This window comes from Sorex fumeus, unplaced genomic scaffold (assembly GCF_029834395.1).
Source record: "Sorex fumeus unplaced genomic scaffold, SorFum_2.1 ptg000061l, whole genome shotgun sequence".
Taxonomy (NCBI): domain Eukaryota; kingdom Metazoa; phylum Chordata; class Mammalia; order Eulipotyphla; family Soricidae; genus Sorex; species Sorex fumeus.
In genome coordinates this window covers 30,696,786-30,768,874 of record NW_026606118.1, presented here as the reverse complement: position 1 = coordinate 30,768,874, position 72,089 = coordinate 30,696,786, and the positions used below count along the sequence as shown (strand labels likewise).

At 40.0% G+C, this 72,089-nt stretch overlaps 1 protein-coding gene and 2 pseudogenes across 1 annotated transcript; 1 reads left to right on the top strand and 2 right to left on the bottom strand.

Moving 5' to 3' along the window:
• Nucleotides 1-17,890: 17,890 nt before the first annotated feature.
• Nucleotides 17,891-19,990, top strand: LOC130034744 (40S ribosomal protein S6-like; annotated as a pseudogene).
• An 11,777-nt stretch (nt 19,991-31,767) lies between these two features.
• ALDH8A1 (aldehyde dehydrogenase 8 family member A1) lies at nt 31,768-68,455 on the bottom strand. The gene is made up of 7 exons (XM_056125891.1): nt 68,260-68,455; nt 61,956-62,103; nt 59,990-60,145; nt 56,608-56,757; nt 48,619-48,875; nt 45,281-45,442; nt 31,768-35,988 (listed from the first exon to the last, which is right to left on the bottom strand). Exons 1-7 carry the CDS (start codon nt 68,395-68,397, stop codon nt 35,536-35,538), a joined length of 1,464 nt encoding a protein of 487 aa, XP_055981866.1. The 5' UTR covers nt 68,398-68,455; the 3' UTR covers nt 31,768-35,535.
• LOC130034886 (uncharacterized) lies at nt 40,139-40,300 on the bottom strand (annotated as a pseudogene).
• Nucleotides 68,456-72,089: the final 3,634 nt, after the last annotated feature.

Here is a 72,089-nt window from a genome sequence, read left to right as displayed (position 1 = left end):
AGAAGAGGTCATACTGACTTGGGCTGTAGTCTAGCTCTGCTTCCACTCAGAATGATAATTCTCATTCTAGGCATGAATCTAATAAAGCCATCTGTCTGGATTTCCTGGAATTTTTCTGACTCTGAATATGGACTTGTTCCCAAATGCTTCCATGTTCCATCTGCCCTCAAGAATGGGCAGTTTCCATGATGCTGGCAGAGGCAGCCCAGCATGCCTGGGGCATACTGGCTGTTGCCACACAGCGCAGGCAGTGGCTGGAGATTTCTCTTCACCGAGACCTGAGAAAAGCTAGATTCCCCTTTCATTTATTATCAAAATAGGAGGAAAGAGCTAATAAAATAATCCAGTTTGCTAGATTATTAGTATTACTAGTTTTTAACATCTTTTTTCTTAGTGTTCTCTAAACCAAACCAAAGCACCTGAGGGTCTGCTAGATGTTACTGACGTTTAGAGCTGCCACAAGTGACTATTAGGGTCCCCTTCTCTCATCCCCGTCTTCTTTTGCTGATTTCTCTTCCTGCCTGACTGCCTTCCTTCTTATCCTTTTTCTCTGTTTCCCCACATCTCTTCTTTCTTTATGCTGTTCATTTATTCAAAAAAAAAAAAAACCTTAAGGACGCACCATAAGTTAAATACTACAAAAGAATGAGACAAAGTTAATTATGCAAAGTTCCTGCTTCTTTATTCTCTCTCCCTCTCTCCCTCTCTTTCTCTCCCTCCTCCCATTCACCACTCTCTCTCTTTTTCTCTCTCTTTCTCTCTCTCTCTTTCTCACACACACACACACACACACACCCTGGCAGCTTCTCACAGGGAGACCAATGTTGGTTTTGCTCACATTATAGTTAGTAGAATACTGAAGTCCAAAACAAAGAAGATGACTGATAGTCACTTTGGGTTTACATTTCACTAGCTCTACCTTTGACTTTATGAATGACCTTGACTCAAGAGCTGGGCTCTAAAATCTTCACATGAAGAAAGGGTGAGGCTAGACACACAGTCAAGTTCCCTCATTATCAACTGATCATAAGATACAAAACATCCTTTTGATGTGTGAAGTATTGGGGCTTTTAAGAGGAAACTGGTCTTTCAAGATCAGAAATGTTAAGATGAAAATTACTCAAAAATAAGGAAAATATGACTCTTTGAAATACTTTCCTATCAAATAATATACAAAAATGAAAGCATTTTTATTTCCACTAACATAAAATATCCAAAATGTTTTGGCAAGTTTTCATTAGAAGAAGCAGGAATAAGGGGAAAAATCTTGCTGTTGCTGTTAAAGAAATCATGAAAAATTTCTGCAGAAGAGCAATGCCACCTGCTGGAATGCACTGGTAAACACAAATAATGAATCATTTCACTGAATATGGAATGAAGGGCATGAGACTTAATTAGAAGCTGAAACCTTAAACTTTCATAAGACCATCAGACTGTGGAAACATTTCTCCCCAGGTTATCTTTACCCAACTTTTGGATTTATCTTTGTGTCAAGCAGTTCATCCATGCTCTCTGGTGTTCCTTAGAAATCAGTCTCAATGCCAAGTACTAATAAAAATTATTCAGCAAAAAATCTGCTATTTTGAATAGTACTTAGACTCAAAAACCTAACATATCTTTTAGTTCAAATTAAAGTAATTAACCAACCAACTTTTCAGATAGCTAAATGATCTTCCAGCTCTACTACCCATTTAACTACATGTGGAAAAGCATGTGTCAGTTGAGTTCTATTGCATCTGGAGATATATAATAAGGAAGAGTGAAAGGTATAAATTACATTTCTGATATCTTATTGTATAGACATGGCAAGAATTTATACAGACACAAATGAAATTATAAGTAGCAAATAATTCTGCTAATCACTGTCACTGTCACTGTCTTCCCGTTGTTCATCAATTTGCTTGAGCGGGCCCAGTAACGCCTCCATTGGAGACTTTGTTGTTACTGTGTTTGGCATATCGAGTACATCACAGGTAGCTTGCCAGGCTCTGCTGTGTGGGCGAGATACTCTCGGTAGCTTGCCGGGCTCTCTGAGAGGAGCAGAGGAATCGAACTCGGGTCAGCCATGTTGGCCGCTTGCAAGGCAAACGCCCTACCCGCTGTGCTATATGTTCTAACTTACTCTTTTGGGATAGTGCTTCAAGCTGGATGTGATAGTGGGGATTGTAGAGGACAGATTTCTTGGGCTGCATCTGAAAAAATTACTAGAAATTAAGTAATATTCAGTATTATGGAGAAAATGAAGCAAGTAGCCAGAAAATTAAGGCTGAAAGCTTGTTTATTTTTTTATTATTAGAAGAATAAAATGTAATATGCGTGAGGATTACCAAGATAAACTGAGTAAGACATTTGAGAATAATGTAAGATTAGGCAGAAAGAGGAAGTCATGAGTGATTCAATGACAGCATAAACTCAAGGATAAAGAATTTAAAAGTTGTTCCTGGAAGCAAAGGAAAGCATTGACAATTTAGGGGAAGAAGGATAAAGTAATTAGAACTGCTTTATGTTTTAAGATGACTTACCTATAAGTCAGATACAGGATAATATAGTTCGAAGATGTAAAAAGATAAAATGGATGAGCAATAAAAGTAAAAAGGATGGTTTTCAAGTGTGTGTGTAGAGGCAGAAAAGTAATCAGCTCTGTGTTCTTTTCTGCATCAAGGTATATAGTAGTTGGTGCTACACCCTAATTGGAATGTGTGGCCACTGCATTGGAGGGGGGCCGTTTGAGATCTCTGTGCTTGCATAGTTACATTCTCATTCCCAAACTTTTCCAACACCAGTTCCCTTCCAAAAAACTGAATCTTCACAATTGTTCCACGTTGTCTCATTTGTCCAAGTTGATCTAAAAATGACATGCTAGCACAGAGTACACTGTTTCAGAAAAGTTATAAGAACACCAAGCACTAGTCAGGATGATAGAATCTCTCTGCTTTGGTTCACAGAAAAGAGCCTGTGGTTCTCTTCAGTTGGAATCACAGCCAGACTCATTTTATTAGATAGCTCTCCTGCTTGGGCACTGGATAGTATAGATCCCCAAAGTGCACTTCTTGTTTATTTGTTTTCTTGGACTGCACATGACTGTAATGACTCTACTCAGAATTTACTCCTGACTCTGTGCTCAGGTATTCTTCTTAGCAACACTTTGAGTACTATATGTATTGCCGAGGTAAGCCCCTGTAGGCTGTGTGCAAGGCAAACATCTTCCCACTGCACAACCTCTCTGGCCCAAAATGTGCAATTATTTTTATCATATTTTCTATAGATTTTATCATTTTTATTAATAACTCCATTCAGCCTGACACTAGATCTAGCAACTGATAAACATTTTTAAAAAATTAAGAGATGAATAAATAAATGAATATTATTTTAAAATGTAAGTTTTGTCAGCAAATACACTTACCCTTCTTCTCAATTTCCAAACATTCACAAATGTGGTGGGCTTGCTGTATCAGTGAACACTACCATTGGCAACAAGGAACAAAAACATTCATGCACAAACATTAACAAATGCTTGATTTTTCTTGCATAACAAGAACTCTAGAAATAGGGGTTGGAGTGATAGCGCAGTGGGTAGGGCTTTTGCCTTGTACGCAGCCAACCCAGGTTCAATTCCCAGCATCACATATGGTCCCCCAAGCACTGCCAGGAGTAATTCCTGAGCAAAGAGCCAGGAGTAACCCCTGTGCATCGCTGAGTGTAATCCAAAAAGCAAAAAAAAATAAAAGGAAAAAAAGAACTCAGAAATAACCATTATAGACCTTATTATAGACCTTTGACATCCTGGGGAACTATTTCCCCTCTCTTTATTCAGGTCCATCTCCTTTAGCACGCTCAGTTGTGTCCTTGTTCTCCTGGTCTCAGTATGTTGATCACTCCTGCATATATCAGGTCCTCATTTCAGGCACTAATAGGTAAGGGGCAATTTCCTGTCGATTGGATCTGCACTATTTATATCAGGAATAAAGTATTTCCCCAGAAATCTCTCCCAATAGATCCCCTTTTCTTGTTTTCTTAAGTCAAAATTAGATCACACAGTCATCCCGGCACCAAATAGGAGTAACTGGTTTAGAGTAATAATGATTCATTCTAATGATTAAGAATGAACCTCTGTCTCCTGAAGTCTAAGTATTTCTGCTGCTATTGAACAAAATTTGGTCATTAGCAGAGAAGAAAGGGAAGAATATTGTGTCTGCCCAGGGAAATACCTGTCACTGATGCCTTTGGCCAATGGATAAACAGTTTGTGTGAACATCATCCAAAGTCATTATGGCCATAGAAATAGTATAGAATTTAACAGTAGACACTAAAAATGACTTGTTTAATAATGTTTATATCTTGTCACATGGGGTCATTGGTTATCAACCATGAACCTGGAATCAGAATTTTAAAGAACTTAAAACTCTAGTTTAGAATTTGATATTCTAAAATGGTCTGACTACTTTGATATTCCACAGCTCTCAGCCCTTTTTATTTCTTTTGCTTATGATCTAGAACTATCTCTCAAAAAATATGAGTCTCTTTAGGGTAATGATTACATTTTATCCATACCCATATCACCAAAACCCCACACAGCACTTGGCGTGAAGTTGGTTACATTTATTTTTAAAATCAGCATGCAAGTGACTGAGGGTTTGACAGAATGTTATAAAATGAACGTTCTATTTCCATCAGAAAGATTATCTCAAAAATACATTTTTATGATGATACTAAAATTCTAGCAGGTTGATTTCCTTTTTGTCTGTACCCTTTATTGAAGTCATGCATGTAATGAGTACTTATTTGAGAGTCAATTTATTTTTACATTCATATAATTGAATATGACTCTCCAATAAAAACAAAATAACAGGCTACAGACTACAGATGCATGAAGTGACATGGAAAAGTACCAACACTCAGAGATTGCTGGAAAAAGCCCTACATAGAGACCACATGGCATGTGATTCAATCTGATATGAGCTATCCAGAAAATGAAAAGTTAAAAGGTAGATTATTAGTTACTAGGGATGGAGTCAATCATATCTAGGAGAAGAAAATGTGCTAAAACAGCTTTATGATGATGATTATATAATTTGGTATATTTGCTGGAAAAAAATTGAAAGTAGTGAATGATATGCAAAACATGCCTTGATTATATTTTATAAGTCAAGTTAGGTCTTTGGAGGTTTTCCAGCGTTTTTGTGCATGGAGTTTCAAGGAGACAGTAGCATCTGTCATGGAAAAAGCTTATGTGAATGCAGAGAGAGCAGAGACATTTTAGGAGAAATTGCCACCCCCAGTTAATTTTTAATGGCTCTCTCATTCTACGAGATTTATGCAAGCACTGACAAATCCATAAAGGCATTGTTTCCACAAAACCTACCAAGATGTTTTCCAGATTTCTTCTCTTCCCCCACCCCCATGACCCCTACCTTAGGCCTTCCTGGGAGCAATTCCACTGGATCTTGGGTCAGGTTTCCAAGTTTATGCCTCAGAATGATATCTATCTTTCACATTTTGATTGAAAGTCAATGAAACATGTCCAAAATTAAAAGTAATAAAAGCTCTGTATGGCTGCTTTTCAGCATATCTCTTATTATAGGTTAATATGCCTTAAACCTTCCCTCTATCTCTCCCACCACATAACATCTGTTGTCCTTTGTAAATGTCCTGCCTCACCACCGAAGAAATAGACATAAATGTTCATAGTACGTTGTTGTCCTTTTTTCACTTTCTGACATTATTATATTAATATCTTTGTTATATTAAAATTTGTGTTTTGGCACTTGGTCTCATACTTAGTGTCCATACCACTTTGCTATCACGGTTGGAATAGAGTGGGAGAAATCCTAGGTTTATGGGCCTCCTTGATCATTGTTTGAGGCGCAATAATAAGAAGAATATAGTGGGAAGCGTGTTGACCACATCTGCTTTGAGGCTGAGTATTGTTTTATTGATAAATTAACTATGATTTTCAAATATACTTCTTAGATGGAACATGCAGAGAATGTGCAAATTTTCATTACACTGAACAAGACAACAGTAAAGCAGCATGTAAATAAATCAATATGAATATGTAGGCTTTTTAAAATAAACTAAACTGTTAGAAAATTTTGAGACAGTGTTTGATTCAAATTTATGCACATACGTATAGAGATCAAAAAATTACGCTCTAGAAATTTTGCTCTGATTAACTCTTAGCAGTAGCACAGAAATATCTGTGATTACTTGTTATGAGTACTGCCTTTTTTTTGGTAGGGTGGGGAGTGGGGGTTGCAGAATATACCTGACAGTGCTCAGGGGTTACTTGTAGCTCTCTATTGAGGAATTACTCCTGGAGGTGCTCGGGGCATCATATAGGATGCTGGGGATCAAACCCAGGTCAGCTGCATGCAAGGCAAATGTCCTACCTACTGTACTATCACTCTGGCCCTTGCCTTTTTTAAGGTCCTGTCATTCTACTTGGTGGAAAATTGCATGTATTCATGGTACAAATCTTTGAATAGTCTTGAGGTCCAAACTGGCAAGCTACCGAATGTAGCCTGCCCACACGGCAGAGTCTGGCAAACTCCCCGTGGCGTACCCAATATGCCAAATACCAGTAACAATGATGGGTCTCATTCTCCTAAAGAGCCTTGAATATAATCTCAGGGCTAGGATGAAAGAGACGTTACTGGGGTCTGCTCGAGGCAATCGACGAATAACAGGATGATTTGTGATTTTTGTGAGTCTTGAGGGCAAACTTCTTATTTATTAGCTACTTCATATAAATAACTAGTTCGGTCTTGTTAGATTTTGATTTTATATTTCACCATTGAGTTAAACTTCTTGATAATAAAGCATTAGCCCATCTCTAGCTTTCCTGGATTTAATGTTTAAAGAATTGAAAACAAAATATCATCCTGGAAAACAGACTCCAGGGACATTATTACAGACTAGGAGCCATTCAGTTCTGGATATCTCTGAACTTTTTCCAAGACTTGACCAATTCTTAAGACACAATAAGATTTAATGGATACAGATAGAGCTTAAACACATAATTTAATTGAAAACCTTAAAAGACCTTCTTAGTTCTTCTCTAAAGAGAAAGATAAGTTCTTAGGACTTGGAGTCAGTAATCAGAGAAGAGCCTCTTTATTGAAATTTGCAATAGAATCTCTGCAAGATATATTTAAATAATTAACTTTTGTATAAAGTTAGGAAAGTTTTGAGAATGAGATACCTCTTTCTTACCGCTTTGGTTTTCCCACCTTTATCAATTAGACAATTCATTCCTTCCATCATTCCTTCCTTTATTTTTTCCCTTTCACACTTTATTAGTTTGACTTTTATTTCATGTTCCAGTGTAAAAATAATTTTAAACTTGCACTCTGTCATCTCTCATATTAGCTATTCTGTCTCAAGCTATGCTAGCTATTAACTTGATTAATACGATGTTTGTCTATATTTTAAATTTCGGGCATTATGATTTACAATACTGTTCAATGATAGAGTTTCAGCCTACAGTTTTCCAACATCATTTATTTCAACACTGATTATATTAGCCAGGATGTGAAAACAACACCAATGACAAACAGATAAGGAAGTTCTGGTATATATACACAATGGAATGCTGGTATGTATGGTCACAATCACAGTCCTCCCATTGTTCATCGATTTGCTCGAGCGGGCCCAGTAACATCTCCATTGGAGACTTTGTTATTACTGTGTTAGGCATATTGAATACATCACGGGTAGCTTGCCAGACTCTGCCATGCGGGCGAGATACTCTCGGTAGCTTGCCGGGCTCTCTGAGAGGGGCAGAGGAATCGAACTCGGGTCCGCCATGTTGGCTGACCTACCGCTGTGCTATCGCTCCAGCCCCACTGGTATGTATACACAATAAAATAGTATGTAGCTAAATGAAAAGGTGAAATCATTCCATTTTCTAGAACTGGATGGTACTATGATAAGTGAAATAAGAGGAAGAAGAACAAATGCCAGATAATCTCGCTCTTTTGTGGTATATATAGAGTAACAAAGCAAGATATCTGGTTCCAGCAAACTCTTAACTCTTTGATCCTGAGTTACAGTGCTGAGAATTTCAAGGCAAGAGTGGTGATGAGAGGGAATGGAATGACATGGACTGGATACCTCCATAAGAACATTGGCCTAAGGTCTTAGATTCTATGTTTCTATAGTAATTTTTAGTGAGTTTTAAAAAGACAAGATGAAGTGTTGAAGGGGAAATCAGAAGTTGGAGCATAGTTTTGCCTGCGGTACCTCCAGTTTGGGCTGGAGCAATAACACAGCAGGTAGGGCATTTGCCTTGCACACGGCCAACCAGGCCAACCCATGTCCAATTCCTCCACCCCTCTCGGATAGCCCAGCAAGCTATCGAGAGTATCTCGCCTGCAAGGCAAAGCCTGGAAATCTCCCCATGACATATTTGATATGCCAAACACAGTAACAAGTCTCATGATGTTACTGAGCCCACTCGAGCAAAATCGATGAACAATCGGAGGATAGTGCTACAGTACTACCTCCAATTTAGGAATAATTTAACAGGATATTATGGAATTTCAAAAAGAAACATAAAATATCATGCTTCAAATATGTACCTAAGACACACTTGAGAACATAATTTAAGGATCAGTTCTTTCCTTTTGAAAGAAAAAGAAAGGAGATCTATATACAGCAGCTGAAAGGCATTTTCAGGAAGGTGTACAAGCTCAAGAAACTATTAATTCTATTTGGGTTAAAATTGACAAAGAATGGATAGCAGGAAAACTCCTCATTCGAGGAAAAGCCTATGCTTTTGTTCTAATAGATAACTCCACTAAGAAACCTTGGGTCCTATTACATCTTATCAGGGCTCAGTTCATCTGCCTCATCTGCCTCTCAGACCTTTGGCAACTCACAACCCTGCAAATTCCTGCCCCAAGCCATCGCCAAACTGACTTCAGCTGGAAGGCACAAGGAAATCAGAGAAGTCAGCATCTGAGGACCTGAATCAAAGGCCTTTAGCTCCTTTAACATATCATGAGGTCATATTAAGAACACTCCTTGTATCCTTCTACAGGTTGGGATTGGACATATGCCAATAGTTCATTTCTCTGGAAAAGATGGAACCAAGGCCATCATCCAGAGACACACGAAAGAATCTCCGAAACAAGCAACTCCCTGCAGAGATTTCTCCAGACCCTGATTATCTAAAATTTTAGAAGTCCAGGACATCTTATGCTATTCATAGCAAGCAATATAAAAGAGAGTATGGGAGAGATTGTCTGCCATAAAGGCAGGGGGAGGGGCAGAATGGGGGGATACTGGGGACATTAGTGGTGAAAGATGTGCCCTGGTGGACGGTTGGGAGATTGATCATTGTATGACTGAAACTTAAACAGGAAGGCTTTGTAACTGTACTTCACATTGATTAAAAAAAAATCACTTAATCACTTAACTTCCCGTCAGTCTTCGATTTTCTCGAGCGGGCGCCAGTAACGTCTCCATTTGTCCCTGTCGCGTGCTAGTGTAGCCCAATGGCATCTGTTCACTCTGGGAACATGAAGAGCCTCAAACCGATCATTCATGATCTTGATGAAGAAATCTGACCATCTGGTAGGTGGGCGGCCACACAATCTTTTGACATCCCATGGGATCCAGTCGGTAACAGCTCTAGTCCAGCGGTCATCTTTAAATCTCATTACGTGACCAGTCCATCTGATTTTTTACACCTTGGCAAACAAGACAGCATCCCTGATTCTTGATCATCGATGGATGTCGGAACTCCAGATTCTTTCTCTCATTTGAGTGAAACGTGATATTCCAAGCATAACTCTTTCAATTCCTCTTTGGGAGACCCGAATAGCATTTTCATCCTGTTTACGTAGGGCCCAGGTCTCTGAGGCATATGTTAATGCAGGAAGAACAGTGGAATAAAAAAATAATAATAATAATAAATAAATAAAGACCACTCTCAGACTATATATAATATATACTATATATACACTACTATACATAATATATGTATATACACACTTATATATACACATATGCAAAATACAATTCTTTTTGGAAGAAGAAAATTTACAGTATCTATTAAAATTATAAAAACATATTCTTTCCACCTCAAAATAATTTCACTTCCAGTACTGTAAAACACACACACACACACACACACACACACACACACACACACACACATCTCCTGAGATACTGAGAAATGAGTAGAACTGTTGGCAGGCTTTGTCAATGCCCATATTAAGATTTAAACTAGGGGAATAGCAATAAAGATCAAGAAGGGCAGATGGGCTGAAACACAGTTAATATAACAGTTCTTTGAAGCTACTTATAAACTGGAATTTTCTTCCAAATGACATCTTGAAGTCATAATTTCCATGCATAATATTTTATTTATAAATGTGTTCTTTACAGATATAACCTAGTTAGGATCATACTAATAAGGATGGACCCTAGGATTCGGGCACTTATGAGAAGAATGAAACCCTGGGATTGAGGCTCTTATGAGAAGTAGGAGCATATCCCATGGTGACCGGCAGAGACTAGAGCAAAGCATTCACAAGTCAAAGTCAAGACTGTAGGAAACTAACAGAGAGGCAAGGGACAGATTCACCCCTAGAGCCTTCAGAGAAAGCATGAACCTACCTGACACCTTTATTTTGGACTTCTTGTTTCCAGATCTGAGAGAATAAATTTCTGCCATTTTAAGTTACTTATATTATGGTACTTTGGTGAAACACAAGACCAAAAATACAGAAACTAGTTGGTGCAAAGGTTCAAAAGGAGGGAAAGAATAAAGATTACTTAGATATGTTCTTGTTTGGACCATTGGGTAATATGCCAGTGCCAAGAAACTTGATAAAGGACATTAAAAAAAAGTGGATTCAGGCAAGTTACTAATAAGTCCAATGTCTGACATAGAGTAAGTCAAGGGTCACCTGTTTTGATGTGTCCTGTCTATGTCTAAAAGGGAGAAGCTTAAAAGATAAAAATTAATCCAATGGTTTGCTTGTCAGGCCCATATTCTCCCTTATAGAAAGTGTCTTGTTCACTTGGCTCTCGATTTTTCTTTACTTGCTTATTTCTACTGGGGAGAAGCCTGTGTTCTCTCTCCAAAATGTACTTCTCTCTCTCTGCCTTCACATTTTTAAATCAGTTTCAATAAAAAATAACTTTCTTAATTCATACAAATATACACAAAAAATGAACCCAAAGGCGTATTACTGAGTCTTGAGAGATGTCAGGTTCCTTTGTATAGTGAGTGTGTGTTCACACTAGAAAATGTTTGTATTGTCTAGGTGAGATATCTTAGAGATATTTACTCTCTGCAGAAGTACACCAGAACAAACAAGTTCTGAGCACTAGGTCTCTATCTTCCAAATGACAAGGATTCCCATTTTGAGCTGACTGCCCCCCTGTGTGAATCTGACAGTACAGCCCTGGAGTAGGTATGAGCATGCAGGAAGAGTAGCGGCGGGAACTTGTGTTGCTTGCCCCTAAGGAGGGCACAGCCCTGGCCAAGATACTTACCACTCAGGGGTTCCGTTTCTCACTATGAAACAACAGTGTCTTGATATAAAAAGGCAGGCAGGAAACTCAAGTAACCTCACAGTCAGTTCAAGTATTTTACTTTACAGAGGATGGAAATAAGACACAGAGAAGTTAAGTGGTTTATTCAAGGTCACGAGCAATTGTTTTAATATTGGAACTGAAAGTGCTCTTTCCATGACATTTTTAAGATCTCTCTCAACATTTAAGTCCTATGTTTATAAAAGTGATTTATTAATAGAAGGGGTGCTAGAAGTTTCAGAAATAGCACCACACACAAATATTGCTATTTAAAGAGAGAACAATAAGAATCCATCAATCTCATGATTCAGAGATCCCACATTAATTTTGTGTATTAAAGCAAAACCTGTATGATGGATCATTTGAATTGAAGAGATTAGTGTTATAGATTGAATCTTTAGACTTCAGGAACATTTAACAATTGTCAAAATGGCCTCTTTTTACAAATGTTTGCTGTGGGGACTTCACTGACATTCCCTGCTGCACAGCCATTGAATTGGTTGAAAAATTTCCCCCACATGCCATCATTCCAGTTCAAAAAGGGAAACACTGCGGTGATAGCAGCTTTGCTCTACAATCTAGTCTGGAAATGTGAAAAATAGCAGTTGATTGCATTCCTGGGTGAAGTGTTCTCTGCAAATGCACTTTCTTCCCTTGAGCCAAATGGTAATGAACCCCAAGGGTCTGAACTGAGCTTTGAGTGTGAATGACAAAAGAGGTGAGGGGACTAAAGAGATACTTCAGGCTGAAGTTTCCTGATAGCTCCTCCCTCCAGAGACAATCTCAGACCTAGGATGGCTGCTGCTGCCAGTCGTCTGCTGGAGGTCAAGGAGCTCACTCCCTCCAAAGAGAGTACAGCAGTATTCTCCTAATTACCACCCCATCTTCCCTCACCATTTTCTTTGTTGAGGACTATCTAATATTCTCCCTCTTTTGTTTCCCTTGTCTTCACTCTTGTTCATCTCTCCCAGTTCCTTTTCCTAGTCTTATATAATTTTCCCCATTCACCTCTCCTCTTACCTTTCTAATTCATCCTCAAAGACAACTCTGCTCTCTCTATTATGGGATACATAGAAACTAAGCCATTGAAATCAGGAAAATCCATTAATTTTAGTTCATAATGAGGCATGTCTTTTCCTCCTAAAAGACTGTAGTAAGTCCAAAATTTGACAACTGGCCACCGTGGTATCATGAATTACCTAACCAGCCCCGAGACTACATCAAGTACCATCTTGGATTCCTGGATACTCAAGCATCAAAATCTTCAGGGTTCTACAAGAATACTAAGTCCTAGCTCCATTCTCAGTTTATATTATAAACTTCACATTACATAAGTGTCTCTTTCATTATCAACATACAGAATAGATAGAAGTATTGTATAAAATATATGCTGGATGATATTGGATGGATAACATATATAAATCTAAATATATATCATATGATTATATATACATGTATACAGTTTACATTATGTACATTGGATATATTTTTATTTTTTTAATTTTTTAATTTTTTTATTAGTGAAACACCATGAGGTACAGTTATATACTTATAAATTTTTGTGCTTGGGTTTCAGTTATACAATGATCAAGTACCCATCCCTTCACCAGTGCCCATCCTCCACCACCACGGGTCCCAGAATCCCTCCCACCCCCCATCTCCCCCATCCCACCCTGCCTCTGTGGCAGGGCATTCCCCCTTGTTCTCTCTCTCTTCTTTTGGGTACTGTGATTTGCAAGAGAGGCATTGAGTGACAATCATGTTTGGTCTATAGTCTACTTTGAGCATGCATTTCCCATCCTGGAAGGGTCCTCACAACACCCTTTATTTGGTGCTCTCTTCTCTATCTGAGCTTCCTTTTCCCCTAGCACATGTGGCTGGCTTCCAAGTCATGGAGCAAAATTTCTGGTACTAATCTCAGCCATTCCTGGGTGTTAGTCTGCCATTTTGTTGCTTTATGTTCCCCAGATGTGTACATTGGATATATTTACATTTTATACATGTATATAATCTCATTATCTATTAATAATTTTATTCCACTTGTATACCAAACACAATAACAACAAGTCTCACAATGGAGACATTACTGGGCCCACTCGAGCAAATTGATGAACAACGAGAGGACAATGCTACAGTGCTACAGTGCTACACTTATATGAATGGAATCATGTGCCATATCTCTGTCATTTATTTGGGTGGTGGGTTGTGCCACATCAAAGGGTTTTCAGGAACCACTCCTGGCAATGTTCAGGGATCAAACTAGCTTTAGTCACATTCAAGGCATATGCTTTAATCCCAATATTATGTCTCTAGCCCAAACACAAATTTTAATCATTTTTAAATTGAGTATTATATTACAAGGCGTATATATATTACCACATTTTGTTTAGTCATAAATGTCATATTTATGTTATCTGTTGGTATCACCCTAATCTTTTCTCTTTCTTTGAGAAATAGTGATTTAATTTTCTTTTTCACATTACCTTTTCCAGAATAGAGAGAATACAAAAGATTGGAACACATGCCTGGCATGTGGAAGCTCCAAGTTTGATTTCTAGTACAGCATGGTATTCCCAGTACCACACTGGTGGCCCTGATGGCCCCCAACACTGCAGCACTGGGTCAAGTATGAAATGCAATGACCCTGAGTCACCCTAAGCATTGTTAGGGTGCTTAGGGTGACTCAGCCTATTTACCTCTGCCTATTGAAATAAGTCTCACAGAAGTATTGATGACTATGATCTGAGATGGAAAACCTCATGTATTTATTTACTCCTTGAATTTGAAACACAAGTCACATGATACGTAGAATGAAACACAATAAGGTTTTTTTTCCAAACAAGATTGAGTGGTAGTTTTAACTACGCAGAGATGTTGCAGTTACTAACTCTCATCTAACAAGGCCTTCCAGTCTTCTTTGTGGTTTGGCTACTTATACGACAGCCAAAATAGATGTTGTTGCAGGAAACCCAAGAACTCTAACATTTATCAAAGTTGAACAAGGGTGCCACAGTTCCACGATCCTTGTTCTACACATTTGACATATTTTCTCTCAAAGCATGTACTTAATATTTATTTCATTGTGATTAACCCTCATAAATTTGTGGGGATAAGACACAGAGGGGAAAGAAATATGGGACAGGAGTTTGTTACTTTTTATGAACCTGAATTTTTCTTAAAGAAAGTACTTATCTTCACTTTCGTTTATTTCTATATCAAATATTGGAGTAATGTATGAGAAATTGTCAGTGTCAAGAAACTTTAAATGTCTTTCCAACCTCATCTCCTCAAATTCTTTGGGGTCTTTGAAATGTGTTTGCATATAACCTATAAATCCCAAGAAGCATGCTCCTGTTTTCAAATACAAAAAGTATTCTCTTAAAAATACAAAAAGTTTTCTCTCAAAATAACAATCAGTTTGACAAAAAAATCATTAAACACCTCAAAAATATCACTCTTGACGCTAAAGTTTAAGGACCTAGCAGCAACCACAAACTGAAATGGTTTCTACCTCTATGAACTTTACCATATGGTAGGAGTTAGCAAAGGTAATGAGTTAATCTGGCAAACAATTTTAAAATTCTATTACATATAAGGGTTTGAGAATCTTTCAAGGGAGATATCAATGATTAGTGATACAGAAGTCTCCCCCAAGTAAGGGTGATTAAAATGAGTTTTCAAAGGTAAGCCATAAGTAGAGTTATCTAAATGGAGTATGAGACCTGCAGTGAGAAGGATTCTCAGAATAGACAGCACAGAGAAAAGTTCTATAGCTTTGTTTTAAAAAAAATGTTCTATGGCTAAAGACAGCCTGGGATCTTTATCTTACAAGCTTTACTTCTTTGACTCCATTTTACATTTTCACACAGTCTCTTTTTAGAAGTGTTCTAATCCTAATATTGACCTCACAGGAGCTCTATTAGACCAGTATGATTAGTTTTGACTGGATACCAGTCAGCTTCAGCCCTGGGTCCATTATAACTCTACCTTTCTCCATCCTATGTATACAACATCCACTTGAACTTCATGGATTAATACAGACCTCTCAGGTTCAGCATCTCCTTGGGCTGAGAAAAAAAGGAATTAAGGAAGCAGCAGTATTGTGGTGAGTGACTTAAACTTTGGTTTTGTATTTCAGTTCTCATAATCAGTCACTCTGGTAAGACTCTTATTTTATTTGTAGCACTAGAGAAAGCTCTTTTTCTAAGCAACTTTCTGGGTATTCTCATCATTTTCTTGCTAATTGTCCCACCTTCCGTGGGGAATCAGAACCTGCCTCTGAATTTCAACAGAACTCTCTAGCCTATGACCACATATCCAGGCATCATCTTCGCTTGCCAAATCTGGGGAAATCTCAGCTCTATAATGTTGGCCGCTGCAGCGATAGCACAGCGGTAGGGCGTTTGCCTTGCATGCAGCCAACATGGCCAACCCGAGTTCGATTCCTCCACCCCTCTCAGCGAGCCCAGCAAGCTACCGAGAGTATTTCGCCCCCACGGCAGAGCCTGGCAAGCTACCTGTGACATATTTGATATGCCAAACGGAATAACAACAAAGTCTCCAATGGAGATGTTACTGGGCCAGCTCGAGCAAATCGATGAACAACGGACCGTGATTTGATCGTGACCATGATAATGTTGGTCCCTGATGGGATGGGGTCTCTGCAGCTTTCAGCTTTTTGTTTATGATCACAATCGCCCACCATTGTTCACTTTCAGTGTCTGGCTCTCATTTCCAATCCCTGATCTGAAGGGTCCTTTCCTAAGCAGCCCAATTGCAACTCCACAGAAGCCTGACTCTTTCCAGTCATTTACCATTAACCAAGTCATGCCACAACCATACAGGGTTCCAGACTGGAACCACAGCAGAGCCACCTGCCCTTCCTGGTCCAAGGATACTCAATCCAGGTTCTTTAAGTAGTAAAACCAGCTATCTTCACTTTTTTTTAAATAGCAGTAGGAGTACTGCTATTTATTCAGCCATTGATTAAGCTGATTGAATTGGGCATAAATTCCACATTACTTTTTTTATTCAGAATGTTAATTTTTTAATTATTTTTTAAATCACCCTGAGATACAGTTATAAAACTTTCTTATTTGAGTTTCATTTATATAATGATCGATTACCCAACTCTCCACCAGTGCACATCTTCCACCACAAGAGCCCTGGTATTCCTCCATCCCACCCCTCCTCCTGCCTCTATGGCAGACAATCTCCCCCATACTCTCTTTTGTATTGCTTGTTAAGAATAGCATAAGAAGTCACATGGCCACAAGAGGGGTCACATGCTCCTGGACTCCAAATTCCCAGATAATTAGGATCTGGAGAAATCTCTGCAGCAAGCTGCTAGGTTCAGAGATTATTTTATGTGTCTCTGGATCATGGCCCCCAAGAAGCTTAAGAAGCAGCTGGAGGTAGTTTGTAGGCATGACTTCCAGGGTCCCATGAGGACAGGGAGATGAGAAGGACTGGCACATCCCCTATCGCTTGAGGCCTGAAGTTTGCCATCACTGAACCCATGTACCCGCACTTCTCATTGGGTTCTGAAAGTTGGCAGCTGCCAGGGTTTTTAGGGGGCAGGTTGAGGGATGACTCCTGCTCCTGTCTGAGGCACTTCAGTGAAGTCAGCCTGGCTTAAAGTCCAGAGGCACCTCTGCAGCAAGCTGCTCTGAAACCAGATATCTTAACTAGCTAGCAAACTCTCACATGGATGTGAAAAGGAAAAATTGTTAGAAGGATACTTTATTTTTATTGGAGGTACACAGTCATGCTTATTATGTACATTTGGTGGGGGGCAAGAAAAGTTTGTAATAAAGTCCCATTAATTCAGAGCAATAAAACTCATACTGTGTACTGATTGACAGATGATGAATCATAAACCAAGGGACAGAATTTGTAGTGACCAGATCTGGGTATATGAATAGATCTGACTAGCTGTTCACTTCCAGAGGTCATACAGCATTCTGTGGGGAAGAGCTGTGGATGGCTGCAGTTTCTCTGCTTAGCTCTCAGGGTGCCACTAGGCCACCCCAGGCTCTCCGACGCAGGGGACTCAAAGGAGCAGCAAAAGGGAAAGAAAGTGTCAACACTTTCCCATGCTCAGCGCCCTGTGTAGTGAAACACAGAGCTCAAAGGGAGTCCCTATTTCCCAATTACCCTACAATCAGCGTGCCAGGAGGACACTGCAATATGGTGACTCCACTGCCAGTTTATCTCGTAGGACACCTAGCTATCCAAGACTTGCCTTTCTCTCCATTCCTGCCCTTGGGTCCAAGTGAAGAATAAAGAGTAAAAGTGTCTCCTGGTCTTTATGTGGCAGCTTAGAGATGCTGGGTGTCTGAACATGAAGCTAAGCATCTCTTGCCCCGACACTGGCTGCCAGAAACTCATCAAGGTGGATGAAAATCACAAACCTGGTACTTTCCATGAGAAGCAGATGTTAACTGGAGTCACTACTGGTGCTCTGAGGAAAGAATAGAAGGGTTATATAGTCTAGATCAGCAGTGGGAATGATAAACTAGTTTTCCCAATGAAGTAGGGTTTTTGTTTGTTTGTTTGTTTGTTTATTAATACTTTATTGAAACAGATAAATTGAGACTTTGAGCCTAAGGGAATTTTGTCAGGTTTCCTGAGTTTTAAGATTTATAAGATAATTTGCAAAAATATTATATAAAGTAAAAGCATCATTTCTTTCTCCAATCTAAATTGGTAATAATAGCAGTGCTCTTTAAAAAAATTATTGAGAGCGGCTCTCCGGCATGGCCATGGCTTCAGAAGCACAAAGACTTAATGTAGAGCCCAGCAGATTGCAGCAGAAAAGTGAATGGATTATGCATTAATCCATGGTACCATGCCTGCCCGGGAGGGAAGGGGTGTCGCTCCCTTCTGCCTTTTCCCCCCTGGACAGCAAGATGGCGGCCTCCTCGGAGGTTTTTGGAAAGCCAGGTATGAGCCGGCGGTGATGGGCAACTGAAACCTCATGGGAAGAGGGGCATTCTCAACTCATCCTTCATGCCCTACCGAGGTCACGAGTTGTCCCCACGAATGGCTCTCTGGCACGACCATGGCTCCAGAGTCACAGAAACCAATCTCGTAATTATCTGGCTCTTTGCAGAAACACCTCCAGGCTTAATAAGTAAAATATCAGAAATTCGCGGCCGCGCAACATCATATGGTTCTCATAACTAACTGTAGAAAACAAATTATTTCACAAAGCCTTTTCAGCAGTTCTGATTGTTGGGTGTAAACTCCAAACAATAATAGTGCATCTTTTGTCAAAATAATGAATGTAATCAAAGTAGAGTGTTAAGTAGAATTCATCAGCCTCACAGGCATTGGGAGGGGTGGGAGGGGGGTATATTGGGGTTCTTGGTGGTGAAAAATAAGTATTGGTGAAGGGAAAGGTGTTTGATCATTGCATGACCGAGACTTAAACCTGAAAGCTTTGTAACTTTCCCCACAGTGATTCAATAAATAAATGAAAAAGAATTTTTAAAAAAGTATTGAATCACCATGGGATGCACAATTATACATTATAACGCTGTTAATAACTGAGTTTCAATGTTCCAACACAGATCCATTACCAGCATACATTTCCAGCTACCAATGTCCCCAGTTTCTCTCTCGTCCCTGGTGACTGGTGCCTGCCTCTATGGCAAACACTCTTCTCTCTCTGTCTGTCTCTCTCTGTCTCTCTCTGTCTCTCTCTGTCTCTGTCTTTCTCTCTCTCTCTCTCTCCCCCAAACTTTTTTTCTTTCAGGCACTGTGATTTGCTATACTGTTACTGAAACTTATCATGCATATCACTTTACCTCTTTTCAGTACCGCACATCTTGTCCAGAGGGATCATTTCCAACTACCATTGTCATAACGATTTCTTCTAGTAAGGGGTTCTGACTTATGGTCAGGTCTTATTGCTACTAAGTAAGAAGTAATCCTGTTAATAGATCACAAAGGACCCATAAAAAAAAGCAAGAAGCTGTTCATAGTTATATTGTGGATGCTAATTTGAATGTTCTCAACTTGGACATTGTAAAGAAAGAAGAGAAGGATATTCCTGGATTCAGTGATACTATTTTGCCCTGATGTCTAGAGAGGACCCAAAAGAAATAGCAGAATCTGCAAACATCTCCAAAGAGGATGATGTCCACCATTGTGTTGTGAAAATGCCCCTAAATAAGGAGGGTAAGAAACCTAGGACCAAAGTAGCCAAGATTCAGGGTCTTGTTACTCCACATGTCCTGCAACACAAATGTTTGGACATTGCACTGAAGAAACAGCAGACCAAGAAAAACAAGGAAGAGACTGCAGAGTCTGCTAAGCTGTTGGCAAAGAAAATGGAGTCAAAAGAGACCTGCCAAGAGCAGATTGCCAGGAGACGGAGGTGTCTTCTTTGATAGCTTCTACCTCTGTGTCTAACTCCAGTCACAGACGAGTTTTCTGAGTAATGAATAAATAAAGCCAGACATTATTTGATTTTTAAAAAAAAGGAGTGTCCTCTAATGTCTGTACCCTCTGTCACTCAACTGGAACAAAATCATTCAGCCATTTCCTTGAAAACTGCAGGTTACTGAAAGGCCACACTCAGAAAATGCGTCAGGGAACATTAGCTCTCATGCCACCTCACATGATGTCTCAGAAGCTGTAACCTAACACAAATCTCCATAATCTCAACACTTAATCTTACTTAGCAATTCTCAGTGACATAAATGTGTGCACGGATTGCTGGGAGCCCTAGATATGAGTTCTGAGTACAGGCTGTTCCGACAGTATCTGAGAAATACCTAAGGGGGAGGAGATAAGGGCAGGGTTAGGGAAGTTTTGATGATGCATATATATATATATATATATATATATATATATATGTGTGTGTGTGTGTGTGTGTGTGTGTATAAATATGTCCAATTATGCACCCCAAGAACTTTATATACACTCTTCAGTTTGATCCCTAACATGGCCCCAAATGCAGAGACAACACACTAATAAGATCTCTATGAGAAATATCATGAAGGAAGTTTTTCTGTCGTATGAAACAGATAAGAAAGAAAATGATGAAGAAGAGGAAGAAAAGGACAGAAAATGAGGGGAAGTAGGAGTCTCTGACAGATTTCCTCTGGATGAGGTGCCCACACAGGAATCACACACACCAGACAGTTATTATACCAGGCCTTCCTGCTTCTAGAGAGAGGGTTGAGCAATGGATTTTGTATGTTTTAAATAATCAGCCACCTCCACAACTTCAGAGAGCAGATGTTTCTAGACAGAGAAAGTAAAGAACTAACTCCCTCCATTGGGAAGGAAGCTCTGAATTCCCAGGAAGGGGAAGCTGTGTTCCATCACCTGGCTGTGGTTAAATGCAGTTTATTAATGTAACTCCCTTTGAGGAGGAGCTGGACTTGGGCTTGGGTTCACTCGTCCAATTAAGAATTCTTTTATTCCACAGTCTTCTTTTCATTTAAACCAGCCAAGCAGCGTTCTGTGTAGCTCTTTCCTATCTACCTCAAAGCCAAGAGAGTGCTAGGAGTCCTAGGCGTCCTACAGTGATGGAATTAGATGGGCCTCCTGCAAGCGGAACATGGGTGCAGTGTGTCCCATATATGAATGCTTTAGAATCTGGTCAACATTCTAAAATCTGTCTAACATTTAGGAAATAATAGCAATATAAATTTTGTTTTAAATCCAGAGCTGATAAACCTGGCAAACCCTGCTCGAGATAGTAACTGTGCAAACTTAGGCTTTAAAGGACTTAGACATTGTTAAGAGGAGGAAGTTTTTCTAAAAAAAATGTGTAATTGCAAGGATGTGATTATTTGATCAGGAAAGGACCCTTAATTCCGTGCATGTCAAGAGAAGACTAAATACTCAAATGGGGAAATGTCACGCTGTAAAGTAAATGCAATATCTGAGAGGGTAGAAACAAGGTTAAGTGGAAATCAGAAGTCCCTGGAGGAAAAGAAAAGAACTTCACTGTGAACCAAATGACTCCACATAAAGGACCCCAAACATAACAGAGACATACAGCAACAGAATTCACTGCTTTTATTAGACTCCTTAACATCTCTAAGAATACCAGATAGCATATCCTTAAGGTCTTCTTTCTTTAAGGAAAGTGCACTGGGGATCCTCAGTAGGTGGCACAGTGGCAAAGAATGGCAGCCAGATTGCAATGCCCAGAGTTATTCATAGACACCAACCCCACTTCCAGGAATGTTGTTTGGGAAACCCCAGCTCCACAACAAAATGTGCAATCTTATAACCAGGTTTATGCTGGCACCACAACTAAAGCACAAGATCCCCAGGGAGCACTGCAACAACAAAAAGGATGTTTTTGTTTTTCCTCAATAAGCATCTGTGAGAAACACAATAACCCCCAGCAAGCCCTACTGCTAAAATGTGCATCAGCATCACAGCTAAATGAGTGTGACCCCCATGAAATTCTCTGTCAAGTATGTGAGTATGACAGCCACATCAGTGCAAGTACCACAAGCAAATGTGCACCCCTCATCAACAACAACCAAAAGAAAGAGGGAGAGGAGTTCACTAAGAACCATTCACTCCCACTTACAAGGAAATGAGAGAAGTCTGTTTCAAAGCAATCCTCTTGTAAGAGCTGGTAAATCCACCAATTCTTGCAGGATGAAATCTTTCTCCCAAATAGTGTAATGTACTCCCAATGATGTTTTTTAAAAACTGTCTCCATGCTTATATCCTTTTCTAGAATTTTAGTCTGCTTTGGTCTCACAGTCAACAAATCCTTACGCTTCTTTCAGACCTTTAACATTTTGCTCCAGATAAATTTCACCTCTTGATCAGTTTCACTCTACTCTTCATTTTACATATATATATAAAATTGTGTTATTTATATTTTTGTTTCTATTGTTTATTTTTCTATCATTCTCACTAAAAAAAAAAAACTCATGAACTGACAGATTCAGAATTTTCCCTATATTTTTCTATACATCTGATCTAAACTTTCTAATCACCATCTCAGGATAGATTAAAAGAAGTTAGATTTGCTAGAATTCCTGTGGACCATATCAGCTCCTTTTTCATAGACCTTAAAATAATGGATCTGTCCACTGGAACTCACTGTCATCAATCTCATTCTAGACCAAGCGTAGAACCCAGAAGGATTTTTTCTAGCATCTGTGGTTTTTGGGGATTCATATGCTATTTGGTGAGTGCTAAAGATCTTGAGAACAATACCAGGCTTTAGAAATCTTATGTAAGTTCCAGGTCACTTACTCTCTGAGTCTGGCTTTCTCCTCAGTCATACATAATATCCAAATATTTTTTTTTACCTAGGCTGTGGTGTTTTACTTAATTCTGGTGTGTATTGGGGTTAAAGGGGTCATGCATTGGAGGCCTCACTCAGGAGTACTCAGGATTTACTCCTGGCTCTACGCTCCAAGATCACTCCTGGCAGTGCTTGGGGGACACATTTGGTTCAGGGATCCAACCCAGGTTGGCCACATGCAAGGCAAGAGCCTACCTGCTGTATGATCACTTCAACTTCTATTTTAATTCCTATTTTAATTTAAGTAGGAAATTCTGGTTCTATCCCAGCACCCCATATGATCACCTGAGCATAGCCAGAAGTGATCCCTGACCACAGACCCAGGAGTTTAAGGCCTGAACATAGCCAGATGGACCTTCTTCCAAAAAAAGTAGGAACATAAAATGAAAGATATAGCACATGGTAGGGTGTCTGCCTTGCATGCAGACGACCTGGTCGGCCCAGGTTCGATTCCTTCACCCCTCTGGAGGAGCCCGCAAGCTACAGAGTGTATCTCGCCCGCACAGCAAAGCCTGGCAAGCCCCCTTGACGTATGTGATATGCCAACCACGGTAACAAGAAGTCTCACAATGAAGATGTTATTGGGCTCGCTCAAGCAAATCAGTGAACAACAGAAGGACAGTGCTACAGTGCTATAAAATACCCCCAAGTTTATTAATTTGGCACAAAGATTATTTTGAGCTTAAAAAAATTAGTAGGGGTGGGGGGAGTTCAGGAAGAGTTCTTTGTTTTTTTCTAACCCACTTAAATGCAAAGTATCAATTCCCCTTGAGAAGAAAGGTGCCCCTCCCCCACAAAAAGAACAAACTCCCTTTCCTCAATTTAGTCTAATTTTATAATGTACTACCTTTTTTTGCAATGGTCTACAGATTTCCCAAGTCTAATAGTTTGATTCAGTTTTCTGTAGAGCCTTTGTGCACGCAAAATAAAAATAAAGTGTTTAAACCTTTTAGCTCACCAATCTCTCTATTCTGTCAGTTTAATTTTTCAAGTCCTACCTAGCTAGACACAAAATCTAAGAAAGCAGAGTAAAGCTTTTCCTCTTTCACAGACACAAGAGTTAAGAAAAAGAATACAGATACCATTAGCTTCAATGTCATGGAGGGTTTTGCCAACTTTATCTTCAATGTACCTTATAGTTTCTGGTCTGATGTTGAGGTCTTTAATCCATTTTGATCTTACTTTTGTACATGGTGTTAGGCAGAGTTCTGAGCCTATTTTTTTGCATGTAGCCGTCCAGTGATGCCAACACAATTTATTAAAGAGGCTTTCCTTACTCCACTTCACATTACTTGCACCTTTATCAAAGATTAGATGAGCATATGATTGAGGAGAGATGTCAGTGTATTCAACCCTGTTCCATTGGTCTGCAGTTCTGCCTTTGTTCCAGTACCATGCTGTTTTAATTATTACTGCTTTGTAGTACAGTTTGAAGTTCGGGAGGTTGATTCCTCCCATTTTCTTTTTCCCAAGAATTGCTTTAGCTATTCGTGGGGGCTTATTGTTCCATATAAATTTCAGGAGTGTTTGCTCCATTTCTTTGAAGAATGTCATGGGTATCCTTATAGGGATTGCATTGAATTTATACAATGCTTTTGGTAGTATTGCCATTTTGACAATGTTAAGTCTCCCGACCCATGAGCAGGGGATATCTTTCCATTTCCTCATGTCCTCTTTTATTTCCTGAAGTAGCGTTTTGTAGTTTTCTTTGTACAGGTCCTTTACTTCCTTAGTTAAGCTGATTCCTAGGTACTTGATTTTCTGGGGCACAATTGTGAACGGGATTGTTTTTTTCACTGGCCGAGCAAGTGAAAACAGAGATAGATAAATGGGACTATCTTAAACTAAGAAGCTTCTGCACCTCCAAAGAAACAGTGACCAAAATACAAAGACAGCCTACAGAATGGGAAAGGATATTCGCCGAATACACATCTGACAAGGGGTTGATATCCAGGATATACAAAATACTGGTTAAACTCCACAAGAAGAAAACATCCAACCCCATCCAAAAATGGGGCAATGAAATGAACAGAAACTTTCTCAAAGAAGAAATCCGAATGGCAAAAAAGCACATGAGAAAATGCTCTACATCATTAATCATCAGGGAGATGCAGATCAAAACCACAATGAGATACCATCTCACACCTCAGAGACTAGCCCACATTCAAAAGAACAAAAGCAACCGATGCTGGCGTGGATGTGGCGAGAAAGGGACACTCCTTCACTGTTGGTGGGAATGTCCACTGGTTCAGCCCTTCTGGAAAACAGTATGGACGATTCTCAAAAAATTAGAAATTGAGCTCCCATTTGACCCAGCAATACCACTCCTGGGAATATATCCCAGAGAGGCAAAAATGTATAGTCGAAGTGACATCTGCACTTGTTTGTTCATTGCAGCACTCTTTACAATAGCCAGAAACTGGAAGAAACCTGAGTGCCCAAGAACAGATGACTGGTTAAAGAAACTTTGGTACATCTACACAATGGAGTACTATGTAGCTCTTAGAAAAGATGAAGTCATGAAATTTACATACAAGTGGTACAATATGGAAAGTATCATGCTAAGCGAAATGAGTCAGAAAGAGAGGGATAGACATAGAAAGATTGCATTCATCTGGGGGATATAAAGTAACAAAGTAAGAGATTAATACCCAAGAATAGTTGAGATCAGCACCAGGAGGATTACTCCATAACTTAGAGGCCAGCCGGGTATCCTAGAGGAAAGGGCAGTTCAGATAGAGAAGGGAGCACCAAATAAAGGATGTTTGGAGGATCCTCCCAGGAGGGGAGATGCATGTCGAAAGTAGACTATGGACTGAACATGTTTGCCACTCAATGCCTCTTTTGCAGACCACAACACCCAAAAGGAGAGAGAGAACACAGGGGATTGCCCTGCCACAGAGACAGGGGGGGTGGGGGGATGGGGGTGGGAGGGATATTATCCATGGTGGTGGAAAATGGGCACTGGTGGAGGGATGGGTATCTGATCATTGTATAATTGAAACCAAAGCACAAAAAATTGTAAATCTACAACTTTAAAAAAAAATAAAATACAATAAAGGGAAAAAAAAAAGAATACATTTGTACACCTAATTGTTGTTTTTATAGCATGGATCTAATTCAAAACTTCACATTTACAGTGATAACAGAACTAACACAGAAATAAAAGGGGGAAATGACTTCAGGCTTTTAAGCTAAAAGTAGGGTTGAGGATGACAAGTCCAAGTACTGCCCTCAGGAGCTTTTCTGGCCCCATGATGTCACCTCCTTGTTAAATAGCCAGGTCACCCCCACTAGAAGTTTCCATTTTATAAACTATAATGTAATTGCATTAGTGATCTTAGTATGAAATCTGAGACACTATTAAGTGCAAATTTTAATACTGCATTTATGATTATAGTTTCTACAAAAATGTTAGTTTATGTTTCAGTTCAACTTTTTCCATATGAGATTAATTTATTAGTACCTACTTTCCCTCAAGCATTCAATTACAAAAGATTTTTTTCTTCTTTATATCTTTGGCATACGCCATGAAGAAATTCATGGAGAAATTCTTGCATGCAGAATTTCTATGACTCATTCCAGGAGTATAAGGGAAGGGTTTTCATCACAGAGGGATGGTAGGCCCCTGGGGAGCACATGCAAGGAATCGCTACAGATAAGGAGCTTTATGAGTACTGTGTCTTTGAATATGGGTCCTATTACTGAGGCCACACCCTTCAACAAGCACCTGGCATCTTACATCCATTGTCAGAGGAGCCAGGACGAATGTGCCTACTCATAAATCAGCGATGACTAGTATAATTATTTACAACTCAGTTTGGTCTTATCATAAACAGGTGTGCTATTTCTCTAAGACTTAAAATATAACTCAAATAACTCAAAATAATTCAGTTAGTCATGTAGCAATTTTTATTTTCATTAAATTCAGTACAGAAAACTTTTATTTTGATTTTGTCTTCATTCTGTCAAAGGTACTAAAGTCTGTATCACTATCACTATATCATTGTCATCCTGTTGTTTATCACTTTACTCAAGCGGGCGCCAGTAATGTCTCCATTCGTCCCAGCCCTGAGATTTTAGCAACTTCTCCTTACTCGTCTTTCCCAATGATTGGAGACTCTTTCAGGGTCAGGGAAATGAGACCTTTTATTGTTACTGTTTTTGGCATATCGAAGATGCCATGGGTTGCTTGCCAGGCTCTGCCATGCGAGCCTGGCAATCTAGAGTCTAGGTTCTTTTATCTGGGAGTAAAAGAAATTCTGCCTTGGATCTTTGAACAATATTCTCTGACTTTAAGGAGCTCACATATTGTGGAGAATGGAAGAGTACTGAGACTCATTTTCAGAACATTGCATGAGAAATATAAGAATGATGTTTATGCCTGATCAAAAATATGTAAATCAAGATAAAACACTACTGGATCACCCTATGGTCCCTCAAAACTTAAAAATTGAATATTACTTTCTCAATTAGACAATCAGAATAATATATTGATGCCATCTACTGCTTCCTAGACTCAAATTATTTTTTCAAAATAAGTGTGTCTTTCAAAATAAGATAACGAAGGAGTTTTTTAAAGGGAGGGAGAGGTGAAAGAGAGGGTGAGTATTGAAATGTGCCAAGTAATCAAAGTATTTATTTAGACTTCAGCATCTGTTGCCACTTTGGTTATGATAGAGAAAAATAATGAACAGTCAAAAATCAAAAATAGCAACTCTTTATCATTCCACTATAGTCTTTCCAGAAACAATATGGTGCAAAGGTTCAGGGAGAATGAGAAGTCTGACCTGAAACATTTTTTTTCCAGGACTCATCACTTTTGACATTTACAAGAATTCAAGAGAAGGAATTTTTTTTCTTGTCTAATTATTCCTAATCTCAGGGTTCAGGGTGGTATTCTTTCTCAAGATTAGTATGCACAAGATACATCCTGAGGAAAGAGTGCCACGGATTTTTCTGCAAATACTTTTAACTCACTCTCTTTCCCTCAGATATCAGAGGAAGGAACAAGAGCAAGGAGAAGAGTTCTGTTATCTCCGCCCGAACAAGAGCTTCCTAAATGTTTCCTGTACCTTCCACGGGGAACAGGACCCCTCACAACCAATGACCAACTGCAGATTAAAGTTGGACTCAGGGCCAAGGGATTCTGGCAAAGCATATATAACCCCTCAGCCTGATTTCTGACCTATTATTACAAGTAAGTGGGGGAGTAATTTCTCGCATGATCCCTAAAGTGAAGGCAGAGAAACTCTTAAAGCATGTGTTTTGCTGGAGTTTAAATTTGAGAGAAGTAATCTGAAATTCACCCAGAGGAGATAAATATGCTGACCGTAACATCTGTTACCTATCTTGATGATTCTCACATGTTTCAATTCCTCAAGGATGCTGAGCTAAAGTGAGATTTCTCTAACTGAAAAATCTGTGCATTCCTGCCAATAATGTCCATGCATTCAATTCCCAGGGACCAATCCTAGGATCCAGTCAACAGGTCCTTCCATGAGAAGGACCCTCTGTAGCCACAGAGCAACTTCTCACACAGCCAGTCGGTGCCTAGTGCAGTAGAGCTCACCAGCAACTGTTGGCCCAAAATTACATGAGATCAATACTGCTCCCCCGGTGACTCAATCGCCCCTGACATTACTTATGCTTCGAATCCTTCAGATGATGGGTTTCCACTCTCTTCCTCCATTCATTACTTCTGAGCTGGAAACATAAGACCAAATGTTTCTTGTTTACATATAAACTTAAACTACAATTAAGAAGCTTTTCTGTCCATGTCTTATTCTTTGTAGAGATAGAGGCCAGCTGCTTACTTTCTGTGGGTGGAAACTCCAAAGTACCAACATTTGCTGTTATTTTTCATTGTCCTTAGAAAACCTTACCTCTTGGATGCTTGTACATTTCTGTACCTCCAGCTCCACATAGAGATAAGTAGATTTTGGCAAGTAGACTAGCTTACCTCTTTGTGCCTCCATGGTCCTTCTGAGATTGAGAAGGAGAGTTACCCAGGATGATCTCAAGACTCCTGGCAACTCTACCACATTATGATTCAATTATTCCTCTTGTCTTCAATTTTCCAAGGAGTATTTTTCAATGTCTTGTTGGAATCTTTTGAATCACACTGGACAGCAATCATAAGATATTTTGAAGTATACCATTATCTCCCTGGGGTAGGACTGAACAAGGAATATGATGAGGAATGTGGGGAGGTATGGTATGGGAAAGTGTAATCAGAATCCAAAAATGGCATATTCTTGGCCAACATACAAGTTTAGACAAATTCCCAGTGCTTGATGAGAGGCCAACTACAATCGGAAATCTGACACTTCCCAGAAGAGTTGTCTATCATTTGCTTGGCAGAAGCCTTGGGGTAGTGATGCCAGTGAATTGCACAGGTTCTATGGTGAGTCAGCACTTACTGTGTTGCCAATGACTCTAGCGGTAGAGAATAACAATATGAAATGCTAGGAATAATTAGATGGACAACAATTCAAGAAGTTTGCTTTACACACCCATGAACAAACTGTGTTCCTAAAACAAAACCCTCAAACTTTCATCTGAAAATCCTGGAGTGATCTGGGCTCTGATACATTCTATTACCAGAAATCCTTGTAAAATAAGCTATCTAAATCAAAGAAAGATCATGGACTTTGGGTGTTCCTTCCAAAGTCTGAACTCACTGACTTAGGGGAATATCCAAGATTTTCCATGGAAAATCTTAGTCAGGCAAATTATTCCTAATGGTAGACAGGGGGCAAAGAATGCATGAAAAATATATCACTAAGATAATTTTTAATATATATTATTTATAAAAGACTTCTCAAGTGCTAAAAAATAAATTCAAAGTATTTAATCAATGGTACAAATAGAAGTTTAGTCATTATACTAAATACTGCCTCCGTCATCCTTATTACTATTTCCCAGAAGTATACATGTTTTAATAGTTTTTGTTTTATATCTTCTATATCAAAGGACTAACCCATATGTGTTTCTAATATTATCAACTTCAAATGATATCAACTTTAAAGTCTTCCCAAAATAAAAGTTGAATAAATTTAGTACACTTATCCGCCCTCTCGGTCCAGCTGCTTTGCACTTTGCAATCTTTATCACATTAACATTCTAAGATCTTCAATGATACATGCATAGCTTTACATAATGTGCATAAATTCCTTTTCTATGATTCATCAATTTCTGACATTATGAATTTACTCTCTCTTCTGGAAATGAGGTCTGCAGATCACAGCTTCTGCCTCCATCTTCTTCTCCCAGCTGGTCAACCAATAAACATTACCCAAACTTGTAAACTCTGCATTTTGTTATGTAATTTTTAGTTTGATTGCTGACATTTTTCCATAACTTGACATTAAATAGTGAAAGACAGAGTATTAAGTAGTATTAATAAGACAGAGTATTAATAAGACAGAGTATTAATAGTGAAAGACAGAGTATTAAGTAGTGATATTTATATTTATATTTATAGTGATATTTATATTCACTATTTAATACAGAGTATTAAATAGTGAAAGACAGAGTATTAAGACAGAAAAATTATATAATTAAATAACAAACAAATTCCATGAAGATAAAAATGATTTAAGGGGCAGGGCTTTGAGCCATACCCTGTTGTACTCTGGGGCTAGGCTTGGGTTTGTCTTCAGGGATTATTTCTTGTGGTACTTGAGGGACCAAATTGGTGCCAGGGATAGAACCAGGGTTGGCCCCATGCAAGGCAAGCAACTTAATCCTTATACTATCTCTAATGCCAAGCAGTATGGCATTTTATTCATTTGGAGGGCCACTCTTCGCCCTGAGTTCAGATATCACTCCTAGGAGGCTCAGCAGACTGCATAGGGTGCTAGTTATTGAACCCAGTTCAGCTGCATCAAGGCAAATCCCTGCCAACTGTATTGTGTCTCTGACCCCCACCAAGAAGTATGACTTTATGTCACAACAAAATTATCCATCCTATAATGAAGCAAAGATGAACTTCGATCTTATATCACTTATATCTTATATCACTTCGATCTTATATCACTTATATCACTTATGTCTTTCAATCACAAACTCCTATCTCCCCTGTTCTAATTTACTACCTTATGCTATAATTTGGATCAATAACTTTTTATGCCTGTTTAACCTGACAGTTTGAAATTTCTTTTCTTTTCATTTCTTATGCAGTTCTTCTATTTTTATTTTGGCTCATTTATTCTGTTCCTGCATTATATCCCCGATTTATATCAGAAAGAGTAGGTAAGAGAAATTTTCTGAGTCATTAAGTTCTTATTTTGCCTTAATTCTTGAATAATAGGCCACAAAACGTGGGTTCAAAATAATTTCCCCCGAGAAATTTAAAGTCTTGCACCACTGTCCTTCTGCATCAGTGTTGATTATTTTTAATTTATTAAAGCACTGTGATTTACAAAGTTATTTATAGCCGGGCTTTAGATATACTATGTTCCAGCACCAGTCCCATGACCAGTGTCCTTTTCCCTCTACCGGGGTTCCCATAGAAAGATTTTATGTTTTGTTTGTTTATTTTTTATAGTTAACCTGGTCATTGTCTCTGCATGCTTTATATTAGCAATTTTTTCATTTCAAGAGAATTGTTCCTGACTCAAACTGAACTTTCAACCTGATAACCTCTTTTTCAGTTTAGGAAATTTACCCTTTATTATTTGTTTATTCATCTTTGTTAACTCCTTTAGGCTTTACCTGTTTTTGTTGTTGTTGTTGTTGTTGTTGTTGTTGTTTTGGTTATATTTATTTATTGAATCACTGTGGGAAAAGTTACAAAGCTTTCAAGATTAAGTCTCGGTCATACAATGATCAAACACCTTTCCCTTCACCAGTACTTTATTTTTCACCACCAAGAACCCCAGTATACCCCCTCCCACCCCTCCCAATGCCTGTGAGGCAGATGACTTCTACTTAACTCTCTCTCTACTTTGATTAAATTCATTATTTTGACAAAAGATGCACCATTATTGTTTAGAATTTCCCCCCAACAATCAGAACAGCTAAAAAGGCATTGTGAAATAATTTGTTTTCTATAGCTGGTTATGAGAACCATATGATGTTGCGTGGCCATGATAGTGGCCGTGTGATTTTGGATTTCTGATATCTCACTAGGTAAGTCTGGAGGGATTTCTTCCAATAGCCACATAAATACGAGATTGGTTTCTGGTGTTATGGCCATGCTGGAGAGCTGCTCATGGGGGGCAACTCGTGATCTCGGTTGGGCGTGAAGGAAGAGCTGTTACTGCCCCCCTTCCCATGAGACTGCAGTTGCCCCGTCACCGCTGACTCATACCTGATTTTCCAATAAGCTCTGAGGCCACCTTACTGTGTGTGTGGTGGGGAGGGGGGGGAAGGTGGAAGGGAGCGACACCCTTTCCCTCCCGGGGAGGCATGGTGCCGTAGTTTAACGCATAGTCCATTCACTTTTCTGCCGCAGGCTGCCGAGCTCTGGATTAAGTCCTTTTGCCTCTGGAGCCATGGCCGTGTTGGAGAGCCACTCGTGGGGGGCAACTCGTGACCTCCTAGGCTTTACTTGTTAATAGCTTTTTGCATCTGTTCTACACCTTAACTTCTTATATTTCCCTTTTAGATCTTCTATACATCTGACTTATTTTTTCAACTTATTTTTTGATTATTAATTTGGTTTTTGACCACAAATACATAACTTCATCTGAGGAACAGAGCAAGCAGAGAGTCTGAGATGTGGATGTGTGCCTTCAGAGATGACAGAGTATACATTAGTGGTTTTAATCCTTGAAAAAGTAGTATAGTGTGGGGACAAAGAGAAAACACATATGGTTATGCCCTGAGAGAATTAACAAGATTTCCTTATGAGCCCAAGAAGAGGGCAATCCAAAGAAACTGAGTGACAGGAAAATGGCACCCAGGATGTCTGTTAACAAGAAACATGCAGTTCTATAATATAGCACCTAGAGTCAGGGCAAGTACTTAACAAAAGTAGAGTTGAATCCAAGTCCTAGTGAGAACTGTCTTCTACGCAGAAAATAAGTATGAAGAGGATATGGATTCAGGCATAAGGAGAAAAAAGTTTCAATTGCTAAAGTTTGAGATCAAGATACACCTTAGATCTCAATAATAAGGGTGATATTATGCAAATGAGAAGGCATTAGAAACTCCATTTTGTTATTCTCAGACTTCTACAATCTTTTCTCACCACTTGCTTCTTCATTTACCCTAATATTAATAAATGTTTCTATGAACTATGTAAGCTAAGAATCAACCACAAAGGAAAAGAACAAATGTGTTATCCCTGATGACATCCATAGACAACCAAACGTACCGTGCCATTATCTTAAGTTTTAAAAAGATCAAGCCTGCATGTCCCACTGATTTCATCAAACCGTGGAAATCAGCAATCTGCAACATGACAAGACCCAACCCCCATACCAGTCTACCACCCTTTTCTGTGTTTACCTATCTACTCTCCACCACTTCTTTAGAAATAACCCCCAAGCTCCAGCCTGAAAGTGTTTTCATTTGGGAACAACCCCACCATCTTTACAGATTGCTAACTTTTAAATAAATACTTTTATTGCAACAATTGCTGTCTCTCAAATATTGGCCTTTAAGTGGTCAATAATTGGACCTTGGATTCAATGATGTTTGAGTCTAGAGAAGTTATTGAGTATTTGGTGGAGTTCTGCATGCTATGTACTTCTGAGGCTCTGGGCTTGCTCCCTGGTGTCATACCAAAAATAACAATAATTAAGGACAATCTTGGGTTACACCAATTATAAGAACGAAGACGCACATTCTTTAGTGACTGAAGCTGCTAGAATTCTTCCAGTGGACACCCAAATTAATCCTAGATTACAGTGAGCAGGAGACAGCTTGGGAAAGGAAGAGGAGAAATGAGAGAGGACGAAGCTAGGAGTCAGGTGTGATGCAACAACATAACCTGATTACAAAGGGACTTAGACTTTTCAGTCCTGGTGTGAACAAGCCAACATATTCAGGTGTCAGACACAAATTATAGAGAATTGCTCTGTCCTTACGATGCAATACCCCATACATCATACAAGGAAATATCTCAGAGCATCAGTGAAAGATGGTCCCGTTTCAGGAACTCCTTTTGACCTTTTCTGTATGAAGATATTTTGCAAAGAGTAGAGATTTTAGGTCCATGCTGGTCTTTTCCAATTCCTGTCTAGTCAGACAGGAAAATTGATCATTTCATTCAGTGTGGAAATGAAATGGTGGACCAAGCAGTAAGAGTTCCTGAGTTACATGTCTGAGTGATCTGGGAAGGAGAGAGGTGGGGAGAGTCAAAGCAGAGGAGAGACATGGAGTGAAGACACAATGTGTTATGTTCCAGAAACTGTAAGCACGTTTCTGCTTCTGAAGCACAATCCAAGACCAGTATAAAGGGAGAAGTGATCATGAGCTTTGGAATCAGAGAGTCCTAGATTCAAACTCTCCTTTTGTCCCACATCTCATGTGTGACCTTGAGCATACTATTCAATCTTGGTAAGCCTAAGACTCTCCTTTGACCATGGGGGAATTCGGTAAAAAAAAATCATTATAAAATCTTCATTATTTTGTAAAAATGCTATATTTCTAAAGAACTGCGAATAAAAATACAGGATATTTTCATAAAATAAAAGCCACTGTGGTTACTAAAATTACTTGACATTTATTCTTTTAGGATTGGTAAAGTGTACATTCCATGTGATAAATACATTAAGAGTTGGAATTGATAGCAAAGGATATTTGGAGGACTCGCTCAGGATGTGAGATGCGTGCTGAAAGTAGACTATAGACCGAACACGATGGCCACTCAAAACCCCTATTGCAAACTACAACACACTAAAGGATAAAGTGAGCAAAAGGGAATTCCCTGCCACAGAGGCAGGCTGGGGTGGGGGGATGGGGTAGAGGGTGAGTGGGCTACTGGGATCATTGGTGGTGAAGAATGGGCACTGGTGGAGGGATGGGTACTCGATCATTGTATAACTGAAACCCAAGCACGAAAGTTTGTAAGTCTACAACTGTATCTCTTGGTGTTTCACTAATAAAACAAACAAACAAAAAAAGAATTAGAATTGACAAACTTTGTCTAGGAATAGATCAACTGACTTCCTTTTATGTTCTATTTCCCCCCCCAAATACTGTTATTTTAATCTCATTTTTTGTACTGTTACATCTAGTGGGGCCTACCATATACACCTTCTTTGACAAATTCCACTGATATTCACTGTCTCCTTCGTAATCAGGAATTGTTGATCACTGATTTATTGGACCAACTCCTGACTGGTATATATGGAAATCATCTTGATAGTCTCCCCATACATGAAAATGTGATTTGTTTCTTTCTGACTTTAATTTTTTTTATGTTTGACATACTTTTAAATGAAGACAATCTGATTTTTCTTGAATTCCCAAGAGTTCAACCAAGATCATAAACTAAAAGATATTTTAGATATTTTGAAGACATAACATTGGGAAAGTCTGACTGTTGTTTGGCATCTACATTCCTATTTAGAATTCTCTCTTCTCTGCTTCCACATTGAAACTTCGCCAGTGGACAAAAAATGAAAACTACTAAGATAAGCAGCAGACAACTTTCTCCTGATTCTTGACAAGGCTAGGATTAATGTGAGCCTTCACCACTCTGGATGAATGACTCCCTACAGCCAGGACGGCCAAGGTCAGTGTTTAACCGTGATGGTTTTGACTTCAGTGAAGAATTCATAAGAATCTTTGGCTCCTTCTCTACCTACCCCAGAACTCTTCATCCCCCCAAAAGGGAGGTTCAGCTCCCTGATGAGCCAACAGTTGGTCCAGACTAAACCTGACTGCAACTTCTTAGCCACGCGATGAACTCGCCCCACGTTGCCGGACCACACTGTAGCTGCCAATCCATATTTAACATTGTTGGCCCTTTTTATCACTTCCTCTTCACTATCAAAGGGGACAACACATGTCACTGGGCCGAATATCTCTTCCTTCATGCAGCAGGATTCATCCTTAATGTCTGTTATCACCGTGGGAAGCATGAAGTAGCCTGCCTGATTCATGGGTGGCAGGTTCAGCTTATCCACTCCCTCCCCACACAGAATTTGGGCCCCTTCAGCACGAGCTCTCTTGATGTAGCCTCTGACCTGTGTGGATAAAAACAATAATTAGTAACATCATACTCTTGAACTCATGGAAAACAACAGAAAATCCAGTATTTTTTAATCATCTAGGAAAAATAATGTCATTGCTCAAAAACCTGAGGGTGATTATCTGATCAGCTGCAAAGCCTGAGGGTACAAGTGTTCTAACCATTACGTGACCATTCAACCTTCATATATAGGAGGAGGGGAGTAATTTATTTAATGACTGAGTGCAAGGTACTCCAGGTAAATGCTTTTCACAATTCTCACTTTAATTCTCTCAGAACTCTATTGGCTATGTATTGTTATCCTCTATTTGATGATGACATGGTTGAACCTCCAAAAGAATAATGGTCTATCCCAAAAATAACAAATAAAACTATTACTCATGTACACAAACAAAAATCTTACCTTTAAGGAGACCTATTACCTTTTTGTTTTTATTTTGGGGTGACACCTGGCATGCACAGTACTTACTCCTGACTTTGTGTTCAAGGACCATTCCTGTCAGTGCCCAGGGACCATATATAGTGCTGGAGATTGAATCTGGGTCAGCCACATAAAGACACGTGCCCTGCCTGCTATATTGCATGCACAACAAATAATTTCTAATATCTAGTCTCATTACTGAATATACTCTGAAAATATATCAAGGTAATATAGCTAACTGTAAGGGGAGATTAAAGGATGCAATAATTTTACCCAGTGACTCAGAGATAATGATATATACTTATTAATAGTGGTTGTAAAAATAACTTATAGGGGAATCTATATTTGTATGTGGAAATGTTACTGAAGTAACAATAATAAATTATTCTTCCCTAGAGGAAAATTTTAAACATCTGCAAAGTAGAACAGTAATCTCAACAATTAAAAAGTATAAAGAGTATAAAACAACAATAAAATAGTAATATAAAGGTGGGTTAATTTTGAAATAATACTTTGGATCCCATCTTATTTGTTATTTCTCTGTCTAAGCAGTCTTCCCCAGTGTTAGAACAGTACTCCATTGTTCAACAGCATTCAATGTAGAACTCTATTAGTTAACTGACTTTGAAAAAGATTATTTCACCTCATTATTATTTTTGATTGAACTTGAACAATGCTTCGCAGATCACAAAGTCAAAGACTTCAAGAAATAAATCACTGAACACAGCTTTAGTGTCCTTCCTTCCCACACCGTCCTTCCTCTCTCATGCGTGCTGTGATGTCAAAGCATCTCCAGAAAATCCCTGTGTACTTTGTGAAGAGACTACAAGAGGTCTAGGATTTTCTTCTCAACTACCCTCAGCTCCTTTGGAAATAACCCACCCACATTAATTAAGAGATGCCAAAATGAACAGGGAAAGCCAAGGAAGAAGATTCTGGAGCCCAGGCTGGATGTAGCACTAGGAATTTGATCAGAGAATCAACTTGTGAAAGGAGAACTGGCTTTAGATGATCACATCTAAATAAAATATCAAAAATCCCAGGCTAGAAAAACACGAATAGAATGGACCATTTTCTAGTTGTGGACTTAGAGAAGATGACTCACAGCAAACAGAATTTATTTTCTAGAAAAAGCATATGTGGATGTAGAAAGATATCTTCACGTGTGGCTTAAGAATTGACATAGGTCACCTGCCACCGTCCAGATCACATGGCTGCTTCTCCCGAAAGGGAGCATAACATGAGACCCCCATAATCATGCCACCAGACTCAGCACCAGGCTGTTTCACAAGGGGCTCTCCAGAGGGATGTGGGAGAGAGCCCTTCCCACCCCAAGGGACCCACCTCTGGCAGCCTAAAACCTCCGCAAGACAACTGCAGCCACGCTCAAGGCCTCTCCCCACGCACTCGGGCCAAGCCTCACATACGAGTATAAATATATACCTGGACACATCATAAGACACTTGCTACCCGTTCTCTATAATTACCACACCACATTTGATGGCATTCAGGTAGTAGGCAATAAATCGTAGAGAGAAACATATATATATATATATATATACACACACACATATATATATTTTCATACATGTATACCAAAGCTCACATCACCCAAACCTTAACAACATGTTACTGATATTCTGTAGAATGTCTTAATGGCTCCTGCTAAAATAGAACAATCTTCACTCTTTTTCCTATATGAACACTTTTTTGTAAGCATGCTCAGCAGTTGTTCATAAAAAAAATACAAAATATATTATTTCGGTTGTTTTTTGGAACAGGGATTGGGGTGTGGGATGGAAACATCCAGAATTTGGTGGTGGGAAGGTGTAATGGTGGTGGAACTGGTGTTTGAATATTGAATGGAATCAAACATTGTGAACTAACTTATAAAATTAAAACTGTCACTGTCACTGTCCTCCCGTTGTTCATTGATCTGCTCGAGCGGGCCCAGTAACGTCTCCATTGGAGACGTTGTTGTTACTGTGTTTGGCATATTGAATACGTCACGGGTAGCTTGCCAGGCTTTGCCATGCAGACTAATTGAACTCAGGTCAGCCATGTTGGCCGCTTGCAAGGCAAACGCCCTACCCACTGTGCTATCACTCCAGCCCATAAAATTAAAAAATTTTTTAAAAATGTGGAGTTCATGCTCAATTCAACCAACTTAATCAATGGTTGAATAAATAGCAGTGCTCCTGCATTTAAAAAAAAAGAAAGAAAAGAAGGAAAGAAGGAAGGAAGGAAGGAAGGAAGGAAGGAAGGAAGAAAGAAAGAAAGAAAGAAAGAAAGAAAGAAAGAAAGAAAGAAAGAAAGAAAAGACATAGCCTTAGTGCAGGAGAAGGGCAGACGATGTAGCCAGGCTCCCTGGGCACCGGGCCCCCAGTGTCGTTAGGAGAAAGGCCAGGGGAATGACAGTCAGTTGAGCATGCCCACTGCCTGCTTGATCCCAGATGGTCTGGCACATGGAACTACAAAAGTCAGATTCTGAAAAGGCCAAGTTTGTAATTCCCAGCTGCTTCCATTAGCTTCCTCTCAAATAAAATAGGCAGCAATGAGGTTTCCTCACAAGAAATGAGCTGAGAGGCCCATCAGGATTCCACATGGAGGGCAGCTCAGAGGAAGAAGTTGTGACTCTTGCATCTGGACACATGGTCTTTGGGTAAAAATTGGAAGATGGTAGGTCCAGACACCCTCTGAACCATCACAGGATGCTCAGTACCTTCACCTGGGAAAAGGGAGTATGAGAGTCATCTGGAATTTCGCTGTAGGTAGGAGAGATTGGATATAGCCACACAGAGCCACAACGCAAGGGATACTCTCAAACGTGCTAAGTTCTGTATGTGGTAGAATAATGAAAATACCACCATTGTTCTTTCCTGACAGATTATAAAAGGAATAAATACTTGACCATGTTTATCATAGAATCAAAGTGATTTTTAAGTTATTAACTGTAAAAGCTATTTTTCACTGTGTGCCCATGTCTTTCTCCTTAGAAGTTCATTCTTGGAATTTTCTCAAACACAAATTACTTTGCTATTTAAATAAGGAACATGATTGAGAATTGCTTTCTTTAAGGATCAAGTAGAAAAGCAAAAAATATTGATTTAAAAATATGAATTTTATGTAGTTGTAATGTGCTAATGTTGAGTTCTTAGCATGAAGAAATGTACCATAGAATTGAAACAGGTTAACAACATCAAAAAGGAGTCAGTGGTTATAGATATTCTTGGCCTTATCTTTAAAAATTCTCTCCAAATTCTAAGTTCTTTCAGAACAGTTTTTTTTTTTTTTAGTATTTGGCTGTGATTTTTTTTAAAAAACATATGATAGTAAAATGAGACCTTTAAAACTTTGGCTTAAAGGATAATTGTGTGCTGGGCCTTATGTTTGAATGTAGTCAGAAACAATAGATAACTATGTTTTAACATTTTCACTGTGTCCATGATACCTATGCATATTAAGTTGAAGAGAAAAAATATACAAGCATCACATAAATAAGTGCTAGTTTGATGTTTTTGTTGGTTTTTATTTTAACATTTGTGGGATTTTTTTTTACCCCCTCCCTTTTAAATGCTATTTTTTAAAGCATAATTTGGTTTGGCAGAAGATGGCATTTCTGAAATAGATGTTAAAGTTGAGGTCATGTCTAAACCTCATCAGTGTCTCAAGACATAAAAATATCAAATATTGTATTTAATTTGGGTCAATTAGGACTCTTAGCTTTTGTTCGCCGCTTCTGTGGATGCAATTCTAGAAACAATGAGAATAGAGAGCCTTCTCCATTTCCCCATATTTTAGGATAAGATGGCAGGGTAAAATATTACCCATTAGTTGGAGTGATACTACACTACACTTGATCTTAGCCAAAAGGCCGAGAAGCGATAGCACAGCGGGTAGGGCATTCGCCTTACAAGCGGCCAACATGGCCGACCCGAGTTCTATTCCTCTGCCCCTCTCGGAGAACCCGGCAAGCTACTGAGAGTATTCAATATGCCAAACACAGTAACAACAAAGTCTCCAATGGAGACGTTACTGGGCCCGCTCGAGCAAATCGACGATCAACGGGAGGGCCTTTACCTTTACCTTTAGTTGGAGTGATATCAATATTAAGCCAAGAAAATTTTGCTGGTTGAAAATAGACTGAAAAAGCATAAAAAGTACTGATGCAAGAATCTATTCCCTAGTAATCCTGAGGCAGGACACGTAGCAAGACACCCAATGATCCCTGCTTCCTGGGTGCTCGGCATGACCCTAGCCAAGATGGGAGAAAATGGTATCTATAAGTGGAAGAGAACATTTTTGCTTCACAAAACCCACATGGGCAACTGAAACAGCAGAAGCAATCTTGAGTCTGGGTTTCCCAGATCTGGAGGTGGATGTTACTCCTACCTACTCTGGAAGAGAGCAGGGACTGGAGGAATGCATACAAGCTTTACCGAGAGGCTTGTCTCACCCCGACACACTCTCTTACTGCAGCACTTAAGACCCTGGGATCCACCTCAGGCTTAGCTGCCCAAACCACCAAACAAAGAAGAAGATGACTCGTGTTTTCTCTATGGAATTTCTCAAAGACTCAGTGCTTGGTGGTGCTAAGGGCTTACTCCTGACTTTGCACTCAGGCATCACTCCTGGCCATGCTTGAGAGACCATATTGAGTGCCAAGGATTGAACCCAGGTCAGCCACATACAAATCAAGTACCCTGCCCACTATACAATCTCCCTGGCCCCAGAAGCTTAAACATTTGAAGAACATCTAAATGTAATGTGAATATAGTATTCCCCCCCCCAAAAAAAAACTATTGTAAAAACCTATTGTATTTCACTGTCACTGTAGCACTGTTATCCCATTGTTCATTGATTTACTCGAGCAGGTGCCAGTAATGTCTCTATTACTCCCAGCCCAGCCCTGAGATTTTAGCAGCCTCTCCTTATTTGTCTTTCCCAACAATTTGGAGGCTCTTTCAGGGTCAGAGGAATGAGACCTGTTATAGTTACTGGTTTGGGCATATTGAATACGCCATGGGGAACTTGCCAGGCTCTGCCCATGTGAGCGGGATACTCTCGGTAGCTTGCCGGGCTCTCTGAGAGGCATATATATATATATTTTTTTTTCTACCTATATGCCCAAAATATATGTATATATATTTTTGTTGCCTACCATCTGAACTCCATCAAATATGGTGTGGTAATTATGAAAAGTGGGTAGGAATTGTCTTATGATGTGTAATTTTTAAATGGTGATATTTAATAATAATTTTAAATTCTAATAATTTTAAATTCTATAAAATTAAAGATAATACATAATTTACTATTATTCACAATTAAAACTTTAATAGTCATTCTGTTTGGGGGAAGTGGTGTTCCAGGGATAACACCCAGGGTCTCACAGGCAAGGAAAATGCTCTTCTGCTGAGCTATATCCCTGGAACTTGTAGATTGATTCTTTAAAATGCAAAAACGTGGGTTTATGGTGCTGCCAGCAGGTCAATCTGTACTTGTGAGGCGAGTTAATCAGCAGCCTGATGGCACTGTCAGACTTTCAGATACCCCCAAATTGGTGCTGTGCCTTTAGCCAGACCCTAAAAACATGGGGCAAAGTTTACCAAGAAAGTAAATGGCCAAAAGTTAGGTATGTGGGAGACACACCCACAAACCACCTCTGGCTCAGCTATATAATTGGAGGCATGGCCTCTCTGGTTCCTGATCGAACTGCTTAATGGCCATGATACCAGAGACTCAGAAACAATCTTGGAACCCAGCAGCTTTTGTCAGAAATGCGTCCGTTTCCTGCAGTAGGTTACTGGCGTTGGGCCACTCCAGGTGGGAATAGGTTTTGTGCCTTGACCTGTTCCCCCTGGCGGCCCAGTGACCACCATTCTCCAGAGGCCACTGGACAGTCAGGTTTGGGCCTGCAGTGATGAGACACGCAGGGCCTCACCAGATGGGGGTGGAACAGGCCCTTTCTTCCCCATCCCAATGAGACCCCGAGTCGCCACCTATAAACAGCCTCTCTGGCTACTGATCAAGCTGAATAACAGCCATGATCCCGGAGACTCAGAAACAAATCTCGAAACTCCGCAACTTTTGGCAGAAATGCATCCGGACCACATACAAGGTGGCCCCCACCTCAGAGCTTATTGGAAAGCCAGGTATGAGCCAGCAGTGATGGGGAAACTGCAGTCTCATGGGAAGGAGGATGTACTGGCTTACCCTTCACGCCCTACTGACGTCACGAGTTGTCCCCCACAAGTGACTCTCTGGCACGGCCATGGCTCCAGAGGCAAAAGGACTTAGCCCAGAGCCCGGCAGTTTGCGGCAGAAAAGTGAATGGACCATGCGTTAAACTACGGTGCCATGCCTCCACAGGAGGGAAAGGGTGTTACTCCCTTCTGCCTTTTTTCCCCCCAGCAGCAAGGTGGCCGCCGCCTCAGAGCTTATTGGAAAGCCAGGTATGAGCCGGTGGTGACGGGGCAACTGCAGTCTTATGGGAAGGGGGACCATACCAGCTTGTCCTTTACACACTACTGAGGTCACGAGTTGCCCCCCACGAGCAACTCTCTAGCACAGCCATAACACCAGACGCACAGAAACCAATCTCGTAATTATCTGGCTCTTTGCAGAAATCCAAAATTGTGCAGCCACTATCACAGCCATACGACATTATATGATTCTCATAACCAGATATAGAAAACAAATTATTTCACAACACCTTTTAAGCTGTTCTGATTGTTGGGGGGAAATTCTAAACAATAATGGTGCATCTTTTGTAGAAATAATGAATGTAATCAAAGTAGAGAGAGAGTTAAGTAGAAATCATCTGCCTCACAGGCATTGGGAGGGGTGGGAGGCGGGTATATTGGGGGTTTTGGTGGTGAAAAATGAGTACTGGTGAAGGGAAAGGTGTTTGATCATTGTATGACGAGACTTAAACCTGAAAGCTTTGTAACTTTTCCCACAGTGATTCAATAAATAAATATAAGAAGAAAAAAAATAAATAAATAAAGATAGCTCTACCATTTACAAAAAAAAAGAAATGCAAACACTTTCAGTAAATGTAAAACTGCAAAAAATGTTGCACTGGCATGAAGTTCAAAAATAATCTGATTATACTTTATTTGAATTCCTAGTGTTTTAAAAGTTTAATTTGTATAATAAGATACTGAATTTCATATTCAGTCAAAGATTTTTAAGAAGTAGAATTCAATACTAAAGCTACCCATCACATAAGCTAAAATAACCAATAAAAGAAATAAAAGACTCAAAATAACCTTTAAATTTCTATGTATGGCTCTATGATTCCTTTTATGTTGCTATTATCTAACCATTATGCTTTACTTATACTTGAATTGAAGGAAAATGGATCCTAAGTTTCAGGGTTATACTATACCAGGAACACATGATGTGTTAATTCAATAATTTGTCTAACAGTTATGTAATGCCCTTTGTTTCAAGAATGTTTCCAGGGGCAAATGTTGTGGTAGAAACTAAAAGAAACCATAGACTTTTTTGTTTTATTTATGGGAAGATACTAAAGGAGTAAACCACACATATGTCAGATAGTACTAATCATCATGGAGAAAATATATCAGCAAGGGGTTAGAGGAAATTCTGAGGGGCCAATTTTTCTTCATTTTGTGAGGTGTACTATAATCTCAGGTAAGCTAAAAAACCCTCACAGTGGCCCTATGGACATCTGAAGAAAGCATTCCAGGCAGTGTGAGTAGCAAGACAAATGGTCACAAAGAAGGAATGGCAGGTTGTTCTCTTGGGGAAACAAGGAGGTCGGTAAGTGGCAGCAGAATAAGAAGAAAGTGAGAGTGATTACACATCAGAGGTAAGGAGAGAGGGGTGACTGGTTCATCCTACAGACCTGGTTCATAAATCTGAGACCAGAGATATATACAGGAGATGTCTCTGGAGGTGCTCAGAATGGGAGTGGGCTAAAGAGAGTGACCCCCATCCCCTACAACTGGGAAAGCAGGAAAACAGTGAGCATCAAAAATATGATGCCAGATGTTGGGATAACTCCTTGGTGGGATTTAGATACCATGACTGAAAATATGATTCTGCTCACTCCAAAATTGAATGACTTCCTTTGAAAGCCACACTAGGTATAGCAGTTAAATGACCTTCAATTTCAAACTTACATCAATGACTTCTCTCACCAAAGCCGTCTTTAGTCACCTTAATAAATAAGGACTTCATATTTGGACTATGTATGCCAGCAATTTCAGGATCCCATCCACCTTAAGATAGAAAAATTTTTCTACAAAGACTTTTCCATGAAAATTTTTAATCCATTTGGTTGACATAATTCTTGTTAGTGAACTTATTAGTAATGTTTCGAAATTTACCTTCCTCACTTAACTGGTGTTATCTCCATGTTGACTTCTCAAATTAACTCTTGTGATGTATCTGGGGGCTGGAGCAATAGCACAGCGGTAGGGCATTTGCCTTGCACGCGGCAGTCCCAGCCAACCCAGGTTCGATTCCTTGCCCCTCTTGGAGAGCCCAGCAAGCTACTGAGAGTATCTCGCCCGCATGGCAAAGCCTGGCAAACTACCCATGGTGTATTCGATATGCCAAACACAGTAACAAGTGTCATAATGGAGACGTTACTGGACCCGCTAGAGCAAATCAATGAACAACGGGAGGACCCATGTACCTGTGATTTCACTAGAATACATATATGTGCTCCCTAGGACTTCTATACTTTGCATCCCAGAGGTGATAATTTTTCAAATTAGGGTAGTAATTAACAGTATTCCAAAACATGGTTATGCATGGAACTTTGCATAATCTTCTACTGAGCTTCACCGAATAAGAGCTCTTTCTGTAACTTACATTGTAGAAATTTACTTACTTTCTCCAAATGAGCTTTACTTATCAGGGCTCCCATATTGGCAGATGGATCAGAAGGAATGCCAACTTTCCATTTTCTGGTAGCGTCCAGAAATTTCTTTAAAAATTCACTATAGATGCTTTTCTGAACAAAGATTCTGCTGGTACAGAGGCAAATTTCACCCTGTGAGAATAACACATGAAGAGAAAGACAAGACTAAAGAATACACATCTGGATGACAATCTGTATGTCTGAGCTCTGCCGTACCTCTACACAGGTCTAGCAATGCAGACAGTAGTAAACAATGCCCTCAACACGTGGAACAAAGAGACTTGTCTGGAAAACAGACTACTTCATACGCAAGCATGCTCAATAAATAATCTTATGCCAGATCATGAGAAAAAATGATTAACAACAATGCTATTACCCCCAAAAATTAGAAGTATAAAATGTTCATTCTGGGTGAGGCATCTATTTGACTAGGGTTCTGGAAGACTGCACTTGTAAAAAGGGGTATTTGAATTGACACTTGGTTAACGTGAATGAGCTTGAAAAGTAATACCATAAGTGGCTGGAGCTGGAGTGAGAATGGGAACAAAGACTCGTTTGAGATGTGATAGGAGATGAGGCAGGGGGAGGGAGAAGCAAAGCAAGATCTTATTACACAGAAACTTGGAGATCCACAAGGAGTGTATATTTTATTTCCAATATCATGAAGTGTCCATGGAAATTTTTATGCAGTGGAGTTGTATGACTAGATCGACATTTTAAATGCTAATTCTGGCAGCTGTGTGGAGACTGGGGTGGAAGGGACAAAGGTGAGAATAGTGGAGTGACAGGAATATTTCAGAGAAGTGGAGATAGCTTGGATTTGAGCAGCAACAATAGAGATAGTAGGAGTGATAAGAGTTCACTGAGGTAAACATTCATAAAAAATAAGGATGTGTATACCCTAAGTGAAAGAAAGTTGGCTCTGATGCTCTAGAGAAGTTGTAGCCCTGGAGATCCAATGTCACATAGAACTAACAGAACCTGATGATGGATCAGTGTCAGATAAGAAGTAGAGATGGTAAAAACAAGGAGGAATTACAGAGTTGGGCCTGAACCTCAATGTGATTAGTGATGATTTTCCAAGGAAAGAGAATCCAGGGAGATCAGTTATCCATCAGGGACAGTAAAAAAGGAAAGGAAGTTCTGCTTTGCATGGGTACCAGATATCTCATAGATAACCGAATAGAGCTAGTGTTCCAGGGTGAGATTCTAACAGGTTTCTGAGTGAAACATAATTCTCATTATCTACTAATAATAGCAGAAATAGTCTACAAATAGTTCTCATTCTAGTTAAGTCAAAACAGTTTATGTTTATAGAAAATACATCCATACATAAATAACTTCTTTCATCGTATTTCTTTCCCGTTGACATTTTAAAATACAGAATCAGGCTTCTTGGGTGAACTCATTTGCACAATTTTGGCAACCCAGAAGCCCACACTAGTTCATCCCTGTGCTCAGGAATCATTAAATGCATTAATTCAATTAATTAATGTCTTAATTTCATTTAACACAAAGAGTTCACCTAACTTCCTCTTATCTTTTCAGGTTACAGTTTGTCCTCAAAATGCTTAGTTTAATTATTTTCTGCAGTAACAAAAATTGCATTGTATATTGATCCAAAAATTCTATATATGTTTAGGCCACCTTGTCTAGAAATCACAGTGAGAAAAGTAATGACAATTATAATTGTGAAAATAATCATTGTAAGGAATGTCCATCATACGACCCCCTCAAATCTTGTTGTAAAGATTTATTGTTGCTTCTACTACTTTACTGTAAATATGTAAGGAATTAGAGGAATATATGTGTCTGATATATGTAATATATTCAATTTAGGAAACAAAAATATATCCATTACACTCCTGTTTCCATCTATTTCTTTAGTTCAAGTCTTTTGTTTTCTTCACTAATTTTTTTTAATCACCACCTTTGGGTAATACCATTTGGTACTTATGAAAACTGCTCCATCCTGGCCACTATCCTGGAACTGATGAGTAAAAGCTGCACAGAAGCAGGAACAGCTGTCATCTTCTTGAAAGTTACAGTCTAATCTGATCCAGGGTTCTTAACTCTTGGGATGTCATGTTCTTCAAGATTACGATAAAAACTATGGACTTCAGAAAATTGTCACATAATTTTAGGAGCTATAAAGCTGCCTGAAATTACATCCATAACTCCACAGTAAGAAATCTGCTCCAGTGGAACCGGCTCGTCCTTCACGCCCAACTGAGGCCAGGAGTTGCCCCCCACGAGGGGCTCTCCAGCACAGCCATGGCACCAGACACACAGAAACCAATCTTGTAATTATCCGGCTCTTGGCAGAAATCCCTCTAGACTTAATTAGTAAAATATCAGAAGTCCAAAATCATGTGGCTGCTTTTGCGGCCACGTGACATCATATGATTTTCATAACCACTAATGGAAAACAAATTACTTCACAATGCCTCTTCAGCAGTTCTAATTGTTGGGGGGAAATTCCAAACAATAATGGTGCATCTTTTGTCGAAATAATGAATGAAATCAAAGTAGAGAGTTAAGTAAAAATCATCTGCCTCACAGGCATAAGGAGGGATGAGGGAAGCTATATTGGGGTTCTTGGTGATGAAAAGTAATTACTGGTGAGGGGAGGGGTTTTTGATCATTGTATGACTGAGACTTAAACCTGAAAACTTTGTAACTTTTCTCACGGTGATTCAGTAAATAAATTAAAAAAAAGATATCTGCTCCAGACTGCTTAGGTTTTTATTAAAAAATTTATAAATGCATTACAGATGATTTCTGGTGGAGAAACAGGGTTGTGGGAAATTTAAACAGTAAAAATAGACTGGGAGGCAGGTAGATGAATAAAGCAATGGAGAAACAGGAAGCAGAAAAAGCCATCATTTAGCCTATGGATGGTGGCCTGATAAAAATGTCCATCTCAAAGAGAGGAGCCTCCTAAATAGTGCTGTGGCTCTGCATATGACTATTGAGGCCAAACAGGCAATGGATCAACACAAGCAGTGTAGTGATTCTCCTTCACTAAAATGGCACTGAGGTGTGGGTCGCTGACCTTCTGACACTTGACCATGCACTGTGATGGAACAGACTCAGTTATCCAGGGCCACATAACAGAGGGGGGAGAAACAGAGGATACATCTGGTTGGCAAAACTGGGCCTGATTTCTGCTGGACCACTCTCCTTCTGATTGGCCTCCTCAGAGATGAAGGCAGGGTTCTGTAAGCTGCTGACCTGCTCCAACCTGGCTGTGCACTGTATTTGACATCCAGACAGGGTCACACAGTAGAGAAAAAAACAGGACATACCTGATTTGCAAAACTGGACCTGACAGTGGTTGGAACACACTCCTCCAGGTTGGCATCCTCAAATATGATGGCAGGATTCTTGCCCCCTAACTCCAAGGAGAGCTTCTTGCAGTGAGGAGCACTCAGCAGTGTAATCCGCTCAGCTGTGGGCTGGCTCCCAGTGAAGGAGATGAGGGGCACCTCTGGGTGGGATACCAGGGCCTCACCTACTTTAGGCCCAGTTCCAAACACAATATTTATCACTCCTGGAGGAACACCTGAGTGGGAAACAAAACCAGTAACAGCGACTCTTCTCAACAGCTTGAAAACATCAGGTTACATGAAGATTCTCTTTGAACAAGATAGTAGTAAACTTCACTAGCTACGCATAACAAAGATAACAGCACCACCTTTATTGGTTTTAGACAATAGGTGGGATTTATGCATATGCTGTGACCTTGGAAAATGTTCAGTGAAACATTACAGAAAAGTCTTTCCATAAAATTGCTTTGGTAGCTGAATATGCCTAGTTATCCTCAGGTAGACTAAACCCAGTGAGGAGGAAAATATTGGCCAAGTAAGAATTTCAGAGTCATAATTCAGTGAGGGACTCCAGGCTGTGGGGTGGGTGAGAGCCCTCCCCACACCAAGGGACCCAGCCCCAGCAGCCGACCTCCACTGCCCAACCACCACCATGCTCCAGGCTGCTTTCTGGACACATTATAAGACCCTTTCTACCCATTTATGCCTCTGGAGAGCCCGGCAAGCTACAATCCCGCCCACACGGGCAGAGCCTGGCAAGCTCCCCATGGCATATTCGATATGCCAAATACAGTAACGACAATAGATCTCATTCCTCTGACCCTGAAAGAGCCTCCAATCATTGGGAAAAGACAAGAAGAGGCTGCTAAATCCTCAAAGCTGGGAGGAATAGAGATGTTACTGGCGCCTGCTTGAAAAAATTAAAGATCAATGCGATGATTGCTATACAGTGATACAGTGAATTCAGTGAGAAAATGTGAAATATGGGAGAGGCAAAGGTTGCAAAATCCAGAGAAAGGTCTATCTTAACCTGGGGAAAGGGAAAGCTTCTCCAGAGAAAGGTAGCTATGCCCCATTATATGGACACATCATTATATGATTCTTACGATTGATGAGGCATGAGAACTCTCCCCACATAAGTTCTTCTATCTTTTCTATAAAGAGAGCCTACCACCATATATCTGTTTGTATTTATTTATATATTTATGGACTTACTCTATTGATTACCCATCCACTACTAGAAGGTGACACACTAAGTAAAGACAGAAAAAGACTTTGACTTTTTCCTCTCTGCAAAGTATCCCCTGGCCCATGATTTAGTTTGCTATACAATATTAATGTAGTATTTGATGAATTAATTAGGCGCTAGTCATTACTATAAATGAGTTATATAGGTAAAGGTAAAGGCCCTCCCGTTGATCGTCGATTTGCTCGAGCGGGCCCAGTAACGTCTCCATTGGAGACTTTGTTGTTACTGTGTTTGGCATATCGAATACTCTTGGTAGCTTGTCGGGCTCTCCGAGAGGGGCGGAGGAATCGAACTCGGGTCGGCCATGTTGGCCGCTTGTAAGGCGAACGCCCTACCGCTGTGCTATTTATTCCAGCAACTGTAAGAGTTAGGTAGTACTATTTTCCTCACTTCACTAATGTGAAAATTGAAACAAAATGAGGTTAAACAACAACCAAAAAACTTGATTACAGGAGATAAACAATGGTTAAATGAAACCATAGCTATGGTTTAGCGGATAAAGTGTTGTCTTGCATGCAGCCAACCCAAGTTTGATCCCTGGCACCATATATAGTCCCAGGAGTTGCACCAGGAGTGAATCCTGAGCACAGAACCAGACATAAGCCCTGAGCAGTCGGGTATGGCCCTCCCAAACCCAAAGGAAATTGTTAAATGAATGATTGAATACATAGTGTACATTGTTTAAATCAGATATAATTATTGTTTCCTGAAGCTCTTAGGATTTGCCTGAATATAATTCAATATTCTCTATTTCTTTATGGTTAACTGACAGCAGATGAAGAAATTCTCTACTGTATAAGGTTTCTGAACTATTTCCGTCCTCCTAGTGTCTTTCTCTTCATTTTTCATTTCATTTCATTTCATCATCCTGTTATTCGTCGATTGCCTCGAGCAGGCCCCAGTAACGTCTCTTTCATCCTTGCCCTGAGATTATATTCAAGGCTATTTAAGAGAATGAGACCCATAATTGTTACTGGTATTTGGCATATTTGGTACGCCACGGGGAGTTTGCCAGACTCTGCCCTGTGGGCAGGCTACATTCAATAGCCTGCAAGTTTGTCCAAAGTAGGAATAAGACAATAAGATGTCATAAAAAAAAAAAAGTTCTGTTAAGATGTCGCGCGGCCGCGAATGCGGCCGCGCGGTTCCGGGTTCTGGATTTTAAAGTCTCTGAGTCTTGGCCGCTGATGGGATTACACGGCGCCAGGGGGCCAGGTGGTGGGTGTTACCCCCGCCTACTGGAATTTGGAGGATTTGGGTGGAAGATGCTCGACTCCAATTCGAGTAGGCTTGGAGGTCTCGGCCCCGGAACCCGCGTGGCTTTGTCCCTCTGCCAGTACCTTCAGGTGTGCGGAGAGTGTTCTCAGCATGGTGGTGGCTGGTCCTGGAGGTCTCTGGCTGCTGTAGCCCTGGCCGGGGCGGGGAGGAAAGCTCAACCCGCTCCCCTCCAAGGGACTCCGGGAAGGAACACCCAGGCGCGGGGGCAGAGACTGCACTGTTCTCGTCCTTCCACCCAGGTCTTTCTCTTACTCCACGTTAAAAATGTCTCCTCAATAGAGCATATTCACATGGTTTAAAGCCATAGCTTTAAGAAGTTGCTGCCCACATATGGCTCTTCTGGCTACATTTTGAGCTCCTTAACTGCCATGATCCCAGAGGCACACAAATGAATCTCGGAACCCAGCGGCTTTTGGCAGAAATGCATCTGGACTTTGTATTAAGCTACCAGCATCGGCCACCCTGGTGGGAAAGGTGTCGTCCCTTCTGCCTATTCCCCCTGGCACCTTCCAGAGCCTATTGGACAGTCAGGTATGGGCCAGCAGTGACGAGACACACAGGGCCTCACAGGATGGGGATGGAACCGGCCCTTCTCCCCCACCCTAACAAGACCCCGAGTTGCCACCCACAAACGACTCCTTCGGCTACTTTTTGAGCTCCTTAACAGACACGATCCCAGAGGTACACAAATGAATCTCGGAACCCAGGAACTTTTGGCAGAAATTCCTCCAGACTTAATTATTAAAATAGCAGAATTCCAAAATTGCTTGGCTGCAACAACATGTGCTCTTCATAATCAGCGATAGAAAACAAATTATCTAATGATGTCTTTTCGGCAGTTCTGATTGTTGTGGAAAAATTCCAAATAATAATGGTGGGTCTTTTGTCAAAATATTGAATGTAATCAAAGTAGAGAGAGAAGAAAGTAGAAATCATCTGCCATACAGGCGGGAAGGGGATGGTGGGGGGGGTATACTGGGGGTTTTGGTGGTGGAAAATGTGCAATGGTGAAGGAATGGGTGTTTGATTATTGTATGACCAAGACTGAAACCCGAAAGCTTTGTAACTTTTCTCATGGTGATTCAATTAAAAAAAAACTTTAAAAAATAAAATAAAATGACAAAAAACAAATAAAATTAAAAATAAAGCCATAGTTTTAAAAATATGCTTTAAATGTAACAATTTTCATCTATGATCCATTATTATCCAGAACAGACTCGGTGCCAAGCTGTTTTCACTCGGGGCACCCCAAAGCATATATATATATATATATATATATATATATATATATATGCCTCTTAGAGAGTCCAGCAAGCTACCAAGAGTATCCCACCTGCATGGGCAGAGTCTGGCAAGCTCCCCGTGGGGTATTTGATATGCCAAAACTAGTAACTGTAACAGGTCTCATTCCCTGACCCTGAAAGAGCCTCCAATCATTGGGGAAGACGAGTAAGGAAAGGCTGCTAAAATCTCAGGGCTGGGACAAATAGAGACGTTACTGATGCCCGCTTGAGTAAATTGACGAACAATGGGACAACAGTGATACAGTAATTATCCAGAACATTTTTCCATAAAGCTACAGATTTACCCTCATCACATCAAGGTTACAATTCAGGTACCAAATCAGTCAAGTCCTCAGTGGAAGTCAATCAGTCCTGATGTGCCTGGTGGAACCTGGCCTACACCCCACTCCAGATACCTCATCTCTACACTCATTGTGTATACAGAGTGAAGCAACCTTATTCTGGTTCTGGATCATAGGATCTACAGGAGATGGACAGATTCAGTGTTAGAACCAGTGATGACAGCTAATCCCTGAGCTGAAACAAATAAGAGACTGTAGGTTGGTAGGAATAAAAGAAGGACAAGTTCCCCACTATTTCCTGGGTGAGGCCCTTCATCTCCATCACATGCATGTGTATATTTTCCCGCGGGGGGGGGGGGGGCGGCGCACATGGGGGCAGGACAAAGTGAAAGTCTTAGACTTTATAAATCTTAAAGGCAATAAAAAATAAAGGATTAAAATCACTGTAGTGTTTACAGTAGTACTTGAGCAAGGAGTGAGGGAAGCAAAATCATTGCACATTTATCACTGGAGGAAAATAAACTCATTTCAGAAGGCTCAATTGCCTTCTACACAGAGGCATTAACATTTTGATTATGTTTCCTCAAGCTCCGAGGTTAAAACATTAAGAGCCATCTACTAGATATTATTTCTCCATACCATTTTGTTATGATGAGAACACTAATGATAATTGCTTAGGGAAACCTGCCCTCTACCATTAAGAGGGTCCTATTATAAGAAAAGGCAGGAAGTTTAATTCCAAATAACAATTTGGTAAAACTCAGAATAGTGGCTAACAAACAATGAATGGAATCAAACCCTTGCAATTCAGGGTGACAAGAAGAATTTTAAGCTTAAATAGAGCAGAACAGAAACTAATAGGAAGAGCCAGAAACCCAGCGTCAGCAAACACACAAATGGGGGCTAACCTGTGAGACCCCCTGCACCACTTTTCCTACTAAATGAATATTCTGGGACTCCCAAAAAGGTACTGTACACACTGTGTACTTTTGAAATGATTTTATTTCAAGTATGTATAAGTGGCTCAGAACCAGAGGAACTAGATATTTAAATATCCATGATGTACTAGCAGGCTGTTTCATCTTTCTTCTCTTTGCACCACTAAAATATTCTTTGAGAGTGCTCAAAAGTAGGATTTTGTCAATGCAATTCCAAACACCTCCAAATCCCAGTGTAGAAACTGAATGCTTCAGATAGATGTTATTTGAACATTGAACTATCAGTGTTTTCACAGAGGAGGAGTTTGGCAAAGCCAGCAAAGCCAGGAATTAGAAGGTAAGAACTGCCTCCATCCTAGAAGATCGCTGGTTGCATAAATTGATGGTAACACAAATTTTTCATGCAGACCAGGTCTGGTAGGATTCTAAAGGAGACCATGGTTAGGAGAGAAAAATCATCATAGGTTAAGGCATGCGTGGTTTTACAAGTGTGGTTTCAGGAAGCTGACCCTGTGGTACCCACACCACCACTTGACATGCCCCCTTGCCTCCTCGCCACCCCCACCAGTAAAAATCAAAGAAGATAATAGACACAAATCTCATCCCACTTCATGGATCCAGCCAACAGGCAGAACAAAAATGCCTTGGACTTCTGCAGACTCTACAGACTCAATTTGTTGCTGGATAAATAGTACAATGGATAAAACTGACCTGGGTTAGATCCTATAAAACCACAAACAGTCCCCTAAACCTCACCTAAAATGATCTCTGAGTACAGATGCAGGAGTAAATCCTGAGTACACTGGGTATGCTCCACCCCCATTAAATTAAATAAGGGCTCAATTTTTCACAGAATGGAATTTAAAAGTGAGACCTCTCAGAGCCAGAGATAATACAGGGTTAAGGAGCTTGTCTTGCACGCAGTCAACTCCAGTTTGAACCCCAGCATGGTGTATGGTTCCCTGAGCACTACCAGGAATGATCTCTGATTACAGAGTCAGGATTAAATACTGCAGGGTATGGTCCAATCCATCCCTCTCCCCCCCCCCACACACACAAAAATAAATCATACCTCTATTGTTAGAAAGGGGTGACATGCTTTCCAGCATGGGAGAAGTAGGAACATGCATATCATACATCTTGCAGAGGACTACTGGCATAAATGTCATCCTGCAGACCTAGCTTTGGTAGGATACCAATGAAGTGTGCCCAACTAGTCCATGAGACCCAAAACTGTCCCAGCCAAGCACGGTTTTAAGCTAACATGAAAGTCTTAGGGCAAGATATTGGCACAACTTTCCTGGAGGCCAACATGTAGGTCTTTGCTTTAAGGGGGAGAAAGCACCAATAGAAAGATGGGTACCTCCCAAGCACCCATCTATGTAAATATAGGTGAGACAGCAGTACCTTCTCTGTGGGCTTGGAGGAAGAAGCACAGCACAGATTGACAGAGACAGTAAGACAGCCTCCAACCACTCATGCATCATTATTGCCAGGCTGTGGGGAGAAGTGAGCTGAGGAACCAAACACAAGAGTTTATGTCATAGGTTACAAGCTCAGCTATCTACTTGTTTCCTTCCAACTGTGGGGCAGAGTCCTCCTGACCATCTAGGAATATCCACTGAATATGGGCATTACACTCTTAGCAGTCTGGGGACATGGAGCGGTATAATTCCAGCGCCAAGTACAGGTTCCAAAATACAGGAAAAATTCAGGGTCTTGAGATAAAATAGTGATAAAGTGTCAGACAACCACTAGGATCAATCCCTGCTACCCTAATATGGGCCCCTGAGTCCAACTAGGAGTGGTTTCTGAGGGTAGTCACAAAACTCTGGTGTAAGCCCTGAGGACCACCAGGTGTCGCCACAAAACCCTACAACAGAACCAAAATACAGGAAATACTGGAGGATTGGTACACAAATTTCTTGAAAATGGACTGTTTTATTGGGTATTCTATGGCTACAAAAATCAAAGATGTGCACAGAAATGTTATTATTTTCTTCAAAATTTAGCTTTGGTTTCAATATAAGATCCAAATTGCCTATTTAAAAGATTACTAATGAATGCTACACTGGTTAATAAATGTGTGATGATTAAATTTTGCAGCTCTAAGTGTCTTTCAAAATATACCTATTGTGACAAAGGGAAAGAAAGACACCTTCGTAGCAGAGAAACCCAGAAGGCACCAACTATCCTAAATAAGTGTTCAAAGCCACCATTGTCAATGAGATGAGTAGACAAGTAGTTGCCTCCGGAAAGGATGGAATAAGAAAAAAAACAAACTCCTGTGAAGTTCTGGTTTAAAATTTGGGGCCTCAGGAAGAAACATCAATCTCAAATTGGTCTATTCTAAACTCTTCAAGAGTTGTGAAAAGTCAAAGGCTGAAGAACTGTTCCTGATTGGACACTTAAGCAACAGACTAGCTGGGTATGAAGGATGATTCTAGATGATTCTACTGCTGCCAGGCATCTCTAGGTAAAGACCATAAGTGAGCCATTTATATGGTCTAGATTGCCTATAAATTTGAAATTATTTATAAATTTAAAATTTTAAAGCCCCAAACCAACTTATTATTTAAGACATTCCCTGGAGCAGATTGGTTTCTGATTTGAGACTCTTGTATGTGTGGGTGGCCTCCCATTGTGCCCTCTTTGCCTGCATGAGAAGAGAGACTGTGTCCCTACAGAAGGATGCCATGGAGGCTGATTCTTCTGGCAACAGCAAGTAGAATGAGGTAACAGCAACAAAAGTAGCAAGAGGTCAAAAAGCAAAGGTGCCACTGGAACCACTTTCAGGGCTGAGCAGATTTCTATCCCAAAGGACTTCAACTGTCAATGGTTTTAGGTGGTTGAAACCTACTCCCCCCTCCCTACAATAATCCTATATTTCCTTGAAATCTTGGTCCGCAAAGAATGACCTGCTTCATCGAGGAGCTTGCACATCATCCACGCGGTCACTGAAGTCATCTCACTGGGCTTGGCAATGACAGTATTGCCTGCAGCAATTGCTGGAGCAATCTTCCAGGTCAGCAAGTAGAGCGGCAGGTTCCAAGGACTGATCAGACCCGCTGAAAGAGAATGAAAGAATAGAAATGTCACCAACCAGTCTTGGCCCTCAGAGCAGCCAGACCATGGGGCTTGATTAAAATGGAAACCTTTCCTGCCACATGAAACAAATTTGCTTTTCTAAAACTCTAGACTTAGCTTATTTGTAGCCAACTTCAGGGAAATCAATTCAAAATGTGTTGAAAGCATCCCTATGCCATTTAAAATGTGAAACAACAACAACAAAATACATTTACACTCCTATAATTATTGCAGTATTGTTCATAAAAGCTAACGTCTAGAACAAACTAAGTGTTCAAGAAGAAATGACTAGAAAAAAAGACAGTGGTTCACATACACAATGGAATATTACTCAGCTATAAGAAAAGGTAAAATCATGAAATTTGCCTCTATGTGGATGGATATGAAGAGTATTATGCAGCATGAAGCCAATCAGAAAGAGGAATAGATACAGAATAATCTTTCATATATAAGACCAAACAAAAGAGAGAGAGAAACATAGTAAGGTATAACAAATGGCCACAAATGGCCAAAGGCAACAGAACATGAAACTGTTCTGCAAACTGAGCTTACCAGCCTCTGGTGAGGGGAATGGAGGTTAGGGTGGGTGCGGGAGGGGGATTCTGGTGGGGGGGTATAGTGTTGGAATGTTGTACACATGAAACCCTATTAACACTATTGTGAATCACAATGCCTAAAAATTTAAAATAATGTAAATAGATGATGTTTAAAACTTCTCCCTCCTTATGCTGTCTACCTACTTTGTTTCTTTCCTTCCTCCTTTCTTTCTGCTTCCTAAGAAAAGGTAAAATTATGCAATCTTTCTTGCTTGCTTATTTTTTCTCTCTTTCCTTTGTTCCCTCCTTCCTTCCTTCTTTCCTTCCTTCCCTTCCTTCCTTCCTTCCTTCCTTCCTTCCCCCTTCTTCCTTCATTCCTTTCTTCTCTCTCTTTCTCTCTTTCCCTCTCTCATTCTTTCCTTTTTTCTTTCCATACCCTGTAGTACTCAAGGCTTACTCCTGTTTCTGTGCTCAGGGATCTCTCTTGGCAGGTCCCAGGGACCCAGGGACAGGAATCAAACCCAAGCTGTCTGTGTGCAAACAAATGCCTACCTGCTGTATTATCTCTCTGGTCCCATCCAGAGAGATAATACAGGGTTCTCCATCTCTGTTTCTAATATTTTGTTGTTTGAGATATAAAATGGCAAAATTTTGAGAATTTTTTGTATTATGAGAAAAATGTGTTTTAAATCTCCCCCATGTGGACTGGGGTGGGGGTTATTAATAAAACAAATAAACTCTGCTGCATAGATAGTGGATGTCATTTTACTAGTCATTTGACTGTTCTTAATGAAACATTCTCTCTTGCTCCCTCTATATTTCCTGGGAAAATAGTTTTGCTGGATATGTAACAGAATCAACATCTAGCGGGTTTTTTCATGTTATATTCTGAAATCTTCTGGACAGCCATAAAACAGGACAGCCACAAATAGAACCATCTGGTGTGTAAGAAATAGTAACCAAATAGGTTCAAGTTTTCTACTCTGCCCCCATTCTGTAAATGTAAACAGATACTTTATATTTCTAAGTTTTCCAGTGAAAACTGGGTAGTTTAGGGGGTAACAATATTTTTGCAGCATAATGTCTTAACATAATTCCTAAGTGGCAGTTTGAACTTTTCATAACTCACAGAGCATGATTGCTAATGAGTTCAAATAGTTAAAGTGACAAGATGTCTCATATTTTTTCTCTAAATATATATTCTTTCGCGGCATCATTAACTGTACCAAGTAAGTTATTATTTTCTCAGAGAAAGAGTGCCATCTTGTGGGTATTTGAATTTTTGCAGAAATTTGTGTGCTGTTTATGAGGCAGGAGTGATACAGAGGGTAAGGTGTTTGCCTTGCATGCAGCTGACCTGGGTTCGATTTCTCCATCCCTCTCAGAGAGTCTGGCAAGCTACCGAGAGTATTCTTCCCACATGGCAAAGCCTGGCAAGCTCCCTGTGGCGTATTCAATATGCCAAAAACAGTAACAAGAAGTCTCACAATGGAGACGTTACTGGTTCCTGCTCGAGCAAAATCGATGAACACCGGAGGACAGTGCTACAGTGCTATGAGGCAGAAAGAAAAACCAATAAAAGAATATAATATAATAAACATGTGGAGCTGAAAAGATAGTACAGAATTAAGGCTCTTGGCTTGCATGCTGCCAACCCAGTTTCTATCCCTAGCACACAGCCGTACAGTACTCAGAGTATTGCCAGGAGTGATCCCTGAAGGTGGACCCAGAAGTAAGCCCTGAGCTCCATAGGGTATGCTCCACCCCCCGAAAAAACACACAAAAATATATGATACATACATGTGTTTATGCATGTATGTGTGTGTGTCACTGTCACTGTTCTCCCATTGTTCATTGATTTGCTCGAGAGGGCTCAGTAATATTGTGAGACTTGTTACTGTGTTCGGCATATCGAATACGTCACTGGTAGCTTGCCAGGTTTTGCCGTGCAGGCGAGATACTCTCGGTAGCTTGCCGGACTCTCCAAGAGGGACAGAGGAATCGAACTCAGGTCGGCCGTGTTGGCCACATGCAAGGCAAACGCCCTATCTGCAATACATATATGTATGTATATATATGTGTGTGTGTGTATATATATATATATGTATATATATATATGTGTGTGTAGTTTTGTTGTTGTTTGAGCCCAAACCAGTGGTGTTCAGGGCTTAGTCCTGGTCACTCCTGGAAGATTTGGGGAACATACGGGGTTCCAGTGTTGTCTGCATACAAGGCAAGTGCCCTACTCACTGTACTATATCTGGCCCCTGCATACATGCATATATGTATCTACATATATATAATTAAACTATTTTACCAGTTTTGCTGGTAAAACTACTCAAACACACAAATGTTACATAACTTACCTAACAGATCTCCAAACCCCATTACCTTAAGCACAACACTCTCTGGAAATAAACTTTTGTTTCTCATATCAGAAGCAAAATAATCTTGGAATGTAAGCTTAATCTCAAGATCATTCTTTTCTGTGATTTCTCAAGAACAGTGCTTAGGAGAAGAGTAGGGAATTTGACAAAGAAAATAGACTGGAAGTAGATTTTGGAGACCAACTAATTTTCAGCCCAAATAGAATTCAGCTCTTCCCTTTTGCCTCTTCTGTTCCTTTAGGTCAGTTCTAGACGAAAGAAAGCATCTTTCTGCCCCATTCAGCACCCACCGATTCCCACCGGCTCCCTCACTGTGTAGTGCATGCAGCCCAGGTGGTCCATCTGCGTGCACTCCGATGTGTGGTGCAGGATAGAGGAGGCAAAGAACCGGAAGTTCTGTACAGACCGCGGAATGTCCATGGTTCTTGCCAGGGTGATGGTTTTCCCTGTAAGAAGCCACAACAGAAAGTCATCGTCAATGGGCTACACTCCGGACTTGGCGGAGATACTCTCTATCAATTTCCAACTCACACTGAAGTGGCCTCGGTTACCCGATAAAACTATCAAATAATTAGGTGTGAGGTTACAAGATAAAGTGGGAAGGGAGCCTGAAGATGAGTCAATTAATCTTTGCTTTGTGGATTGAACAATTAATAGCAACCATCATAAATTTACCAGATGCTACCACTTCACCCACGCGAGCCTGTTCAATTCAAAATCTCTAAACTTCATAAAGGCCGCAAAGAGGTGGGAAAATGGGTGTTAAGACAACTGTATTTGCACACCACACACACAAAGCATCTTAATAATAAACATATGGTATGTATTAAAGGTCTTCTAATACATGATGCAGTCATTCAGATGAGCACATGACAGAACACCCAATGGTAGCCTCTGTGTGGCAAGTTCCAAACTGTCCTACATCCTGGATTGAACACAGAGAGAAACAGACTTCTGTGGACTGGTATACAGTTGTCTTTACAGGTGAAACAGTAGCAGAAACATCAGCAAGAAACACTGTAATCTTAAAGGCTTTGAGATTAGGTTGCCCCCTACCGTCAGGCTGGTGTGTAGCATGCATATAATTTTGAGAGATCTTGGCCTTTCTTAATGTATTTATTATTATTATATCCCTGTGAGCCAGGCCCTTTACCAGACACCTTTGCAGTTATTTCCATGAAAAGAAATAACTTTCCTTGCTCTTGAATTTGCGTATGGCGGCATGAATAGCTTTGACCATCAGCGAGAGATTAAAGTGCATCAGTTGCAAACCTCATCATTATTATTTATTGTAAAGATTCATAGGCATCTACTCCATTGCCTTGACCTGTAGGAAAAAGTTAATACTTGGAAAGCTGTGTTGGGATTGAAATAGTGACGTACCTATGGAAGACATTTATTTTATAATGTAGGAGCACTGCTATTTATTAAGCCATTGATTAAGCTGATTGAATTGGGCATGAACTCCATATTACTTTTTTTAATTTTATAAGTTATTTCACAATGTTTGATTACATTCAATATTCAAACAACAATCCCACCACCATTACACCTTCCCACTACCAAATTCGGGATGTTTCCATTCTAAACTATGGGACACATTTCTAAGTAAATTTCTTTCTTTTCTTTTTTTCTTTTATGTCTATATATGTTTAGTTTTTTGTTTTGGGCCACACTCATCACACCCCCACTTCTGGCTCTGTGCTCAGAAATCACTCCTGGAAGGGGACCATGTGGGATTCTGGGGATTCTGGGTGAGCTGTGTTTAAAGCAAGAGCTCTACCTGCTATACTCTCTCTAGCCCTCTACATATTTTTAAATTGAAACTGCTTTTTATGTCATCTTTGAAAATTTCTCCTTAATTTCCATATATCCCTGTGAGCCAGGCCCTTTACCAGACATCTTTGCAGTTATTTCCGTGAAAGGGTAAGAGTGTGCATCCCTTGCTCTTGAATTTGCGTATGGCGGCATGAATAGCTTTGACCATCAGTGAGAGATTAAAGTGCATCAGTTGCAAACCTCATTGTTTATGTTTATGTTTCCACCTCTATCTCTAGCACCAATGCAACATTTTTAAGTCATCTCTGACAAGTGGGATGTGGACATAGATCACCACCATCCAAGTCAATTCTTCCCATCAAGCCTTGAGATCACACATCACTCAGATGCTCTCAGTTCAAAGCTCTACTTGAGAGAAAGCTGTGGAAACCCCAACCACAGTGGGATCCATTCTTCAGGTGAGTATGTTGCCTTCACCTTGGTCTTTGGATTCCGCCTGGGCAAACTCCTCCAGCGATTGTTCCAGCAAGTCAGCCAGCCTGTATAGCACCTGTGAACGCTCCTGTGGACTCCTGGATGACCAGGCAGGAAAGGCCGCGTGGGCTGCTGCTACAGCAGCTTGGACCTGTGGGGAGCCAAGGGAGAGGACAGCCTTCAGGTAGTGGCTTACAGCACAACCCTTACTCTGGAATGAAATATTATTTCTTTTCTAATTTCAAAACTTCATAGTTCTCAAATCGGAGTCCCTGCAAAGCAATGGTCATGTGATTGATAAATCAGAACATCTCATAGACCAAGGGAAAAATGCTCCCTTTCCCCCAAGGTATGCAAAATATAATAGCTACATTATCAAAAAGAAACTATATCTAACAAGTATGTATTTTTACCATTTCAAAATATAGGTTTGTGTGTGTGTTGGAGGTATGTCATACTCAATGATGCTCAGGGCTTTCTTCTTCCTGGCTCTTTGCTCAGGGATCATGCATGGTCTGTGTAGAAGGCAAGTGTCCTATTTTCTGGACTACCTCTTTGGTCCCTGTAGCACTGTAGCACTGTAGCACTGTCCCCCCGTTGTTCATCGATTTGCACGAGCAGGCCCAGTAACATCTCCATTGTGAGACTTGTTGTTACTGTGTTTGGCATAATATTGGATACGTCATGGGTAGCTTGCCAGGCTCTGCCGTGTGGGTGGGATACTCTCGGTAGCTTGCTGGGCTCCCGAGAGGGGCAACTCTGGTTCAATTCCTCCGCCCCTCTCGAAGAGCCTGGCATTCTACCAAGAGTATCCCTCCCGCACTACGAACCTGAGTCAGTAGAGTCAGCCGTGTGCAAGGCAAACACCCTACCGCTGTGCTATCGCTCCAGCCCACTTTGGTCCCTAAATATAGATTATTTTTGATGATTACATCAAAGGGAAAACTTAGTCAAGATGTGTAGAAACTATAGGACCTTCTGCTTGCTGCGGTACCACTTCCAGCTAATATCACTGGGCCTATTTTTAATGAGAGGCAGAACCCATTCCTCATGGGTGGGTCCCAACAGCCTCCACACCTGACCTGCACCATGTTAAGGGCCCACAGCACAGCTCCTGAAGCACACAACCACTTATACAGCCGCTCAGCAGAATGGCTCAACAATAACATGCTATTCAGAGTTGTCCTTCCTGCAATTCCATGAGGATGAGCAGGAAGATCACAGGTAATCTCCATGTTAATCCTTCAGTCTCTTCCAGGAGAATTAACTATAAAAATCTCACCCTCTGCACAGCAAGAACTCTAGAATATCAATGGCGGAAACCCACCAACCTCCATGGGTGAAAACAATATCACTGAAGACATAAACAGCACCAGAAATTTCTCTTATGAAACTATGATGAGGATATTCAATAAGTTCAAGGAAATGATAGCACAGGTAGTCAGCAAAGCACAGAAAGTGTGAGAGTCAAAATGAAAAAAAAAGACTAGCACGGTCAGAAATGACCAAAATGAAAACCATGGTAGGTGAGACATATATATTTTCTATATATACATGTGTATATAGAAAAAAGTCAACAGAAGCTCTAAACAGCAGAATAGAAACTAAGCAAAACTTTGAGGAACATCAAGATGAGAAGGAGAAAACTGCTGGGAAACAGCAGAAAGTAGAAAATGAACTGAAAAGAAATGAACAGCATACCAAAGAACTATGGGATGCGTTCAAGAGCACCAATATAAGAATCATCAAAGTCCCTAAAAAACAGCAAGGTAAAGGTGATAAAGAGACAAGAATTAAAGAAATCATTGATAATAACCTTTCATTGTTGAGAATTATAGGCACTGAGATTCATGAGGCCTAAAGGGTCTCAGTAAAAATACACTCACTCAGAAAAACTTCAGGACACAGTGGTCTTAAAATGACTAAATCCATAGAGGGAGATAGAATTTTTAATGCAGCAAAATCAAAAAAGGAAAGCCCATAGGATGTTCAGCAGATACATCAAATGGGCTAGAAAAATATGGAAGGACAGAGTACAAAAACTCAAGGAAAGAGCACCCCACTATGAATACTCTAACTAGCTATATTATCATTCATATTTATAGGAATGATATGGAGTTTCATGGACAGGCAACAGCTTAGGAAATTCATCGCCCTGAAACCAGTTTTGCAAGAAGCACTAAAAGAGCTCCTTTAAAGGACACGAGAAACTTCCCATCATGTGTCACTTAACCTAAGAACGGTTAAAAACATATAGCACTTAATCATCAAAAATTGACTTTTACTATTTACTTTCCAATAATTCTATTTACCATTTCTTTAACTTGTATAATAACAAGTAATATGAAATAGATGTGTTATATGCCTACCATCAGGGCAGGCTGGCGGGTAGGGTGGGACCAGGGGACATTAGTGGGGTGAAAAGGACACTGATGGTGGGATTGATGTTAGAACATCGTATGCCTGAAACAACTCTATTAAGAACAACTTTGTAATCACTGTGTCTCAATAAGCATTCCTAAAAAAAAAGTTACAAAAGTCCTAAAGCTTTTATACCTTTAGAGTGAAAAGTTCTGAAAGCTTTAGAGTAAAAAGTTCTAAAAGGTTTAAAGTTCAAAAGCATTTTAAGCTCTGATTTCTCTAAAAAAAAAAAAAGTTCAAGGGTCAAATTTTGTTTGAAATTGCATCATTGGAAACTCCTCTCCACTTGGCATGATTCATTATGTCATCTATTGATTACTGCTAAATAGTTCACGTAGATGATTTAATTAACACATTTTTAAAAATTGTATAATGTGAGCGTTGTTGTGTTACTTCACAGATGAGGAAACTGAAGCACAGAGAGCTCATGTAATTTCCCAGAGATCACACAGAATTTTTTGTTTTGAAATGCTGGCAGTTGAACTCAGGGTCTTGTGTATGCAAAGGATGCACCTCAAAACCACCTGTCAGCCTGCTATGGCATAACCTAAGATCATCATGCCTAAACACATAGTGAGGGAACTGGTTTGGCAGCTAAATCTAAAACTATGTTGGCAAGGTCAATTCATGCAGGCAAATGAATTCTCAGGCCGTTCGCTCCCTTTTTTTTCTTGTGGGAAATCTCTAATTTAAGCAAACCCATAGCTTCTTCCCTTCCTCTCCCCACTCATCTGAATGATTAACATGTATAAATCACTTACAACCCTCTCTGACACCACGTCCTGGCTTACTCTTACAACCCATTCTCAAAGACTTTCCACAATATAAGCTCCTTTCTAAAATCACCTTGGTCTGACTCAGCCACCCATGTCTATGCTAATCATTTCACCCAAAATATGACCTACAGTTCTCTCTCCTTTTTTTTTATGCACACTGCATCACCTTCAGCAGTGCTCATAAAATTAGAAAAAAAAAATCTTGTCTTACTCATAAATGCCTGAAGGCCAGAGAGATAGTTCAAAGAACTGGATCTTGCATGCAAGTGGCCCCGGTCCAATCCCTAACAATATATGGTCCCTGAGCACTACTGAGAAAGACTCCTGAGCACAGAACCAGGAGTAATCCCTAAGCACTGACAAGTGTGGCCCAAACAGCTCCCCGTAAATTTATGGAGAGATGGCGTTTTCACCTCAAAACTGAGCCCCTAATGTGACCTATAAGGGCTGGAGCGATAGCACAGCGGTAGGGCGTTTGCCTTGCACGCAGCCAACATGGCCGACCCGAGTTCGATTCCTCCGCCCCTCTCGGAGAGCCCAGCAAGCTACCGAGTATTCGATATGCCAGACACAGTAACAACAAAGTCTCCAATGGAGACATTACTGGGCCCGCTCTAGCAAATCGATGAACAACGGGAGGGCCTTTACCTTTTTAATGTGACCTATAGACATGATAAAGGAGAAGAGGTGGACTTTGTAGGTGACGGTCTTCACCAAATGCTGGGGCATGGGGGTGATGTGCAGCCCTTGAGTATGAAGAGTCAACAGAGAAATCTTGTCTTCTTGTGAGCAGAAAGCTCAAATTGAGTCATAGTTTCTGAATTTCTATATAATTCAAGTTGTGGCATCTTTTGACTCAAGCTTTATATCCAAGTAAAATAGAGTACATATATATACTACCTTCTAGGCACAATATTATAAAAATAGGTGGTTTTATTATACCAGTTTTATACATGAGAAGAAAGAGGTACACTGAGATTCAGCACATAGGTCCAGAGAGATAATACGGGAGTTAAGACATTCACCTTGCATGCACCTAACCCCGCTCAATTCCAGCACCAACATATGCCATTCCTGAGCACAGAGCCAGGAATAGCCCCGAGAAGTGCTGCATGTAGTCCCAAATGCCCCCAAGTGCCACCTTGCCACAAAGGTAGGTCACAAATATTAAGTGATACAACTCATTTTTTTTTTGAAGCCAAACCATTTGATCAGTCTGTGATTGTGACTGCAGTGACATAATCCAAATGTCTCCACATGTAGGAAGTGTGTACATGTGTATTTATAATTGCTATAAATCAGTTAATATTAATTAATATTAATATGTTAATATAAATTAATATTAATCAAGTATAATTATTAATGTTAGTTAATACATGATTAAGACAATAACTAATGTGTGCAAGAGATTGTGTTAGATAAACAAGTAGAAAGAGACCATTGATCTAAGTATCTAAGCATCACAAAATTAAAACCCAATTCTTGGTGAAATAATATAATTCATATTTGGACAGCTCCTGTTAAAGAGCTTTGTGAAAGCAAAAGCATATGACAAAAGCTGGATGAGAGGAAGTGGCTGCTGATAGTATGTGCTATGGTGCCCTTTTGATGATGAATGTATTTTTCAAGCTGAAGAAAACCTGAGGTTCAGTGGGTTAGAGAGTATTTGCAAACTGGACCACCCGGGGTTCCCAAATGTCTCTGACTGTCCAGGAAGGTGAATGTGTCTGTTTCTATTTTCCTGAGGATGTTTGAGGTGCAGAAAGTATTTCTGCAGCAGTCAGTGTATCTTCATATTAAACTCATTTTGGAAAACATTCTGAGACAAGGAAGATTGGAGATTATGCAGCCAGGTCACAGCTCTTCTGTGTCATTTGAAGCAAACAAAACATGTTACTGTGTAATCTGCAGATTAGCCAATACCTATGGACTTTAGTACTAAGTCTGAAGGGTTTTTGTTAATATGATTCAGATGGAAATATCATTAAAGAAGAATTCGTTCTATTTTTTAAAAAATTGTACATAATTATTTATATATAAAAACCCCATAATTACTCTTTAAAATTATCTAGTTCTTTGAGCTCGAACAAATTAAAGCCCACAGGAATTAGTGTTTCACAATCATTTTCCAAACATGACCCCTTGTGACCTTGTTTCCTACCCTTCCTAAGCCTTTCTGTTCTACCTAGATTGGCCCTAAATCTTCTGCTGTGACCTTCTTTTTACATGGGTTTTTCACCTGTGGCACCTTGAAACATCCTGGGAGTTCCTCTGGGGGCCATGTGGCCCCCAGTTGAGAAATGCTGAACTACATACATCAGCCACATCCATCGTTAAAAATATAGCTTCTTGGTGTAATTATTAAAAAGCAATCAAATAAATCTCACATGTTCATAAAAATCCTTCAAATACCTTTATTTCTACAACCCTAGAAAAAATGTAAGTGACATGAAGAATTTTGAGTAAGACAGTGTCAGTTTCAACTCCAAAAGTACCTGGGAATTGGATTTTGAGTTTCATCATTTAAATGGTTGACTTTGCTTTATTGGTGTGTTGAGGACATGAGGAACTATTAGAGGATAATAGTTGAGGATATTAGAGGATAATAGATAAATCCTGGAGTTTTCCAATTTTGTTGATATCAGCAAAGTAACACATTTTTTATTTTTGCAAAGTGACACATTTTCTTTAAAAAAAAAAGCATACATATTGGAGATTCAAGCAACAATTCACAGATAAAGAGGAGATTTTCTCCCACCTTAAAAATCCCAATCATTCTCCCAAGCAGCGCTGTTTACAAGACACCTCCGGAGGATAGCCAGATAGAAGCTTCAGGCTTCTCTGCTTTATTCTGCAGGCAAAAGTCACTGAAGATTGATGCTGGTCCCTTTACACTGACCATTTCTAAAATTAGTCATTCTCTTCCACTAATGATTAATGGGCTCTCCTTTGTTTTCTTCCAACCCCATTTGTTTCCAGAAAGTTAAAGATTTGATTAAAGAGAATTCAGTTAAATTAGCTAATGTGTAGTTTAATTATATAGCTATTAACGAAGATGACACACCAACCTCTTAGGCATATTTGCATTGTCTCTAGGTAAACTCACTCACCTCTTCTTTTCCACTATCTGGTACTCTGCAGTACACGTTCCCTGTCGATGGATCATAAGAATCTATGTAGGAGCTGCAAGGGAAAAATTTTCCATCTATGAAGTTTTCCAGCACCAATAGTTCCTTGCTTCCAGCCATGGTAGACTCCGGTAGCACCTTGAGCTTCTGCTCTTTGGGCTTGCCCTCCTCACCTCTCCAGCTCAGGTAGTTCCCTCCCTGACTCTTTTCCAGCCCCTGAGCCCTCCCCACCCTGTCCTCATTTACCAATCTGTGGAAGTGGGAGGGGCCAGTCACCTAGCACTTGCGCCATCTCCCAGCTTGGACTAAAGAGAGGTGACAATATTTCAGACTTCTAGCTGATATAAGAAATGCATGTCATTGTGCTGATCTAGTAGAGCTGGTGTCTACATCAAAGCCTTTGAAGGGCCTCAATTACCAAGCCTGGGGAGCACAGTGGGGTGGGGAGAGGTCATGGCTCAGTGGTCAGTGCACCTCCTGGCAAAATGCAAGACTGGTGTCCCAAGTAAGGTGACATCCAAGTGAACAGAGAGACAGCAGTGACTCTGCTCCCCCAAACTTTTCCTCACTGTCACTGACTCTGCTTTCTGGAGAGCACCGCTACTGAGTATGCAGTCAAGTGTATACCACAGTACAAACAAGCACACCCTTGTTTGTGAATAACACTAGTAACACCAACAAGTACGATATCCAATGGAGTACCCCGATATGCAAAGACCACACCAAAATGTGCCTGCACCACAGCCAGGCAGAGGTGTATGGTCCTCCTTGGGGATAACTACAGCAAGGGGCAGTGAAGGGGAGAAAAGACAAAGATTGTCATCAGGCATGTGAGTCATTTAATTGGACTTACGGGTTAATTTCATTGTATAAATATTAGTTCCATGCACGAAGAAAGTTCTTCACACAAATTGAGTCGTTTATTCCACACAACAGTCCAGTGTGAAGTAAATAGTAAAATTTTAATTCTTTTAGAGGATTAACTGTCTAGGCAATTAACTTATTAAAAGTCCCCTTACTAAAAGTCTGAAGGAATGAACTTTACGCTTGAGCATAAAACCAGGGTTAAGCTCTGAGCGGGCTGGAATGATACCACAGCAGGTAGGGTGTTTGCCTTGCACGCAGCCGACCCAGGTTCCATTCCTCCAACCCTCTCAGAGAGCCTGGCAAGCTAACGAGAGTGTTCCGCTGGCACGGCAGAGTCTGGCAAGCTCTCCGTGGCATGTTCAATATGTCAAAAACAGTAACAATAAGCCTCACAATGGAGACGCTACTGGTGCCCGCTCAAGCAAATTGACGAACAACAGGGAGGACAGTGCTACAGTGCTAAGCTCTGAGCACTTCTGGGTGTGGCCCCCAAACAAAAATACACAAAAATAAAATCAAAAAGACTGTACTATTAAATACAAAGCAGAAGAAGTGAATAACACTAGTAACACCAACAAGTATGATATGATCTTGAAAGCCCATATGATTGGCGGTGTTGAGGATGGGGAAGTGGAAAATTTCTTCCATTTTTTATCTCATATTTAACATTTCTTGAATATGAGTCTACATTGATATACTTCTCTGTAGTTAAAATTCAGTTCCGTGTTAGGTATCAATATCTAAAATCAACTTAGTGTTGCCTATCCATATTCTATATTGGCAAATGCTCGAGAAACAGATGAGAGAATGAACTATGGCTCATTTACACAATGGAATTCTACACCAACAGGAAAAATGAAGTCATGAAATTGCTTATATGTGGACGGATATGAAGAGTATCATGCCAAGTGAAATGAGTCAAAGGGAGAGAAAGAGACTCCTTGTTTCTCTTGGGGGAGTTCAGGAGTGCCGAGGATTGAACCCAGGTCGGCTGCTTTCAAGGGAAAGCATGCTATGCCCTACATGCTCTTTCTCTGAAAACAAAGCACTCAAGGAATGAAGTTCATTACTCCATAGTAGGGAACTTTTAATAAGCTAATTTCCTAAAAGCTCAGTTGATCCTACAAAAGAATAAGTTTTACTATTTACTTCACATTGGGCTGGTGTGTGGAATAAACACAACAGCACTTGTGTGAAGTACTTTCTTTGTGCATGAAACTAATATTTGTTTGGACGGTTGTGTGAAATAAATAACTCTATGCCTAATAAGTTTAATATAAATGTTTCTAAATTCATTTCAAAGAGTCTTGTTTAATTTGAAAATTGTGATTTTAAATTTGTGTAATCAGTTTTTTCTTTATTCACACTTTCAGCTTTTAAGTAAATATTAAAAACTAAAGGTTGGAGAAATGGGTACTTGATCATTGTATGACTGAAAATTAAGCATGAAAGTCTGTAAATCTGTAACTGTACCTCACAGTGATTCATTAGCACTGCACTGTAGCACTGTCCTCCTGTTGTTCATTTATTTGCTCGGGCAGCCACCAGTAACATCTCCATTGTGAGATTTGTTGTTACTGTTTTTGACATATCAAATACGTCATGGGTAGCTTGCCAGGCTTTGCCATGAGGGCGGGATACTCTCGGTAGCTTGCCGGACTCTCCGAGAGGGGTGGAAGAATCAAACCCGGGTCGGCCACGTGCAAGGCAAACGCCCTACCTGCTGTACTATTGCTCCACCCCAGTGATTCATTAAAATATTTAAAATAATAAAATATTTCACCAGGTTACTTTATATTGTGTATACTATATTAATGCAAGGTGTTAATAGGGGAAATGGGATATAGGAGAGGTCTCTGAACTATACTTTCAGTTGCATAACTCTAAAGGTATCCCCCCAATTAAGTCTATTTTATAGTCAAGCTTTAAAATTTTATTATATTTTATATAAGCAAAAGAATATCTGTAACTAATGCATAGATCAAGAAGAAAACTGCATGGACACCTCCTTTAGTAATAAATTAGAATGTTACTAACAGATACTTGTGATGTTACCTTAATCTAGTTAAAATGATACCCCACACTTGAACAAAAGGAAAGAAACGTTTTTTTTGTTTTGGGTATACACCCTTCAGTGCTCAGAGGATACTCTCAACTTTATGCTCAGGAAACTGTGTAATGTCAGAGACTGAACATGGGCATTTTGTACAAAGCTTGTGCATCAGCCCTTGGACCTAGCTCCCTGGACAATGCTAAACTTTGAAATTAATCTTTTCTTGAAAAAAATGCATTTGCATATGTGTGGTTTGGGTTAAAGTGAAAATCCAACTTTACTTTTTTTGTTTGGTTTTGGTTTTGGAGTTACAACTGCTAGTGCTTAGGGCTTACTCCTGGCTCTGGGCTCAATATCCATAGTCCAGAAAGAGATGTTTACTTTATTTAAGGCATTCTAAAGCTGAATGATAACTACATTTCTCTAGAATGAGTCACTTAGTTGCCTATATATCTTTTTGTTAAAAGACGTTTTATTTATTTCATTTTTTATTTTGAGAACACACCCAGTGATGCTCAGGGCTTACTTCTGGCTCCGCACTCAGGAATTACTCCTGGTGGTGCTCAGGGTACCATGTGGGATGCTGGCGATCAACCCTGAGTCAACTGTGTACAAGGTGAGCACCCTACCCACTATACTATCTCTCCAGCCTGTGCCTATGTATCCTAACTTTAAAAGTTGAGTAATATTTTATCTCATTAGTAAAATCTTGAAGGAAATGAGATTTATAACTACTGTCCTTGCATATATTACACTTTACAAATAAGTTTTTTCAAATCCTTTTTTTGTTTACATGATCAACAAGGAAGTTTTAGAAATGGCATCTGCACCTGTACACTCATTGCAGCACTGTTCACAATAGCCAGAATCTGGAAACAACCCGAGTGCCCGA

Coding starts and splice junctions, on each gene's coding strand:
- ALDH8A1 (XM_056125891.1), bottom strand. CDS start 68,397: ATGGCTGGAAGCAAGGAACTATTGGTGCTGGAAAACTTCATAGATGGA. Junction 62,104..68,259: donor CAGATAGTGGAAAAGAAGAG/GTGAGTGAGTTT, acceptor GGCTCCCCACAG/GTCCAAGCTGCTGTAGCAGC. Junction 56,758..59,989: donor GAGGGAGCCGGTGGGAATCG/GTGGGTGCTGAA, acceptor ATTCTCTTTCAG/CGGGTCTGATCAGTCCTTGG.